Source organism: Eleutherodactylus coqui, chromosome 10 (genome assembly GCF_035609145.1).
Source record: "Eleutherodactylus coqui strain aEleCoq1 chromosome 10, aEleCoq1.hap1, whole genome shotgun sequence".
Classification (NCBI taxonomy): domain Eukaryota; kingdom Metazoa; phylum Chordata; class Amphibia; order Anura; family Eleutherodactylidae; genus Eleutherodactylus; species Eleutherodactylus coqui.
The window spans coordinates 94,783,495-94,849,755 of NC_089846.1; the positions used below are offsets into that span (position 1 = coordinate 94,783,495).

The 66,261-nt window shown below is 48.7% G+C and overlaps 2 protein-coding genes across 2 annotated transcripts; one reads left to right on the forward strand and one right to left on the reverse strand.

Moving 5' to 3' along the window:
- Nucleotides 1-273: 273 nt before the first annotated feature.
- Nucleotides 274-6,107, forward strand: ITM2A (integral membrane protein 2A). The gene is made up of 6 exons (XM_066581480.1): nucleotides 274-431; nucleotides 2,313-2,447; nucleotides 2,547-2,729; nucleotides 2,839-2,949; nucleotides 3,581-3,731; nucleotides 5,087-6,107. Exons 1-6 carry the CDS (start codon nucleotides 354-356, stop codon nucleotides 5,173-5,175), a joined length of 747 nt encoding a protein of 248 aa, XP_066437577.1. The 5' UTR covers nucleotides 274-353; the 3' UTR covers nucleotides 5,176-6,107.
- A 24,598-nt stretch (nucleotides 6,108-30,705) lies between these two features.
- On the reverse strand, nucleotides 30,706-42,058 carry GPR174 (G protein-coupled receptor 174). Its single transcript, XM_066581479.1, has 2 exons — nucleotides 41,926-42,058; nucleotides 30,706-35,220 (listed from the first exon to the last, which is right to left on the reverse strand). The coding sequence occupies exon 2, from the start codon at nucleotides 34,939-34,941 to the stop codon at nucleotides 33,934-33,936; it is 1,008 nt and encodes a 335-aa protein (XP_066437576.1). The 5' UTR covers nucleotides 34,942-35,220; nucleotides 41,926-42,058; the 3' UTR covers nucleotides 30,706-33,933.
- Between the last annotated feature and the right edge of the window lie 24,203 nt (nucleotides 42,059-66,261).

The window sequence follows — 66,261 nt, forward strand, 5'->3', positions numbered from 1 at the left end:
TATAGTGTACCGTTCGCTGCTGCCCCCCCCCCCCCTCTCCTCCGGACACTGAGGTGTCACTCCTCATCCCCCATGCAGTTCCTATCACAGGAGTCACGTAATGTCCCCTGTCCATCACCTTACAAGGGCAGCGGCTGAATACAGAGAGCAATAGCATGCACAGTACATACACCAACTTGTGTTGGGCTCAGTGGTGTATATATACAGTAGAAGGCAGTATATACACCTCCCTCCCCTTATTTACAGGAAGTGCCAGGCCCCGCCCCCGGCCGGTGATCAGCTGATGTGGGCGGGGCCGCGCTGGAGTTACTGCGTCACCCGGCAGACTGAGGTGAGGACGCCCGCGGGTCACTATGGTGAAGATCGCCTTCAGCTCTCCGTTCTCCGGGAAGGAGGCCGCCAAAGACGCCGACTGCCTGGTGCCCGACAAGGTGAGTGCCGGCTGAAGGAGGCTGCGGCCTACTCGCCAGAATACCCGACTGGCTGGGGGAGGGGCGGTGGAGGACTCCCGTATATAGCACTGGGGGATGGGTATATAGTAGGGGCACCCCTGTGCATAGCACTGGGGGGATTGTGTATATAGCGGGGGGCACCCCTGTGCATAGCACTGGGGGACTGTGTATATAGCGGGGGGCACCCCTGTGCATAGCACTGGGGGACTGTGTATATAGTGGGCTGTAGATAGCACGGGGGAGGGGGTCAGTATGTCTGTGTGAATATATGTATATAGGGTAACACCCCCTCCCCCCCGTAGATAGCAAGTGGGGGGGCAGTATGTGTGTGTATATATGTATATAGGGTAACCCCCCCCCCCCCCCCCTGTAGAGAGCACTGGGGGGCGGAGGGGAGAGTCAGTATGTGTGTGTGTATATATGTATAAAGGGTAACCCCCCCCCCCCTGTAGGTAGTGCGGGGGGGTCTGTGTGTGTGTGTGTGTATATATGTATATAGGGTAACCCCCCCCCCCCCCCTGTAGAGAGCACTGGGGGGTGGAGGGGAGAGTCAGTATGTGTGTGTATATATGTATAAAGGGTAACCCCCCCCCCCCCCCCCCATGTAGGTAGTGCGGGGGGGGTCTGTGTGTGTGTGTGTGTGTGTGTGTGTGTGTGTGTGTGTGTGTATATAGGGTGACCCCCCTGTAGATAGAGGGAGAGGGGGCGTACGTGTGTATACAGTGTGGTGACCCCTTTATTTAGCACTTAGGGCGGAGCTGTATGTAGGTGTGCACCCTTGTATATATCACAGTGGGGGGGACCTGTATGTGACACTAATGGGTGTGTGTGTAATATATATATTATATAATTTTTATTAGTGGGGTGACCCCCTGTATTTAGCACTGGGGGGCAGAGAGGGATGTGTGTATGTAGGCGGAGGGGAGAACCCCCATATATAGGGGGCAGGAAATCCCTCTGTGTAGCACTAATGGGTAGGCTTGTGCATATATAGGGGGGTGCTGTGTGTGTATATAGGGGAGTACCCTTGTGTATTTAGTGGGGGACCCCTGTATATAGTACTGGTTGGGCACTGTGTATATAGTGGGTGACCCTTGTAAATGGGGGGGGGGGAGAGGCTGTGAGTATATAGTTGGGTACCCCTATAGCACTAAGGTGGGGGGCTGTGTGTGTATATAGGGGGAGAGGAGATCCCCCTGTATATAGTATTGAATGAGGGGCGCTGTAAATAGCAATGGGGGAACTATACAGTGGGGTGACCCTTGTATATAGCACTGAGGGGGGGGGGGGGGGGGGGGCGGCGGCGTGTGGCTGTGTATACAGTGGGGTGACCCTGTATATATCCCTTTATTTAGCACTTGCGAAGGGGCTGTGTATATAGGTGGGCATCCTTGTATATATCACTGGGGGGTGCTGTGTGTGTGTATATAGGGGGAAGAACGCTATGTATGGCACTGGGGAGGCTGAGAGTATATAGTGAGTGGACCACTATATATGGCACTGGCGTGAAGCTATGAGTGTATAGTGCCAGGACACATCTCTATTATAACCCCTGTATAAAGCAGAAGCAGTGTGTATATAGTCGGGTGATGCCTTTCTATAGCATTGGGGTGGGAGGCAGTGTGTATATAGTGGTGTGACCCATGTATATAGTGGGGTGCCCTCTACTTTACTGTCCGTTATCAATGCTTCTGTGTATTATCAGTGCTGCTGTGGGTATAACACCAGGGGGCGCTCATTATCACTCATCATATGTCTGTAATGAATCTCTCTGCTTCCACTGGTCACATGGTGCCCGGGTTATATCATCTTGAAGGGTTGCTGTCTGTCCTCCTGACTCAAGGGTCTCGTATCTTGCAGGATCCAGAGGTTGCCACTCATGCACCAGACACTCCCTCCACGGGGCGCTGCCTGCTCACCCTGCTGGGCCTGGCGTTCATCTTGGCTGGGCTCATAGTTGGTGGTGCCTGCATCTACAAGTTCTTTGTGCCACGGGTAAGTAGTGAGGGGCATGGCCTATGTCTCTGGCAGGGCGGATGGGAGAGGGTCCGGGGAGCTTTGGGGACGTCTGTCATGGTCTTTCCTCTCTTCCAGCACAAGACATTTGAGGGGCAGCTCTCCTACATCGATCACACGGACCTGGAGGAGGAGCCGTACTATCTGCCCGTGTCTGAGGAAGCCGAAATCTACGAGGAGGACAATGTTGCCGTTATTAACATCCCCGTGCCAAGCTTCTCTGAGGGCGACTCCGCTGCAATCGTCCACGACTTCGACAGAGTAAATGATGGGGTGACATATATGAGGGCTCCCTCTGAGGGGATACAGGGAGGAGCTAATGGGGGATGATGGGACACCGAGGGTCCTGACGTCTTCTTGCTCTCCACAGCTCCTAACTGCTTACCTGGACCTGCAGCTGCAGAAATGTTACATCATCAACCTGAACACGTCCGTCGTGCTGCCACCGCGTAACCTGATGGACCTCTTCATGAAGCTGGCGGTATGTTTGCTGTGCTTTTCTTTCCTTAACCCCTTAGTGACAGACCCATAATGTTTTTACGTCCTGCCATTGCAGGACGTATATGAAGGGAGATAGCGCTGCTGTCTCCCTCTATACAGCGCGGGCATCAGCTGTTTATTAACCCTTGAAATGCCGCTGTCAATACGGTCCGTCCCTATTCCCCCTCCCTTCCCGCGGTGTGATCGGGGGAGCCGTGCAGGTGTCATGGCAGCCCGAGGGTCTTCTGAAAGGCTGCATGGCTGTCTTGGCAGACTGACTAAGCTGTCCCCGTGGGGTGGCTTGGTAGCCTGCCTGTCAGAATGCAGTATGATGTAATGCTATGGCATTATATCATACTGCAAGAGCGATCAAAACAACGCTAGTTCTAGCCCCCCCTCGGACTGAAAGAAAGTGTAAAAATAAAACCAAAGTTTTACTAATTATTAAAAACCAGTTCAAAAACTCCCCTTTTGCCATAACTGCAATAAAATCTAAATAATAAAGCAAAAATACATATTTAATATCACTGCATCCGTAAAAGTCCGATCTATCAAAGTAATGCATTATTTACCCTGCATGGTGAACGTCGTCCGCTCTCCCCCCATAACTGCTGCTTCTCTTGTAACCCCAGAGTGGATCTTACCTGCCACAGACGTACCTGGTGCGTGAGGAGTTGGTGGTGACAGAGAGGATCGATGACGTGTCTGAGCTGGGGGTCTTCATCTATCGGCACTGTGTGGGCCGGGAGACCTACAGACTGCAGAGGAGGGACCAAGTCATAGGTAAGACCGACCGGAAATAAAGGAGAACCTCAGACCTTCCCGATCTGCTGGACCATTCAGCGTCTGGCTTCCCCATCTTTGTCCCTTTCGCAGGGTTCATAGGCGTCATGGAAAACCTGGAATTTAATGAAAGTCAGGGAATACCTGGAAATCTCATGGAATTTTTTGATTTGTCATGGATTTTTGTTTCCAGTGGAATCTGGGTTTTGTTTTTTCTTTTTTAGTTTTTTCCTTCCCCATAACACTCAGATGATTCTTTCTTGTATTTAAGTTAATCCCGCGCCGAAACGTTTTTTTTGTTTTTTTTCAAACCCCCCCCCCCCCCCCCCCCCCCCCCCCCCCCCCCCCCCCCCCGTTCGGCGCGAGACAACCCCGATGCAGGGACTTAAAAAAAAAAACCGCACAGCGCTTACCTGAATTCCGCACTTCCGGTGACTTCTATACTTACCTGCTGAAGATGGCCGCCGGGATCTTCTCTCTCGGTGGACCGCAGGGCTTCTGTGCGGTCCATTGCCGATTCCAGCCTCCTGATTGGCTGGAATCGGCACGTGACGGGGCGGAGCTACACGGAGCCGGCATCCTGCACGAGCGGCCCCATTGAAGAAAGAAGAAGACCCGGACTGCGCAAGCGCGGCTAATTTGGCCATTAGACGGCCAAAATTAGTCGGCTCCATGGGAACGAGGACGCCAGCAACGGAGCAGGTAAGTGAAAAACTTCTTATAACTTCTGTATGGCTCATAATTAATGCACAATGTACATTACAAAGTGCATTAATATGGCCATACAGAAGTGTATAGACCCACTTGCTGCCGCGGGACAACCCCTTTAAGATAGGAGTGTGGTTGGGGAATCGACAAACAGAGGAGCTGGTTTGTCAAAGTATTCAAAGTTGTTTTCTATCTGAGAGTAAAGCCTGTTAAGCGACTCTCGATGGAATTCTGTTGTAGTGCTGGTATAGATCCTACAAAAAAAAAGGTTTGGTCCGGTGTTAGCCAGTAGAGCAAAGTATGATTGTTCCCAGCAAGAGAAACAAGTAATCTTGTAGATATGATACCTTTTAATGGCTAACCAATGTAACATCATATATTTTTGTTAGCCAAAGGAATAAAGAAATTGTTCTGGATAAACAAGAGCTCACACCCACCTCTCGCATGTTAAAGGGCCAGTCGCTTCCAAATGAAGCTCGTGTTGTGAATGAAAAGTTCAACTTTCAAATAGACGGTTTTGTTTCTTCTATTTTGCAAGACCTCTGCTAGCTGTCATGGAACATACTTTTTGTCTGTGACATATCTTCATTAAGAGGGTCAACCCGTGGATACGTTTTTGCCTGACGCTCTCCATGTTTGATTTCCAGGACTCCAGAAGCGCTCGGCGGAGAGCTGCAAGAAAATCCTCCACTTTGAGAACAACTATGTGGTGAAGACACGGATCTGTCAGGAGTGAGGCGCGTGGTGGTGGCAGACTCGGCGGTCTTTTTATTAATTTCTTTTTTAACCTGTGCAGTGATAATCATTCTTGACCTGTGCTCCCGCTTGTAGCTTCTGTATAAAGTTGACGTGACCGCAGCCTTGCGGGCGACGCCAAACCTCAGGAATACACCTAGAATTAATGGCCGTAATCTCCACTGTCCCCCACACCGCCTGCTGACGGAGGGTGCAGGAGAGCTGTGGGCACCGCCCCTGTGACTTCTAGCTAGGACGCCCTGGCGCATGTTTCCTCTGTGTGCAGCTACTGTAATCCTGTATATCTGCTGCTTTCCCGATGCTCAGATTTTCTTAGAATGCACTTTGTAATTAAGTGTCACCGACGCCCCCCGTATACGCACCCCTATACACGAATCTATAATGCGGGGTAGAGAAGCGTCGCCTGCACAGCAGCCACCATGGCGTTCACCTTTAGCATCGAGCCATTGGGTAAGGGGATTATTAGATTGAGCTGGTGGGGGGACGGTTGTAGGGTTGTGTGCAGTACGTGTGTCCTGCAGGGGGCGCAAGCAGCTGTTAGATCCTGATTCTCTTGGATGTGTCGGTAAATGTTCTCTGCCTATGTGGGGGTCATTTTCTAATTGTTAATGGGTGACCCCGCTCTCCCTACAACATATTGCAGCAGCAATAATGTATCGTGCCATTGTCATCTTAATTCCACCCGCTGATGAATAGCCAATGTGAGGTGGGGGCAATGCGGTGTATTAGTTTCGGGGGTCTCCTATCAGCAGCTGGGCAGTAAATGCCAGCAGTGTTATAATGTGACGACTGTGTGGGGGGGGGAGCGCACTTGTACTCCTGCTTGCTTGGCATATATGATGTGATGGGGTTGGAGGGGGTCAACGCTGCTGTGATATGAACGACCACCTTGAAATAAATTTTGTTTCTCTATCCCCCTGTGTCTTATTTAAAGGGACATATGGGACAAGAGGCAGGAGCCACACTTAACCCCACCGCCAGCATCACAGTGCACACCTGACCCGTCATAAACTGACTTGGATTTGGGAGCTCTCATGGTCAGGATCTTCATAATGAGACACCCTATTGGGATACGTTCACTTAGCAGATTTTTCCTATAAAACCGTGGCTATTCTGTGCAGACTTACCCCTGTTGGTGGGCAAGAGCTGCATGTAGAATTTCAGCCGCGGATCCACACAAACTCGCTGAAAATTCCCCATGCATATTTTGCGCAGTGATGGAGCTAAAACCTCAAATGGTTCTATGCAGAATATCGTGGTTTTACAGGAAGATTCTGCAGCAGAATCTGCTGTGCGAACATACCCTGAGGCTAGCGCTATGTGGTGGCTTTAGGAAAGTCATGTGACTGGTTTATATAGCCACCGTTTGGTAGTGGGAAATACCCGGGTCGCTGTTGCACATGACTTGCATTGCAGTCTGTGAGCAGCTCTTGACCAAAAATCTAACCGTTCTTGGTGTGTTTTGCACCCAGATACAATCAGATGTCACAATGTAACATGATCTTCTTGTCACGTGATCAAAATGTGGTCCTAGGACAAGGCATTCATAGGTTGAGGAGAAAACCTCTGTGATCAGTGTGTCCTCTAGGAGGCGGCATCTCACAAATTGTGGTAAAGAAAATCTAGAAAAAAATCAAATGTAAGAGTTGAAGAAAAAAGCAAACAGCATTGGGGTGCGTTCACCAAATTGCGCATAAAAATTGGCACCACAGGTCTGCAGCTGATATGCCTTGTAGTCACAGCGGTTACTTAAGTATTGGGACTTGCTACTGTTAACAAAGTGCTACTTGGAGCCACTACTGTGTGCACTGCCACATCACCAAAATCTGCATGCGGTAGTGTGTTTAGCAGCGGTTCCAGGTGCAGGCAGCAAGTGGTGCTATTAAGTGTCTACTTGCTGCTGGCTTGTTATGTTTTGTCCTAATGAAAGATTGGATCGGTGATTTATCGCTGATTGTTCTGCCCATCTAAAGAGCGATTTGCATGGTAGGCGTGCTGATCGCTGTAGCTGAAGGGCTAATATCAGTTGATCTGTAGCTGAATCCGCATCTAAATCCACACCAGTGGGGCAGATTTTGGTGCGAATCTACACCATTTTCACCTACCTGTGAAGCGCCCGCCAACGGGTTTTCTCAGTTGTAGTGTTTAAAATTTAAATACCCCTTTCCCATGCACCAACATCACCGGCATATATTAACCGCTCCGGTCTCCCCTCTGACGTCCCCTTTACTAGCTGCAGTCCTTTCTGGTTTATGGGACGACACAGCCGCAGCTGTCGAGGGTTGTCTGCAGCGTATTTGACATTCTGTAAACTAGGCAGGCCAGTTCGTTATGTTGGTGCATTAGGAACGGGTATTTACTTTAAATACAACCCAGAAAATACCTTTATGTATTACTGTGCGGGCAACAACCCCCTAAAATCCGTGTCATATGGTGCCCGCATAGTAATACTTTTTATGTTTAATGTTTTTATTTAGATTTTATGTATTGTTCACAAGTTAACAAAACAACATTTAAAGATACATGTATACCATTCGTTCTTTTTAGCGGGTCTTGCAGGGCCCAATGTGTAGTTGAGGGTTTTGGTGACGAGTGTCCTAGTATTTGAGTATCAAAGTCCATCTTCAATATGCCCTCCTCGCATGCTCTTGTGCGCCGCCTTCTTTAGTGAGTAAAGTCTGTTGCTGGTTTCTTATAGGTATTATCTTCTCACTATTATTTAACCGGGACATCGCTTGTCCTGATGTAGCCTCGAACCTCGGAATTATTAACTATCTTTGTATCCAACCGACAAACATATACCAACCTTAATACGGACTAAGCTACATAAACTAAAAGAGAGATAGTGAAAGGGTAAGGTAGAGCCTCAGCAGGGGATAGAACAGCCCGTGGGCAGGAGGTGTAGAGCTCCGGGGGGGGGGGGGGGGGGGGGGGGTGTTTCTATTGGTATCTATTGGTTACCTCTTATGTCGCGCGGTCGGCTCCCCGTGCCTCTCCCGTTGCCTCACCATCCCACCGCAAGCTGGACCTGGGGCGAGTCCCGGTACATGTTCCACGATTGCCAGGCTTGGTTACTTAGCCTTGGGCCCTCCGCTCCTTCGTCCCCAAATTCCTCCATATACATTAATTGGTTCAGTTCTTGGACAAATTCCAAGACTGAAGGAGCCATTGTGCTGCGCCAGTGGCGTGGAATCACCGCCTTGGCCTCTGTAAGGAAGTGTCTTAGTAGCCCCTTTTTGATGGAGGCGAAAGGACCCGGGATAATTGACAGTAATGCCAGCTGTGGGGTGGGCTCTGCTGTACAGTGCGACGCCCCTTCATACAGCTCGAATACTTTCTTCCAGAAGGGCTGAATGTCAGGACAATCCCACCAGATGTGCAGCATGGTACTCCTCCCAAGCCCACACCTCCAGCAATCCTCCGAGATCGAGGGGAAGATGCGATGAATTACGTCTGGGCATTTGTACCATCTGGAGAGGAGTTTGACATTTTTTTCTTGCGCGGCACAGGCAAGGGGCATCTTGTGGGCGAGTGTGAAGGCTCTCTCCCAATCAGAGTCCTGCAGTTCCACCGACAGCTCCCCCTCCCAGCCCCGAACGTATCGTGGCAGGCCCTGTGTGAGCCCCTCTAGCATGAATTTGTAAATTTGTGAAAGAACCCGGGTCAGGGGTTCAGATCTTAGGAATAGTTCCTCTATGGCTTCGGCGGAGTCCCTGAAAGTGCATGACCCCAAGTGGGTCCTCCAGAATGAGGACAGCTGTAGATATTCCATCCACAGTAACCACTGGTCTGGACTGGACGCCTGTAGTTCATTAAAAGATGGCAAACCCCTTGAGCCTATTATCTGACACCATCGAACATCCTCCTCTTCCCTCCAGCCTAGGAATTTTCGTCTATCCTGTCCCGGTGGGAATGCGGGGTTGTGGAATAGTGGGGTCAAGGCCCCTATGCGGCTGGTCAATTCCCCTTTGGCTATCAATCTGTCCCATACATCTAGGCAGTTCAACGTTATCGGAGTGTGCGGTAGGGTTGCAGGTCTGTCTCCCCTCTTGATCCACGGGAGATTTCGCATGTGGGGCCAGATTAGCGTTGCTTCCAATCCCACCCACTGTTTTGCAGCTGTGTGATATTGCCAGTCTACCAGCCTTGTGAGCACCGACGCTAAATAGTATAGTTTTAGATCAGGGAGCCCCACTCCCTCCCTGGATTTTAGGTGCGACATGGTTCGGTAATTTATGTGGCTATTCCTCCCTCCCCATACGAATCTGCGGAATATTTGGTGGATCTATTTAAAGTACTGCCCTGGCAGCTTAATAGGCAGGGTTTGAAAAAGATAAAGGAATTTTGGCGTCACATCCATCTTTAATATGTTGAGCTGCCCAAACCAGCTTAGCTGTTTAGTAGCGTACCCTTTCAGTTCTTTTGACACTTTATCTAACAGGGGAACATAGTTAAGGTGGTATAGTGAAGATACGTCTGCCGCTATATGAACCCCTAAGTATTGTATAGAGGTAGAGCGCCATTTGAAGTTGAATTGGTCCGCTAGGTGAGCTACTTCGCTGGAGGGAAGTGAGATATTCAGAGCCTCCAACTTATGTAGATTTACTTTGAAGTTACTCAGATGACCGAAATGAGTGAATTCCTGCAGGATTGCCGGAAATGTAATGCGGGGCTGGGACACATATAGTAGGAGATCATCCGCGTAAAGGGCTGTTTTACAGTGTTGGCTCCCAACCTGTAGGCCTCTCACATCTGGGTTATTCCGCAATGCCACTGCTAGGTGTTCCATGACGATGGCGTATAGGAGAGGGGACATTGGGCATCCCTACCTCGTCCCGTTCCCTATGGGTACCGGGTCGGACAGCAGGCCATTTACTCTGATCCGCGCCGAGGGGCTATCGTATAGCGCTAGAGTCCAGTTCAGGAATCGCGGGCCTAGGCCCAGGTGCGACAGCGCTGCGCCCAAGAATTCCCAGCTTACGCGGTCAAAAGCCTTCTCGGCATCCACCGAGAGGAGGCAAAATGGTTGTGGTAAATGTCGGGCCTGGCTTAGCAGGAGGAGGGTTTTGTTAGTATTATCCTTAGCCTCCCGTCCCTTTATGAATCCGACCTGGTCATTGTGGATGTGAGATGGGAGGATGGGAGCCAGTCTGTTTGCCAATATCTTCGCGAATAGCTTAACATCCATATTAATAAGTGATATGGGGCGATAACTGGAACAGAGTCCAGCATCTTTGCCAGGTTTGGGTAGTACTGTGATGTGGGCCATTAAAGATTTGGGGGGGGGGGGGAGGGAACTGCAGGCGAAATTTGATTGAACGTCTTTTGTATTATAGGAGTGAGGATCTCCCGAAATTGCTTGAAAAATCGGGGGGTAAACCCGTCTGGGCCCCGGGGCCTTTCCCGTTGGCGAGGTCTTAATAGCTTCGCTGATCTCTTCTGTCGAGATCTCAGAGTCCAGTGACTCCCTAATCTCTTCCAAAATAGGCTGTCTTCTGTATATATGCCTCTATCTTGGCTTTTCGACTGGCGGGGGTCATATCGGCCAATCTTCCCTGTATGTTATAGAGGTCTTGGTAGTAGGCCCTAAAGGCCTCTGCGATCTCCCGGGGGTCATGCTTCTTTTGGCCAGCTCTATCTGCTATATGCGGGACCTAAGCAGCATTCGTTTTATGTAAAAATCGCGCCAGCGCGCGCCCACATTTATTGCATGCTCGTATGAGTATCACTTCATATTGTCCCTGAACTGCAGGTATTTTTGGTCTAATAGGTGTCTCAGTTCTTCCTCAGTGTTTAATAGCTCGTTCTGCGTGGATTGCTTTCTCGATTGGCGAAACTCTTTTTCTAGGTTTGCTATTTTATCTATCGGAGACTATTTTAGCCGCTCTTTCCTTTTTCAGACGCGACCCATGTTTAATGATCACCCTCTTAACACGCACTTAAGCGTCTCCCACTGGATCGCTTCAGAGGTTGAGTCAGCAGAATGATCCGCGAGGAAGTTTACAATGGTGTTTTGAATATCTGCGCAGCACAGTGTATCCTTCAGGAGCTTATCATTTAATCTCCATGACCATGAGCTCTCTGCCATACCTGGTACTGCCAGAGAGAGAAGGACTGGTGCGTGATCTGACCACACTGCTGAGCCAATAGTTGCCTCTGGGTTCCAGGTCAGAGCGTGGTGGCTTGTAATTATCAGGTCAATGCGACTGTAAGACTGGTGTGCTGGTGAAAAGTACGAATAGTCCCTCTCCGTGGGATGTGTCACCCGCCAAACATCTACTAATTGGAGCCGCCTGAGAGCATTGTGAAATAAGCGAAGTTGTGTCGCTGAGATTGAGGCCCGTCTCGCTGAGCAATCCTGTTCCTGGTCTAGTGGGAAATTAAAGTCGCCTCCCAAAACTATAACCCCCTCTGCAAAATTTGCTAGCCTGCCCAGAATGCCCCTACCCACTTGTGCAGGACTCTGATTGGGGAGGTACCACGCCGCAAGGGTAAAAAGCTTACCCCCCATACGGACCTTCAAGAAGACATATCGCCCCTCCGGGTCCAGCTCTGTGTCCAAGACCTCATGTGGAACCGCTCTGTGTATCGCAATTGATACTCCTCTCGATTTGGTGGTGGGGTTTGTGCTGTGGTACCATGCTGCAAAACGCCGGTCTCTCATGGTTGGAACATGGCCTGTACGGAAATGCGTCTCCTGCAGGAACAAGACATGTGCTTTTAATTTATGCATTTGGTATAAAATGTGACTCCTTTTCTGTGCCACATTAAGACCCCTAACATTGAGGGAGCAAAAGTTTAATTTGGCCATTGTTGTGAGTAGCGGTAGCGATATCGCCAAAACTGCTCTCGGACCGCCTCATTGGGTTCCGTTAGGTGCAGAGACTAGGCTCTGTACCGTGTATATCAGTGTGGTTCGGACCCAAAAGTCTAGAGGCGGGGAAGGCTCTCGCAGATTACCGTCCTCCCGAGGCCCAACCAGAGGGGAGAAGAGAAAGAGGAAGAAGAAGAAAGAAAGAGAGAAAAAAAAAGGGGGGGGGGGAATAAGAGGAAAAATGAAGGCGAACAGATACGGTGAGAAAACAATTACCAATAACTCAAGCAATGAGGTAACTTTCTTCTCGATATTCTATTGTCAGCGGTCCTTTCAGTGGGACCTGCTCCCTTATTGATTGGGGCTTACCTGCCCCCCCCCCCCCCTTTCAAATTGGGGAAGACGCCTAAGCCCCCCAAGACAGGAGACAATGGGGGAGGGGAAAAAAAGGTTTATTAACTGCCCTTGAGACGACCTTATGTCTGTCTAGGGCCCCCCAGTCTAGGGCGTACTTTCCAACGGTGGACGACCACCCCGGAAGGCACCTCCAGCCCGTTACGTGGCAGCAAAAGGTCATTATGCAACTTTTATGGGAAACCGTTAGTTAAGTCATCAGTAGCATCATGTTAGCAGCATATAGAACCTGTTGGAGCAAAGGTATTATCACATATCTTTGAGTCCTGGTCAGTCGCGGGGAGGATCTGGTGGCGTTCGCGCTCCGTCTCTTCCTTCTCGGCGTCGTCTTCTCCTTCTGTTTCCCCTGTAGGGCTTCCGAGGGCGCTCGTATCCCGGCAGCAAGGGTAAGGTTGGCCACCCTAGGATGTCTGGGGTCGGGAGGTTGAGCAGCTCACAAAAGGCAGGTAACTCTTCTGGATGTCGCAGCTCTCTCATGATTCCCCTATGTCGTACTTGGAGGCGAAAGGGGAAACCCCAACTGTAGGCGATCTCTCGGCGCCGGAGTTCTTCCAGTAGGGGCCGGAGGGCCCGTCTTTTAGCTAATGTGAATCGGGATAAATCTGGCAGTATTTGGAGCTCGTACTGTATGTCTCTCCGCTCTCGGGCTCCTCTCATTATTGCTTCTTTCAGCTGGAATTTGTGGACTCTGTACACTATGTCGCGTGGTCTGTCTGGGTCTCTGGACCTTGGCCCGAGGGCCCTGTGACATCTGTCCATTTCCAGCGGGGTGTCCGGTGGGGCCCGTCTCAGGTCACTAAAGATGTTTCTAACAGTCGTCTCTAGTCTTGGGGGCTCGACGTCTTCAGGGAGGCCTCTGATTCGTATATTGTTCCTACGGTCCTTGTTCTTGATGTCGTCTAGAGCAGGGGTCCCCAACCACCGGGCCGCGGACCGGTGCCGGGCCGTTGGATGTTTAGCGCCGGTCCGTAGCACCGCCGGGAAATTTTGCTCTAAACACAAGGCCCGCGGGCCGAATCCGGCCCGCTGCCTTGTGTTTTGTGGCCCGCGGCGTGCGGACGCCGCTCACCACTGAAGCGATTACCAGCGGGGGCGCCGCAGCTCCCCGCTGGTAATCGCGCTAATCCCGGCGCACAAACTGACGTCTGTGCAGCCAGGATTCTCTTCCCCGAGTCCCCTGCTCATTAGTTCCGCAGGAGAGGACTCGGGGAGGAAGCGTTCCGGGCTGACGTCAGGGCAAGCAGAGAGTGACAGCAGGGAGGAGGTAAGTATATGGGTTGGGGGGGCTGCTTACTACTGGGGGGGCTGGTTATTACTGGGGGGCTGCCTATTACTGGGGGAGGACCTGCTTATTACTGGGGGGACCTGCTTATTACTAGGGGTGGGGGCTACTTATTACTGGGGGGGCTGCTTATTACTTGGGGGGGCTGCTTATTACAGGGGGAAGGGGCTGCCTATTACTGGGGGGGGCTGCCTATTACTGGGGGGGGCTACTTATTACAGGGGAAGGGGCTGCCTATTACTGGGGGGGTGGGGGCTACTTACTACTGGGGGGGCTGCCTATTACTGGGGAGGCTGCCTATTACTGGGGGAGGACCTGCTTATTACTGGGGGGGGGGGCTACTTATTACAGGGGGAAGGGGCTGCCTATTACTGGGGGGGCTGCCTATTACTGGGGGGGGGCTACTTATTACAGGGGAAGGGGCTGCCTATTACTGGGGCGGTGGGGGCTACTTACTACTGGGGAGGCTGCCTATTACTGGGGGGGCTGCCTATTACTGGGGGAGGACCTGCTTATTACTGGGGGGACCTGCTTATTACTAGGGGTGGGGGCTACTTATTACTGGGGGTGCTACTTATTACAGGGGAAGGGGCTGCCTATTACTGGGGGGGGGGGTTATTACTGGGGGGGGGTAATTATTACAGGGGAAGGTGCTGCCTATTACTGGGGGGTGGGGGCTACTTACTACTGGGGGGGCTGCCTATTACTGGGGAGGCTGCCTATTACTGGGGGGGCTGCCTATTACTGGGGGAGGACCTGCTTATTACTGGGGGGGGGGCTACTTATTACAGGGGGAAGGGGCTGCCTATTACTGGGGGAAGGGGCTGCCTATTACTGGGGGGCTGCCTATTACTGGGGGGGTTATTACTGGGGGGGGCTACTTATTACAGGGGAAGGGGCTGCCTATTACTGGGGGGGGTGGGGGCTACTTACTACTGGGGGGGCTGCCTATTACTGGGGAGGCTGCCTATTACTGGGGAGGCTGCCTATTACTGAGGGGGCTGCCTATTACTGGGGGGGCTGCCTATTACTGGGGGAGGACCTGCTTATTACTGGGGGGGGCTACTTATTACAGGGGGAAGGGGCTGCCTATTACTGGGGGGGGGGCTACTTATTACAGGGGAAGGGGCTGCCTATTACTGGGGGGGGTGGGGGCTACTTACTACTGGGGGGGCTGCCTATTACTGGGGAGGCTGCCTATTACTGGGGGGGTGGGGGCTACTTACTACTGGGGGGGCTGCCTATTACTGGGGAGGCTGCCTATTACTGGGGGGGCTGCCTATTACTGGGGGAGGACCTGCTTATTACTGGGGGGACCTGCTTATTACTAGGGGTGGGGGCTACTTATTACTGGGGGTGCTACTTATTACAGGGGAAGGGGCTGCCTATTACTGGGGGGGGGGGGGTTATTACTGGGGGGGGCTAATTATTACAGGGGAAGGGGCTGCCTATTACTGGGGGGTGGGGGCTACTTACTACTGGGGGGGCTGCTTATTACTGGGGAGGCTGCCTATTACTGGGGGAGGACCTGCTTATTACTGGGGGGACCTGCTTATTACTAGGGGTGGGGGCTACTTATTACTGGGGGTGCTACTTATTACAGGGGAAGGGGCTGCTTTTTACTGGGGGGCTGCCTATTACTGGGGGGACCTGCTTTTTGCTGGGGGGGGTTGCTTACTGTGGGGGCTGCTTATTACTGGGGGTGTGTGGGGGCTACTTATTACTGGGGGCGCTGCCTATTACTGGGGGTGGGGGGGCCCTGCCTATTACGGGGGGGGGGGGTGGACCTGCTTATTACCGGGGGGTGGACCTGCTTATTACGGGGGTGGATGGTGATTACTGGGGGGGGGCTACTTATTACAGGGGGAGGGGCTGCTAATTACTAAGAGGTGGGGGCTGTCTATTACTGAGGGGTGGGGGGGCAGATAAATTATATGCTGCCCTATGTGTGCGCTGGGGGTGGGTGGATAGACTATATACTGCCCTATGTGTGTACTGCCAGGACATTCTAAATGTCATAATTAATTAAATAAGAATGCACTAAACTCCAACCCCCTTCATAACCCCGCCCCATATAACCAAAGCCCCGCCCATGTCCCGCCCAACCCTGCCGGGCCTTGTAAAAATGGTCTTGCTGGAAGCCGGTCCCCGGTGCCAAAAAGGTTGGGGACCACTGGTCTAGAGAGTCCATTAGGAAGTGTAACTGATGAGATACAGTTGCTAAGCCATGTTCATGGCTTTCCACTCTATCTGTGAGGGATGCCATGTCTCCTTCAGTCGTCGACACTCTCTCTCCCAGATGGTGGACCTCTTGGCGGACAGAGCAGATCTCGGCTTTGCATGCTGACTCTAGCCACGAAACATATGTCTCTAGATCTTCTCTAATAGGGATAGATTGTATCTGGGCGCGCAGCTCCCAGAATTCGTTCATCATATAATCGTGGTTCCCCTGGTGAGGGGAAGGTGTATTGGGTGCATTTGGGCCCCCCGTTCTATTCTCCATCTTCTGTGGCGTCTCTGGGCTACTGCCTCTTGTCGTAGGCGATTTGTTTGCGCCGGACGCTTGTGGCTCTTGTGCTATGCGGTGGTCGCTGTCCTGTGCGGGCGGCCACGTTTGTGTAGGTTTCTGACCCTTATTCATGTTCGGGTTCAAAGCCCTTGTATTGGGGGGCTGAACCAGGTCTGTGGCTCCAGCACTTTCCGCCTGGCAGGCCAAAGTGGGCTGTCTGCCTGTGTCCTCAGTGGCCTGCGTTCCCCCCATGGGCCCTGAGGGTGTTTTGGGATGTCCAAGTTTCAGTGTAGTCTCTTTCCTTTTGTCCCTCATTTCTTCAATTGAGGTAAGGCGTACCTCTTTATTTGCCTCATCTGGGCTATAACTTTGGTGGTCTGCTGTATCTGCAGGGGGAGGCAGGTAACCAGGGCCGCCATCTTGTGGGCTATTATGTACTGGAGATGGCCTTTCATGCCTGTCGGGGGAGGCTTGCATCTCCCTTTGGCACTGATCTGAGTCCTCAGAGGGTCGGGTGAAAAGGTTCCCAGGCAGCTGCTGCACCTTCCCTTTCCCCTCTGTCCTACCTCCGCTTTCCTCCTGCTCCCCGCCGCTGCACCACGCTTCTCCCTCCGCTGTGCTGGCCGCTCCGCTCCTCATGGGGTTCTCAGTGTTGAGGTCGGGGGGGGGGGGGGGGCTGCTGCCGCCGATCTCCTGGCTCTGGTCTCCGCTCTCTTCCCTGTTAGCTGCTGTGGAGGCGCAGGGAGGTTCTCCCTTCTCTGCCGTCTGCAGCGTGGAAGCGCTGTTCCCGCGCGGTCCCTCCTCCTGACCGCCGCCGGTGCCATCTTGTTGCCTCCCGCTCCGCTGGCTTCCGAGGAGGAAAGCTTCCAGTCTTCGTCCCGTGGAGGTCCTGGAGAAGGTTGCCGGGCGTCTCTGGGGTCTTGTCTTTTTGCTGCTGCCCATTGTGGTCTCCGGTGAGTGGTATTGGCCGCTCTGCAGGCTGTCGGCACCTCCGGTCTCAGGAGCTCTCAAACTCTGCTGCTGTCCTCCGCCATGGCCAGGCCACGCCCCCCATAGTAATACTTTTTAAAGATTTTGCACCTCATGACAGTAGGAATAAGACAAAATAAAAAAGGGCCACTGTCATAAGGTGCAAAATCTTTAAAAATGGACTTGACTCATTTTGGGTAAAGCGCTCCTCCTATACATTATGGACGTTTCCTTTGTGACCGGCATCATGCACCATATAACTCTGTGGAACAATCACTTACCTGACCATAGAGGGGTACCTGATGCAGATTTTTTAATCTGCGGCTGCTGTTGGCAAACTTCTTGCAGATTTCGGCCTCTCCGTGTCTATAGGATTAAACTGCAGCATGTCCGCTGCTATAATTCACGTGTTGTCAATTTAAAACCCCTATTGCCTGTCCTTTTCTGCACGGGCTTGTGTGGATTTTCTTGCACAGCATGTGGATGAGTGGGGGTTTTTTGTTGTTTTTTTTTTTTTTTCCAAACCATCAACTTTTCTGCTGCTGCTAACGCCATGGATTTTCCATCGAGAATCTCCTGCAAATTTGCCCCATGTGAACATGTCCTACAGGTATAATCACCTGGTGGAATGTTGCTGCAGAATCCACGCTGCATCCATGTCCAATTCAGCTGCAAATTTCCATCCTCTTACTTTCAGTATAAATCTGCGCCATTGTCTATACCGCATGAATTGGTTTCCTACAACAAGGTTTCAAATCCATGGGTAGGAAAAATTAGTGGGCTCACTTCACGGGGTGCTTTCTGTGCAGTTGGTGTAGAATTCTCGTCAGGGATCCACATGCAGATTTACCCATTACCAAGGGCTAAAGCCACGGTCTGATTGGTGGCCCTGTTTCTGCATGCTGCAGCAGAAATCCGCTTCTCAGCTGTGGATTTCTGCCACATTTTAGAGGTGATGGATTCCATCGTGCACACAAAAGCTACTCGGTTTTCTTTTGTTTGCATCCCCTCCAGCGTGACTACAATCCTCTGTCCTGACACTAGCGGGATAACAAGGACTTGCTACTCTGCAGGGTTCAGGCCAGACTCTTCCCGTCTTGTTTTGCTCCATAGTACACAGTAAAGAAGTCAGCGGCACACCGTGTATCCCAACCAAGTGGGGGAAGTAATATAGCAGCTGGTGCCAGCAACCAAGAACGACCGTCGACTTCCCGGTCTCCAAGATCCAATCCAACATACAGACAGGAGCGGCACTCATGAACTCAATTCTACTTTTTTAAAGTTTAAAAAAGAGAATCCATCAGGTTTATTGTAACTCCATAAAAATGCAGCGTTTTGACACAAATGGTCTTTGTCAAGCATCGATAAAAAGCACTTGTGTTGAAAAGTCATATTTTACGAAGTTACAGTAAACCTGATGGATTCTCATTTTTAAACTTTAAAAAAGTGGAACTGAGTTCCTGAGTGCCGCTCCTGTCTGTGGATGTTGTTTTGCTCCATAGTCCACATTAGTCAAGTTTGACTCTTTGAATTTAACATTTACTGCAAATAGTAAAAAACCTGTAACAAAGTGCTACAAATGTATCACTGGTATTTGAACCAGAAGCGCTGTGCCACTAATGGTTACTGGAGAGATGTTATCATTAGCCTCTATGGCAGCTTCATTGTGGCTACAGTGCCCAGGAACCACCAGCAGATGGCGCCAGCTCTCCAGGAAGGTTCCTTGTATAGAGCATCTCCAGCACTCTGTGATTTGATTTGCATCTTTGGTGCGATGTTAATATTTGCATTAATCTTTTGTATGATTTCCGTTCTGCCGGGAATCCTATATAGCGAGATGTGCCGGTTATGAAGAGGCACTGCATGCGACCACAGAATGCCCAATACTAGATCTTACCTAAGAAGCACCAGGTATTAGTGTATCTTGATGTCACGGGAAGCTAGGGGTTTGACACCCCTATCACGCTCCTGAGTGGCTCAATGATACCGCTGCTGCCAGTGTACTGTTTCCCTCGCTCGTCCCTACCTGCTTACCCCAAAGCTCCTGGCTGCTTTTTGTCCCGGCCGCTGTGCTGCCATCGTTGTTCAGAGCCACTTCCATGCATTCGGCTGTCAGCGGGTCCGTGGCTGTGGCTTCACCCCTCCGTGCTCTGGCACTGTCTCCTCTGTGGCCTCCAATTATATGAGCAGGGCAGGAGGCTGCAAAGGGAAGAACTGCCAGCGGCTAAAGGGGATTTCAGTGGAGCCTACAGCCCACAGCCCAGATTATTGCCACGGCGCATATGATGCCCACCCATTCTTCTAGCCAGCCAATCCTGGTAGGGACTTTGCTTAGGGAGGTGTGTGTGTGTGTGTGGGGGGGGCGTGTATCTTGACTCCACCCATTCTGCTGGTGGCGTCAAGATACACTTATACCGAAGCACCACACCTACTTCAGGCGCGTAAGATCTCTGTTTGCGGTCAGTGAATGGGAACATTCTTGTTTACGTTGAGGAATTTAAAATCCCGCCTGCTCTAATGTGGAGTAGATCTCACAGTTGAGAATTTGTTATAATTGTTTGCTCTGTGATGTAACTATCCTGGACTCAAGCCTGACATATTAGCTGTACTGATACATTGTAACAAACTCAGCACACCAGAGAGTTTTGTGCTGCTGCCGTGTTTACCTCAGCCAGGGTTGTCTAGGCTGGATACAATCTAACAAACCCTCAGCTGAGGATTCAGTGTGGATGGTTTGTAGTTTCTGAATAAAAATGTCCCATTCACTGAAAAAGGAGTTTGGGTAAATCTGTATTTGCAACTGGAACAATTAAGATTAGGTTGGCGCATCCTGTTTTTCATTTTTTGCACAGTGTCTTGGAATGCTGGGAGGCCGAAGGTACCTCCGACCTCATTAAGATGGTCCCTTTGGATTGTGGCCGGCTCCTGGAAGTAGACGCCAGCCTTTTTTTTCCCCCTTCTTACGACTTCTTTATTTAAGGTTTTTATAAATTTTCCAGAAAAAGGAAACCAAGGAACAGGTCCCTCTGAGAGGGCAGTGCAATCAGTAACATTACAAACAGCTTAGAGAATGCCGATCATAGCATGCTCCATTCCCCGAGCAAAAGGATGGTGCACCTCCTCAAGGTGGGTTGACCTAGACCTTGGCCTAACCATTCAAACTTGGTTACCATATGCTTCTTAAGTCTATGGTAATGGAGCTCGCTTGCAGAGATTGTGTGCATACTCAAGTTATTCAGGGTACCATTGCTTGGCATAAAACATTTAAACAATTGAAATGGAAATAAAATCGCCAGCCTTTTCCTTTATCCCTGTGCTGTCGTCCATTACTCTGATTCCTGGGCGAAGCACAAGCAATAATGTAGGAGAAGAATGTACTGCCGCAGAACGGTCTGAACATTGAGAAAAAGTGAGTGGGACCATAAAGGGCTGATGTTGACTGCAGTTCTAAGCATCTTCTAGTCTGCCGCTGCTCTTGTGAACATTTCCAATATTCGCTAGTTCTTCACTTCAGATGCTAAAACTAGCAAGGAGAGGAAGTTACTGAAGGCGAAGATGTGAAGATGAGTCACAGCAGGCTTCACAGAGGCCGCGCGGAAAATAACAGCAGATTTCCTGCTGAGGAGGACAAAGCGAGGGGAAAGTACTGTGCGATATCTGACCGCAGTGGGCGGGGCCTACTACACACAATACAGCACTCGCCATGCAGCCAGAAACATCTGCCGCAACTACCATAATTATCCTTATTACATCATTTATCACAAGAGATTTCTACTTCTACACTAGAAAATAACTAAGATCCACAACCTGAATACTGTAATAACAGGTAGTCACAGAGAGTCACAGATACCCCATAGTGATGACATTACTGATATAAAATGTGATCAGACATTAGATCCACACACCTTATACTACAGAGACATCATCTACTACCGCTCAGAACTAGCCTGTAAATCCTGTCTGATAAGTAGTCACAGCCACGCCCCCTGGTGATGACATGAGATCCGCACACCTTATACTACAGTAACGATCATCTATTACTGCTGACAATTAACCTGTATTTCATGTTTGAGAGGTAGTCACAGCCCCGCCTCCTGGTGATGACATCACTGATATAATGACATGATCAGACATGAGATCCAAACACCTTATACTACAGTAGCATCATCTATTACTGCTAACAACCTGCCTATATATCCTGTCTGACAGGTAGTCACAGCCCCGCCCCCTGGTGATAACATCACTGACATAACAGCATGCAATCAGACATGAGATCCGCACACCTTATACTACAGTAATTCAGTGACTGAGGCGCAGGGCCCACATCTGAGGAGACGGCGGGGTAGCTGCTAGGGATGTCATGGAGGCACTACCAACTCCTCCCCTGAGGCGAGATTTCCCGCAGAATTTCCACCGTGGCACGCTTGCATAGGATTGCATTAGCTTATGCAATCCTATGCAGACAGCCACGATTTCACCGTGTGAAAACTCACATGGTAAGAAAACTGTGGCATGTCCTATTTTTGTGCGAGGCTCGCACAGAAATGTCACCGCTGATGCGTCGGCTCTGTATTGCACATGTGCAGAGCCAGTACATTGCAGAGCAGAGCGAGAAGATGCCGGGTGGGTAAGTAAGAGGTCACTGCAGGGTCACAGCGGAATCCCTCCCGGCTGTTTGCATTCATCCTTAACCCCTTCCCGCTCCAGTGCGTACATTTACATCCTAGAGCGTCGGTATATGTATGCAGAGAGGTCGCTGGGCGACCTCTCTGCATACAGCGCGGGCGTCAGCTGTTTACTACAGCTGACACCCGCGGGCAATAGCCGCGATCGGCCGCTATTAACCCTTTAAATGCCTTAAACGATGTTCGGGGGTCCCATACGGCACCCCCGTGGTAAGATTGGGGGAGCCATGCAGGTGTCATGGCAGCCGGGGGCCTTCTGAAAGGCCCCAGGGCTGCCTTGAGAGGCTGCCAATCAAGCCATCCCCGTGGGGTGGCTTGATAGGCTGCCTGCATTACGTCATACTGCAGGAGTGATCAAAGCATCGCATATTGTAGTCCCCCAGGGGAACTTAAAAGTAAAGTAAAAAAAAGATCAATAAAGTTTTTTTAATTGTAAAAAAAAAAAAAAAGTAATAAACGTTTAAATCGCCCCCTTTTGCCATATCTGTAATTAAAAAATCTAAATCCTAAAATAAAAATACATATTTGGTATCGCCGCGTCCGTAAAAGTCCAATCTATCAAAGTAGCATATTATTTAACCCGCGCAGTGAACAGCATTCAAAAAAATAAATAAATAAAGAACGCCAGAAACGCACTTTTTTGGTCCCCCTGTCTCCCAGAAAAAAAAACACAATAAAAAGCAATCAAAAAGTCATATATATTCCGGACTAGTACTAACGGAAAATACAGGACATCCCGCAAAAAATGAGTCCTCGCTGATCTACGTCGACAGAAAAATAAGAAAGTTATTGCGCGCACAAGATGACCGCAGAAAAAAATTTAAAAAAATTAAAGGTCTTTGAAAAAAAAAAAGAGTAGTATAGTAAAAAAAAAACTATACAAGTTTGGTATCATAGTAATCGTACTGACCGATAGAATAAAGGTATCATGTGGTTTTTGTTGCAGTTTGTGCACCATAGAAACAAGACGCACTGAAAAATGGCGGAATGTCGTTTTTGTTTTTTTTTTATTTTACTCCACAATTTTTTTAAAGTTTTTCAGTACATTATATAGTACTTTTAATAGCACCATTAAAAACTACAACTCATCCCGCAAAAAACAAGCCTTTATACAGTGACTTCGATGGATAAATAAAGGAGTTTTTTTTTTAAGGGGGGAGGACAAAACGAAAATGGGTGGAAAAGAAAGGGCCACATCATTAAGGGGTTAAAGACATGATAGACATTTATGGAGGGGCCACATATGTATACTTCGATCACTACAGTTACATCATCTTTTACTGCTGACAATTGGGTTGCCACTAGAGATGAGCGAGCACGCTCGGTAAGGTGAGTTACTCTAAGCAAGCCTCGCTCATCTTGAGTAACTGCCTTCTCCTCTAAGCGTGCTCGGGGGGGCGGCGGGGGTGAGTGGCGGTGGGAAAAAGAGAAAGAGATCTCTCTCACTCTCCCTCCAGCTCTCCCCCGCTGCCCCCCCGAGCACGCTCGGTGAAGGCAGTTACTCAAGATGAGCGAGGCTTGCTTAGAGTAACTCACCTTACCGAGCGTGCTCACTCATTTCTAGTTGCCACCTTTGTTACAAAAAATACCGGCCATGGTAAAAAAAAAGGGGGCGTGGCTTATCACACCTTTTTTATTCTCCTTTAGGCCACCTGCACACGGGCGGAAATTCCGCTGCGGGATTTCCCACAGAATTTCCAGCCGTGTCCGCCTGCATAGGATTGCATTAGATAACGCAATCCTAGGCAGATGGGCGTGATTTTTCCGTGTGAAAACACACGCGGAAAACAAATCGTGACATGTCCTATTTCTGTGCGGGTCTCATAGAGGCCCACACAGGAATGTCAGTAGTGACGGGCCGGGTCCTCTCTGCACATGCGCCAGCTGGCCGGCGCATAGCAGAGAATGAAGACGCCAGGTGCGGGTAAGCCGCAGGCCTCTGCAGGAGCACAGGATCCAACCCAGCAGTCTGCAGGCGGCTTTAGGCTGCCTGTTCACGGGCGATTGTTCATTGCGTTACCCGCAGGAGTTAATCCGGCCGTGGGTAATGCAGTGAACGCTTTCCATGGCGTTATTATGGAAGCCGCAGTATCTATGAGCGGAGAATCACAGCGATTCTCCGCTCGCAGGATCTAAATCGCGGCATGCCGCGATTCTCCTCGGTGAGCCTATCACATAGGCTCGCTGAAGAGACCTGTTAGCGCTCGCCCGCGGTGGAATATCGCTGGCAATATTCCGCAACGGTCGTGGACATGGGGCCTTATTATTCTACACGCTCTGCTCCCTCTCCTCCTCATTACCTTCTTCACACTCTGCTCCCTCTTCTTTCCTCCTCCTGCTCATTACCTTCCTCACACTCTGCTCCCTCTTCTCTCCTCTTCCTGCTCATTACCTTCCTCACACTCTGCTCCCTCTTCTCTCCTCCTCCTGCTCATTACCTTCCTCACACTCTGCTCCCTTTTCTCTCCTCCTCCTCCTCATTACCTTCCTCACACTCTTCTCCCTCTTCTCTCCTCCTCCTCCTCACCTTCTTTACATTCTGCTCCCTCTTCTCTCCTCCTCCTCCTCACCTTCCTTACATTCTGCTCCCTCTTCTCTCCTCCTCCTCCCCATTACCTTCCTCACACTCTGCTCCCTCTTCTCACCTCCTCCTCCTCATTGCCTTCCTCACACTCTTCTCCCTCTTCTCTCCTCCTCCTCCTCCTCACCTTCCTTACATTCTGCTCCCTCTCCTCTCCTCCTCCTCCCCATTACCTTCCTCACACTCTGCTCCCTCTTCTCTCCTCTTCCTGCTCATTACCTTCCTCACACTCTGCTCCCTCTTCTCTCCTCCGCCTGCTCATTACCTTCCTCACACTCTGCTCCCTTTTCTCTCCTCCTCCTCCTCATTACCTTCCTCACACTCTTCTCCCTCTTCTCTCCTCCTCCTCCTCACCTTCCTTACATTCTGCTCCCTCTTCTCTCCTCCTCCTCCCCATTACCTTCCTCACACTCTGCTTCCTCTTCTCACCTCCTTGTCCTCTTCCTCATTACCTTTCACCACAGCAGCAACTTCCTCTTCTTTTCATAGCGCTGCATTAATGATAAGCCCCACCCCTTCCAGTCCGGTCAGGTGACCATTCCTTTTAACAGCCCATACACTGTAGCCCATATACTATTAGCAGGAGATCAAAGCCGACTGTCAGCTCCGCAGTCTGGCCGTGTACCTGGCCTCCACCGACTGTTCCCTGCAGGGAACATACCTACTGTAATAGAGCCGGTAAAAAAAAAAAATACCGGCATCGGCCTGGCAGTAAAAATATCAGCCAGGCCGGTGAATTACCAGTCGGGTGGCAACCCTAGCTGACAACCAGCCTGTACATCCTGTCTGAGAGGTAGTCACAGCCCCGCCCCCTGTCACTGAAGTATAAGGAATAAAAGGAGTATAATCATTTGTTCTCGGCTCTAAGGCCTCATATCCACGGGCCCGCACGGAATCTGAGTGTGGAATCCTGCAGCCGATTCCATCGTACCCGCAGACATGAGGCTGAAAAATACATTTTACTTAGCTATCGGGATGCTGCGGGGCTCTCCTTCATCGTGGCTGAATCTTCTTTCTTCTGCACAGCAGATGTGCTCAGGACGCCAGCAGCGTGCCTTCTTTTAAACTCCTGCTTTCCCGCAGTTCCGCAGCATGGATGCAGTGTCAACTGTGTCTGTGTCGCAGGGTGGATGGTTTCCATTGACTTTAGTGAAAGCCATCCGTGTGGGAAAAACGGAGAAAATGGAGCATGCTGCGGGTGTTCTCCCGCTTGTGCGATCCGCACGCCAGGGAAAAATGACATCTGCAGGTATTTAATTACCTGCGGGTACACAATGATTCCCCATGAGCGCGGCTCGCATGCGCGGGAGATCCTTGCGGATTTTAATTCTATTTTCCCCATGGACATGAGGCCTAAGGCCTCGTGTTCACTTGCATGCACGGATACCACTGCTGAATCCCGCAGTAGTATCCGTGCGTGCCCGAGGACATGGAGGGGGAATAAAATTTCTCACCTTTCCAGGCCCAGCACTGGCCGGATGGATCTTCTTTCTTCAGCATGGTGGATGCTTCCGGGAGCGCCGTCCGACACTCCTGGCGCATGCTCAGCACTATCTTTTTTTTAAAAAAATCTCCTGCTCTCCCGCGTATTTGCAGCCCAGCACAAAAATAGTCGCGGCTGTGCCGCGGAATACGGACGGCTTCTATTGAACTCAATGGAAGCCCCGGGAGCAGTCTGTACAGGAGATAGCAGGAAAATGCTGTAATTTCTTCCCGTACGTGCGACCCGCACACCTGGAAGAAATCCCGTCCGCATTCTTATAGCTGCCCTATGGGCAGCAAGACGCACGGATCTCCCGTGTGTGGACCATTTTATATATAAAACCCGCAGGTGGACATTGGGCCCTACTTTTTAATTTATTTCATGCTTCGGTTTTCCTGTCCCCGCATTAGGGGGTCACCTCCACCTGCAGAATATGTTGTAGTTTGTACTGTTTTCTCCCAGCGATGCTCTTTGTATAGTGACTAGAGATGAGCGAGCACGCTCGTTTAAGGCTGGTGATCGATCGACCATTGGTCTTGTTGAGTAACTGATTACTCGACCGAGCACCATGAGGGGGGGGAGGAGAGATCTCAAGTAATCAGTTACTCGACAAGACCGATGCTCGATCGATCACCAGCCTTAAACGTGCGTGCTCGCTCATCTCTAATAGTGACCTTTGTTCGGTCTCAGTGTGCTGATAACATTTATTCACTGTATCCACAGTAATATCTGCCTTTTTATAGTACTATAATGTGCGGCTTAGAGATCTACTATCATACATGGAGCAGCACTTTTGAAGAGGCAGTATGACTTGTTGCTTGTGCCTCTGACCCCAGCAGCGCCCCCTAGGATGGAGGTCTGCTAATGCTCCGCACTGGATGAACAGTTGTTTGCAGCTTTAGCTCTTCAGCAAGTTATTTTCACTACAGAGAATAATTTTGTTTCGGCTTCCTCAGAGCTCAGGTTTTACTATGAAAAATAAGAAACCGTTGAACAGAGATGAAACCACAGGAGCCACATTATTGAGACACAGCAGATAACAGCGAGGAAACAACTCCACCAAACCAGGCAGCCACATAAACAGTTGTGCCTCATCAACAATCTGCCTGGTGCAGGTGACTGTAGTGAATGAACTGAACACAACCTCCTGGAACAAACCACATAGAATATTCCGTAACCCTGTACTGACATTCATGATCCTGAGTTAAATCTTGTATTCTCCTCAAGAGCTGCACTCATTATTCTGCTGGTGGAGTCACTGCGTACATACATTACTTATCCTATATTGGTCCTGAGTTACATCCTGTATTATCCTCCAGAGCTGCACTCACTATTCTGCTGGTGGTCACTGTGTACATACATTACTTATCCTATATTGGTCCTGAGTTACATCCTGTATTATACCCCAGAGCTGCACTTACTATTCTGCTGGTGGAGTCACTGTGTACGTACATTACTTATCCTGTACTGGTCCTGACTTACATCCTGTATTATACTCCAGAGCTGCACTCATTATTCTGCTGGTGGAGTCACTGTATACATACATTACTTATACTGTACTGTTCCTGAGTTACATCCCGTATTATACTCCAGAGCTGCACTCACTATTCTGCTGGTGGAGTCACTGTGTACATACATTACTTATCCTGTACTGCTCCTGAGTTACATCCTGGTCTATTAGAAGGATATGATAGATATAAGCTATCAGAGAACTCTCTCCTAGACCCCCTACAGTCTGGCTTCCGACCCCAACACTCGACAAAAACTGCCCTTACAAGGGTATCCAATGACCTACTGACAGCCAAAATCGAGAGGCGATTACTCCCTACTGATCCCACTCGACCTTTCTGCAGCATTTGACACTGTTGACCGCAAACTTCTCCTCAGTATGCTTCGCTCCATCGGCCTATAGGACACTGCTCTCCTGGTTCTCTTCCTACCTAACCGGACCGCTCTTTCAGCGTCTCCCTTGCCCGCTCTACCTCCCCTCCTCTTCCCCTTGCTGTTGGGGTCCCCCAGGGCTCGGTCCTCGGCCCCCTCCTTTTCTCTATCTACACAGCCCCTATTGGACAAACTATCAGGAGATTTGGCCTCCACTACCACCTGTATGCTGACGACACCCAGCTATACACCTCTTCCCGTGACATCTCTGCACCTTTACTCCAAAACATCACCAACTGTCTTTCCACTGTCTCTAACACTATGTCCTCTCTCTACCTAAAACTAAACCTCTCTAAAATTGACTTACTGCTATTTCCACCCTCCATTAACCGACCTCATCCTGACATCTCCATCTCAGTGTGTGGTGCCACCATAACTCCTAGACAATATTGGGGTCATATTTGACTCTGATCTCTCTTTTACCCCCTACATCCAATCTCTGGCCCGAACATGTCAGCTGCACCTCAAGAACATCACAAGAATCCGCTCTTTTCGCACTGTAGACACGCTAAAAACGCTTATTGCTGCCCTCATTCACTTTTGGTTTGATTATTGCAACTCGTTGCTGATCGGCCTCCCCTGCACCAGACTCTACCCTCTACAATCCATCCTGAATGCGGCAGCCAGGCTCATCTTCCTGTCCAGCCGCTACTCGGACGCCTCTGCCCTGTGCCAGTCACTGCACTGGCTGCCCGTTAAATACAGAATTCAATTTAAACTCACTACCTTCATCCACAAAGCCCCCCACAGCGCAGCGCCCCCTATATTGCCTCCGTCATCTCAATCCATCACCCAGCCCGGGCTCTCTGCTCTGCTAACGAAACCAGACTGAGCGCCCCTTTAATTCGAACTTCTCATTCCCGCCTCCAAGACTTCTCCAGAGCAGCACCGGTCCTCTGGAACGCACTACCAAAGGCTACCCGGGCAATCCAGGACTCGCAGAACTTCAGGCGTGCTCTAAAATCGCACCTCTTCAGGGAGGCATACCCTAAACAAACCTCTCTGTACTCCGCCTGATAACATGCTCCCTGACCTACTGACTGCAATCCCTGCTAGCCATCATAAACCGCTCCTGCAGTCATACTGTTTCTGCCGTCACACGGCTAAAGGTCTGACCATTGTCTATGTGTATATCACCCCTCACTCTCCACCTCGCCATACCGTGCACATCTCCAGCCCTTTACCTTCTGTATCAGCCCATTACTTGTATTATGTAAGCTCGTTGGAGCAGGACCCTCACTCCTATTGTTTCCATCAACTGATTACTATGTAACCGTGGTTCTGTAATTTTTGTATTCTTTTTTTGGTCTTTCTGTATTCCCCCTGTCTATGTAAGCGCTGTGGAATATGTTGGCGCTATACAAATATTATTATTATATTATTATATGCAGTAAAACATGCAGAATGTAAATTGCCATTTTTATTTAAAAAAGATATTAAAATAAATACAGAAGCAGCTTTCCCATCGGGAAAATACAAAATGTGACTCCTCCTTCTGTGCAGAGATGAGACAGAAATGAAGTGACAACTCTGTGATCAGTGATGTCAGGGAATTTTGAAGAGGAGCGTAAGATCCAGGCCCATCCCCCACACACCCTATTACATTCACCATATATATCCGGAAAATCCCCCACATGTCCCCCATACATGTTGCATGTATCCGCCATTTGTTCCCCATATATTTCCAATGTGTTTCCTGTACATCTCACTTAAGTCCCCCATACATTCCCTGTACATCCCTCATGTGTCCCTCACACAACCCCCACATGTCCGCAATACATCCCACATACATGTTCAACATGGCCCCCATAAATTGGCTGTGCTTCATATATATGTCCCACGTGTTCCTCACCCATCCCCATACATGTTTTGCGTCCCTTATACACCCCCTGTGTCCCTTATACATTCCCCATAACTACCCATACATCTCCTGTATGTATCCCATACATCCCCCTTAAGTATCTCATACACCCCCCATGTGTCCTTCATACATCCCTAATGTGTTTCTCTTACATCCACGAAGTGTCCCTCATATATTTCTCATATGTAATTCTCCATATGTCTCTCATACATCCACCATATGTCCCAATACACCCCTGATATTTCCACTATGTGACACTTATACATCCCCAAGTGTCCCCCATACATCCTCCATAAGTACCCTATACGTCCCTGATGTGTCATCTATACATGCCCCATAAATAACCCATAGATTCCTATGTGTCACCCATAAGTACCACATACATCCCCATCCATCCATAAATACCCCAAGCATCCTCATGTGTTCCCCATACATCCCCCATCACTATTTCATACATCTCCCATAAGTACCTCATACATCTACCATATGTCCCCATACACCCCTCATACCTGCAGCGGGACCCCTCTGGACTCAGTATAATGTAACTCTCCTGCAGGGGTACATCATTACACCCTCACTATTCCAGAACATGCAATGCACGGCTATACTGTATAGAACAAATTATCTCCTAATATACCCAAATTTCAGGAAATGTCTCCAGAAGCGCCGGAATAGCAGATCGCAGGGCTATAGATGGAGGCAGCGCATGACAGGGTTAACGGGGAAGGTAGGGGTTAAAAAAAGGTGAGACTGGTGAGTAGAGAAAGGGGGGGGGGAGCTAAGGGGGGGGAGCAGATAGAAAGTGCGGGAACAGCAGGAGGAGGGGTCAGTGCAGCAACGGACAGCAAGGAGCAAGGAGCAGAAGCACAGGCAGAGAGGAAGTCGCACCCACCCGCCCTTATTTCAGTAATTGGGGGGGTTCACAGGTTAGTTAGCCTGGGGGGTGGGGAGGTTAGCGGGTTAAAGGGGGGGATCCTTGGAGTCAGCTGTAATAGGGGTGGGGTGAAGGCGGGAGCTCTGAGCTACCTCCCCCACACCCATCGTTCATAGGGTGTATGGTAGTCTGTCGCCTCTCGACTCTGTCAGGCCGGAGTCCCTGCAGAGACGGTGGAGCTAGCATCGGAACGGCTAGCGGGTCTCTGAGTCGGGAGGTCGGCGACTAGGGGCAACCGGGTGTTCCTTCCCTCCCGAGTCGGCGGTCTTGCGGCGGGAGGCGGTAGCGGGATAGAATTTTGGTCTCCCGAGTCGGATAGGTGGAGTGCGGCGGGAGGCAATACAAAATTCGTCCCTGTGGGTGAGGCGACAGCGGTGGTTGAGGCTCCAGGGACTTCCCCTCCAACATTTTTTCTAACGGGGTTTTTTGGTTGGTTGGACGGGTTGTTTATTTTAGGATGTTATTATATAAATTGTTAAAGAATTTTATAATAAATGGCTGCTGTGGCCAAATTATCCAAAGTTAGAAGTTGTAACGTGTTTCTTTAAGGTGGGGAAAAGGGATGGTTGGGTCAGGTCACAGGGCCTAGATCCGTTATACTCGCGTCATGGTACATCTGCTTCTGGGAAAGCTGAGTGACAACCAATATGGCCACCGTCCCGGCTCTTGTGATCATAAATCCTCCTGACAGAAGATGTAATAAAGCATGAATTATTTGGGGGTCCTTTCAGAGATCAGCGCAGTAACATCATTTAATGCAAACACAGTCATAGAAGCCGAGGAAGGTGGCCGCCAAAAGATGCGACTTTTGAGGAGGGCCTAATGGCAGTTTTCATCATTTTTTGAAGGGTCGGAGCTGGCGCAGGTTTCAGTCACAGAGATGGATTCAGATTCAACTAATGTACTAACAGGCGTATGAAAAGCCAATCTAAGAAAATGTGCGCATGAAAACCTGCGCTGACGGGTACGTTCCTCCAGCACAATCCCACATGGCAGAGATCCATGACTAATCCGCACTTGCATTAAGCCCTTGTGAATGGCAAAACGCGTGCAGAAATTCTAACATTGATGCTGTGCGGATGTTTAGGTACGGAATCTGTGAAAAAATCTGCGCCTGTCAGCCGCACCAGTGACTATCGTTCGTATGCTTTACACAGTAGTGATAGTCCCTCAAGTGAATGCAGGCAGTGCGCCGCGGGATCGTTCCAGCCGCCCGCCTCCATTCACAGTAAACAGGTAGTCACTCAAACATCCAGGGTGAATGCAAACGGCCAGGTTGGATCCCGCTGGGCAGAGCAGAGCCGGCGCGTCAGCCGTGAAGTTTCTATGCGGGTCCTTGCGAGGCTCACACAGAAATAGGACATGCCGTGATTTTTTTTACCGCGCGAGTTTACACAATGTCAAATCGTGGCTGTCGGCATAGGATTGCATAAACCAATGCAATCCTATAGCAGAGTGCACAGGAGGAAATTCTGCATGAAATCTCGACGTGGAATTTTCGCCCGTGTGCATTCACCCTAAGTGGTTCCTGGTTACACGGGCCAAAAGTTGCTTGGTCTTTAGTTCTACTAAGGGCGGCTTCACACGGGCGTATGCGTTTTTGCGTGCTATTCACCAAAATGTATTTGCACAATGAACAAATCTTTTTTGCGTGCGTATCAGTGTAATTTACAGTACGGGGGACAGCGATGTGAACTGCAGAGGCCAGGAGCTGTAGGAGCAATGCAGGTGAGTGTTAGTTGTTTTTAGGGGGAGTGGGGTGGACTGTCCCGCAGAATCCGGGATGGTTTGGAGGCATGCGTTCACACAGGCGTATGTTTTGTCTGTAGTTTTTACTGACTCAATACGGACAGAACATGGACGCATTCAATTAAATTGGCGAATACAGAAGTGCGAATACAGAACACAAACCAATAGTCTATCCCAGCACTTCTTATTTAAGTCTGTACTCACGAGCCAAAATTGCCCATAAGGGCTCAAACAGATGGGTGCATGCGCTAATACGCTCGCCCCTACGGAGCGTATTAGCGCATGAACTGTTTTTTTTTTTTACTATTTAAACTCTGCGATATTGCGCGTGAGTTTGAAAAAACAGGGCGGAAGATTGGTTCTGCTCTATCTGTCTCGCACGTAGAAAAACAAAAAACTACTAAAACTATTAAGCCAAAGGAGGTGCCAATGTGTGCGGGTTTGCGCAGCGTATTGCGCATATCCACATGTATATAAGTGCTCATTTGTGCACCTCGTATAGATCTCTACGGGGCTCTTTGGTGCGTAAATACGCAAAAAATAGAGCTGGTCCGATTTTTTTGCACACGTAAAAACTGTGCTCGCAAAAAAAAAAAGAAATGAGAATGAACCCATTGAAATCAGTGTGATCTATTCTCTGTGTTCTGCGCGCAGAATTGTTCCGTGTGCACATACAGTCATATGAAGCCACCCTAACTCCCAGCATACCCTGCAAGGACAGAGGAAGGTGAATACTGATCCTCACAGAGGATTATCTGCACTGATACACTGTAACAACCCCTCAGCTGTGGGAAGTATCAGGTCAGGACACATTTTCGGTATCTGAATGTAATAAGCCAGAATGTTTCCCTTCACTGACGGCAAGCAGAGATTGTGAAAATGCTGCAGAATTGAAACCCAAAGCGACAGATTTATGAAACTGTCCTTGTCGTTTCTAGCAACCAATCACAGCGCAGCTTTCATTTTATATTCTGCTCTTGGAAAATGAAATCTGCCCCATTGTCTGTGTTTCTCCCAGCAACCAATCACAGCACAGCTTTCATTACTTATAGTACTCTGGGAAAATGAAAGCTGTGCTGTGATTGGTTGCTATGGGCTACACAGACAGTTTTACTTTCAGTTTCATAAATCTGAATGATGAAGCTTTATTTATAACGCACAATCCATCTCCCTGACGTCACAGTTATAGGCACGGGTTTGGGAAGAGCTGCGTTTTTTTTTTTCTCATTTCCCTCCTGTTCGGGCAGATAATATCCCCCCTTCCTGTCCTCTGTGTCATGCCTGAAGATTTCCTCTCTGTGCCATTAATTCCAAAATAATCCACGTCACTCCAGCACCCTCATTATATCAGGCCTATTGGAAGCAGTTACCAGACTATCAGATGCCAGATTGCAGGAAGATGCTGTTCGGGGTTATTGTTGCAGTAACCTCATGTTGATGGCCTGAGGAGGAGGCAGGGCAGACATTTCCGGCGCCCTCTGACAACCTTGTACATCCCATCACCTTCCATGTGTTGTCACCTCGACCTGCAGACGCTCTGGTCTGGAAAATCTTTACCGTAGAGAATCTGCAGCTCGATGCCGTCGTCCACCAAGTCCTGCCGCGACAGTCTCCTCCGGAACTCGTCGGTGGTGAAGTAGTAGATGATGGGGTCCAAGCAGCAGTTCATACTGGCCAGGCACAGTGCTACAGGGTGCAGGGTGAGGATGGCCCTCCGCTGCGAGCACGACGCAATCTTATTGGCCTTGGCCAAGAAATCCAACGGGAAGCTAAAGTGGTACGGAGCGAAGCAGACTAGGAAGACACCGGCACAGGTCAGGATCATCTTCAGCGCCTTTTTCTTCTCCCCAAGGTCGTGAGAGGCGGCGTGCGGCTGCCGTAATGAGGTCACCGTCCGCCAGGTGCAGAACAAAACAATGACCAGCGGACTGACAAAGCCAAAGATCTCGGCTACGGTAACCGTCACGATGGAGCCGGCGAAGCCAATGTCCAACAGGGGGAGGTCCGCAAAGCATTTCTGGTCGACGTTGTGGCCGCTGCTTGTCTCATTCCCAATCCTCAGCAGCGGAAATGGGAGGCAACCGATGCAGACAAGGATCCAGCCGGCGACGCTGACGTACACGTCAAACATCCGCTTCCTGTCGGTGAAGTTGAAGGGGTAGATGAGGTACATGAAGCGGCGGACGCTGATGCAGACCAGGAAGAAGATGCTGGCGTACATGTTGACGTATTTTAGGTAGAAGCAGAACATACACAGGAAGCGTCCGAACGGCCACGACTTGTGCAGGTAGTAAAATATCCGCAGCGGCAGTGACAGAACCTGCAGCAAGTCAGCAATGGCGAGGTTTATCATGAAGATGACGGCGCGTTTCGTCTCCTTCATGTACATGTAGAACACCCACAGTGCCAGGACGTTGCCAATCAATCCAGGGATGAGGATGACAGCGTAGGTGATGGCGTACAGGTAATCCAGGAAGCGCACGTCCACTTCACAGCTGTCTGTGACATTGGCGCCAGTCTGCATCTTCCACTGCGCGGGGATCCGGGTAAACAGGGGTTAATTCCAAGTCTTACACCTCGGAGAAGTCTCAGCTGGAGGTCTCAGATATCGTACTGTTCATGGCTGAGGCTTCAGGGTCCCATATTTGTCGCGTTCTGGCCGCCTCGTGTCGCTAATTTCTGAGGTTTATATTCATAATGTCCCCAGCTTTGCGGGATTACGATTTGCTTCAATTCCATTTATCTGGCCACAAGTGTAGCACTGCCATTTATATTCATCATCATGGTGACCGCAAACTTGGATCTGGAAAAGAGAAAACACAAGGTCACTGGAGGTCGTGGCGTCTAAACAGCACCCGATGCAAGAATAATAACTAACTAGGGAACGGAATGCGACACTTACCACCGACACTGACAGCAGCAAATGCGGCAGAGATCATTCTTACAACACCCCACATTCTACAAACAGTCGCAAAATATCCACCCTGAGTCGGTGCTGGAAGGCATAAAAGGGCTGAGATAGTACTAATCAGTCTGATACGATAAAGTTCTGCAACCTCTGCAATAGATTTTGTGTCAGTTCCTCACCTTTGTAAGATCTCTGTTTGCTGTTTGTAAATGGAAACACTGATTCTTTACATTGACATAATAAAATTCCATGTAAATGGATGATGAAGTGGTGTTACCCCAGGGTGTGTCTTGGGAACGTCCACACCTGTAGAAGATGTGAGGTGCCATCTTGTGTGGGTGAACACCGGCCAGCGCTCATGGCGAGGCGATGTAAATTATCAGAACGAGTCATTATAGTGGGCGCCAGATGGATGGGACGTTCCGAAGTTTTGCAGGCAATTCCTCGATCCACAGTGTCGCGTCTACAAGGAGTACAACGTAGAAGACATTACTGCCCACCGGTGCTTAGTGATTGCAATTGGCGGCATCTGGCTAGAATTGTCCGTGCGAACAGACAAGTGATTCCAGCCGACATCCCATTCGGATTCTGTGCAGAAGATCCCACTGGTCAGTGCAGCGTTCTCTACCTTCCATGGGATATGGGAGCAGAAGCCCCACCAGAGGCCTCTTATCATAATGACACAGCGCCTCACCTGGACTCTAGAGGACCAGCAACATATGGCGTGGATGATGAGTCACGGTACCAATAGTTTTGGGCTTATGGTAGGGTTGGTGTGTGGTGCAGACCCCATGAAGCCACAGACCCTAGTAGTCAACAAGGCACTGTGCAGGCATGGTGGTGGCTCCACTGACCGGTGCCCACTACATTTCACTGCTTTGTGACTATTTGACGCCCTTCATGGACTTCATGTCCCAACACAATGATGGGATATGCCAGCAGGATAATACACCATGCCATCGGGTCTAGGTTGTCCAGAATTGGAGGAACATTCTGTAGAGTTCCTACAAATGTTGCGTCCTGCACCTTTGTCCGACATGAGCCAAATACAGCATTTATGGGATATGGTGGAGAGATCCTGCACCTACAACCACCCCGGAGTAGTGGGGGCTATCCAAGTGGCTCAACCTCCCTCCAGACATCTTCAATCCACTTGTGGAATCAATACCATGTCAAGTTGCTGCACTTTGCCTGGCTAGAGGTCCTAGATCCGTGATGGCGAACCTATGACACACGTGTCAGCACTGACACGCGTAGCCATAGCCGCTGACACGCGGCCGCTCACCCAGTTAATGAATACCGGCAGGGGCCGTGACTTCCATTAGGTATTCACTAACCAGCACTACTAACAGCGCTGATCCCGGCGCACACTGTGATGTCAGTGTGCAGCCAGGATCCTCCTCCCCCCGTCCCCCGACGTCTCTTACCTGTTGGTTCCGCGGGAGCGTCCAGGGGAAGAGGCATCCTGCAACACATTGAAGTCACAGTGTGCGCCAGAGATCATCACTGTTGGCAGCGCGCCGGGCACAGGAGGAGCGGAGCATCCACGAGGTAAGTACGTGGGGGGCAGTCACCGCTGTGGGGCTGCTGAAAGGGGGGCAGGTAATGCTGGGGGGAGGGGGGCGCTGTAAGGGGGGGCAGATACTGCTGGGGGGGCACTGTAAGGGAGGCAGACACTGCTGGGGGGGGCACTGTAAGGGGGGCAGATACTGCTGGTGGGGGCCGCTGTAAGGGGGGCAGATACTGCTGGGGGTGGGTCCGCTGTAAGGGGGGCAGATACTGCTGGGGGGGCACCGTAAGGGGGCAGATACTGCTGGGGGGGCCGCTGTAAGGGGGGCAGATACTGCTGGGGGGGCAGATACTGCTGGGGGGGCACTGTGGGGGGCAGATACTGCTGGGGGGCCGCTGTGGGGGGCAGGTAATGCTTGGGGGCCGCTGTGGGGGGCCGGTACTACTGGGAGGCCGCTCTGGGTGGTGCTGTCGCTGCTGGGGGGGACGCTCTTGGTGGTGCTGTCGCTGCTGGGGGGCCGCTCTGGGTGGTGCTGTCGCAGCTGGGGGGGCGCTCTGGGTGGTGCTGTCGCTGCTGGGGGGGGCGGACGCTCTTGGTGGTGCTGTCGCTGCTGGGGGGCCACTCTGGGTGGTGCTGTCGCTGCTGGGGGGCCGCTCTGGGTGGTGCTGTCGCTGCTGGGGGGGCGCTGTCGTTGCTGGGGGGCCGCTCTGGGGGCGGTGTTGCCGCTGGGGGCTCATCATTACTGAGATAAGTGAGGGGGAGGCAGCGAGAGGCGAGGGCCTGTGCTATGGGTGTTTTGGGTTTATTAAATACAGTTATACATTACAATTATACATTTTTGTTATTTAAACTATAAATATCGCGAATTTATGGATTTTTTCTCAAAGTGACACACCACCCGAGTTATGCTCCGTTTTTTGGCGAATTTTGATACACCGAGCTCAAAAGGTTGCCCATCACTGTCCTAGATGATACTGGTAGTTCCTGTCCCATTACTTTTGGCATGTCAGTCTCTATACAGAGGCTAAAAAGTTGTTAGCGCTCATACAGGATAATTAGACAGGCGAGGATCACTGCTGGATCGCGGGCTTCTCACTCAGCGGGGAGCGTTTACTTGCAGCGAGAATCCCGCGATCCAGCAATGGTTTTTTACGCTGAATGGAAGTCACCGATAACCAGAAGTGAATGAATAGTAAAAGATTCTTTTGCATTTACACGGGGACGATAATTTCTAATTTTGATTCGTTTGAAAGAATTTTGAGTGATAATCGTCCCGTGTGAATGGCCCTTAAGATGCCGCCAATGTTCTATCATGGAAGCAGGAAAACTGAAAGTTCTTTCCATTACAAGACGGAAATGAATGCATCCACTTGACTTTAAGGTGCCCCATTCGGCTAGCATTCTCCCGGATGAAATGGCGCAGCATGCTTCATTATTTTAGTCTGATTTTTACGGCAAGGCTCCAAACCTCCCACCTATATGCGAAGGAGGGAACGAGCGGCGGGGTCAGGACAGGTTTTTAGAGGTAGATTTTATGAGTGTTATATGAATGGACCCCCTGGTAGAAAGGGTTAATGATCTAGAGCTCTGACAGCTGGATTCTGACTCCTCTTTGGCCGCAGGCGACTCTTCCTCTTTTACTTCTAAGCAATTTCTATATTTAATGTGAAGATTTAGGAAATTTTCAGATTTTTCTCATATGACGTCTCCAGCGGGAACCCCCAACCTCATTCGCGGGCACCCTCTTAAAGTGACCCCACACCTCTTATCTAGCAGAGGTGCCCGCTGATCATATGGCTGCTAAAAACGAAACAGTCCCTGCTGCTCTTATCTTGTGGCTGATGGTGTAATAGTGAGAAGGGTGACATCACCGCATTACATAAGAAGTACTTTAGATACTAAAAACTGTCAGCACCCACTCTGGCTGGCAGCGCCAGAGTACATCCATGTGGCAACTGCAGTCATGTCAAAAGTAATTGTCCCTCATGTACAGAGTTATCTCTGCCCATCTGTGGAGTCTCGGCATCTGCCCATAAGTCACACCAAATTCCTTCTCTCAGACTTTTTAGAGAGGGGCTGATCACATGACACAAGGGGCGCCAGAAGGAGCCCCCCACTGTCCAGGAGGACCATCGAGGCAAGAGTAAAGATTACCCATGAACACCTGGAACACTATAGGGCTTCTGGAATAATATGCTCTGGCCAGACGAGGCAGAGGAAGAGTTATGTGTCCGTGAGAACAGAAGAAGCTGAAAGCTGCAGTGTAAAGCATGGTGGTGGAGGAGATGTCCTAGCTTGGAGCTGCTTTGCTGAATGCTGTAATATTTTTTTTCTTTCAGAGGCTGAATATCCTGACCTCATCCTGCTCCCACAGCTGAGGGCTTGTTACAATGTATCATTGCAGGTAAGCGTATATTCACACAATCAACTTTTCTGTCCGATGCTCAGATCGAAAAAAAAATTAGACGGAAATAAATTATTTTACTCGTGTGTTGTTGTTTTTTAATTGGGCGAACAGTGTGAGTAAAAAAATTGCAGCATGTCCGCTTTTATTGCGATTTTCAGACGAAAATCATTTGTTCAAGTCTATCGGTGCAATTAAAAAAAATGGGTTGCAGTCACTTGATGTGACTGTGATCCATTTTTATCGCATGTAACCATGGTAACTAATCAAAAAAAATGGGCAGAACCTTTAATTACACCACTTTTTACGTGCGTAAAAATTGGATGCAAAACTGAGAAAATCACATGAAAAAATTACAAAAACACAAAAAAATGCCATGAAAATCACACGAAAATTCTTTTCCTTTTTCAGAACTACGGCTACCTACACACGGGTGAGCGCTTTATTGGGCCGACGAACTTGGGCTAATATCGCACCCCAACGTGTAATTTACCTGCGGATGTGAGGTGTTTTTCAGAGAAAAACACATCGAATGTGTGAAATTCCAATCCTCTCGCCCGAGTTTCACGCAAAATAGACGATCTGAAGTGTTTCTCATTGATTTTAATGGGAAACCACGCACGCACGTAACACAGCATGCAATGCATTAAAGCAAATGCTGAAATCAATAGGCGATGCGTTCCGAGGAAGGTGAAAAGTTAGAGCAAAGATGATTTTTTTCCTGCACGAATCGCTCATGTATGATGACCTCATTCAAAAGAATGCGGTTCATATTCATGCATTCATGAATCAGCGCACAAATCTCCCGCGAGCTTCTCAGCCGCATGAAAGTGTCCTAAAAGAAAACCACCTGTGTGAATATATTCTGGAGCTACACGGGTGAGTATGATGCAGGACAGCGAAAAACTGATGTTTCACCGGCAATTTCACAGCGATTTTCCTGCGTGTAGGATGCATTTTTGCGATAAAACATAATTTGCGTGAGGTTTAAGTGTGTGAAAATAATCGCATGTGGATCCGCTAGTAAAATGCTTGAAGAGTCGATGACATTTACACTCCCATACAAAAATAACGGGCGACTCTTCAACAAGAATTGCCACAAATAGGGCATTCAGCGATTTTTTTGAATTTGGACTATCAGTCCGAGAGAAAAATCGCTTATATGAATTAACCCATTCAGTTGGGTTCTTTTTTTGTACAAATTCTCTTTATCTCGTAATCGGACAGAACTCGAGTGTGAATACAGCCTGAGGGCAGTTTCAGACAAACTCGTTTCATGATCACGGCCGCATAACAGGACAAGACGGAACCACTGATTTCAATGGATTTCAGGTTTTGCGTTTTCACTAGCTCCTTTCGTATCTTCCCATGTTTTTTTTTCAGACTCCTGCACTATGGCGTGGAGTTTGATCGCCCGTCAGAGGGGAAGAAATTTCTCTCATTCAGGCGCAATGACGTTCCATACTGGCAAGCGTAGTTGCGCCCATGGCCTCCTGAAACTGCTCTTAGTGCACATACATGGCGTATTCGCACTCTGTATTACACACATATTATTTACACGCATGATACGAAGAGCTTAAATGCCATTAATTTGCATTGCGGTATTCATACCTGTGTTTTTCATGTGAATATTTTACATGGATGAGGATTTTCTGAGCTAATACATTGTAACAGACCTTCAAGTGAGAGAAATATGAGATCAGGGCAAGCTTTAAGCTTCTGAATGTAAATAAGAATGTTCCCATTCACCGACAGCAAGCAGAGTTCTGGAATATGGTTAAGAACTGAAACAAAGTCTATTAGAAAGTCGCAGAACATTATACAAATGACAACGCTCCATCTCCTGGCCCGGCCCTTCAACTGTTACATGCTTCTGTCTCCATTAGGATAGAGCATGTGTCTGCTTATGGGGCCCTTGGAGTGAGGGGGCCCGGCCCTGGTGCTACTGGATGAAGAGGGCCCGGCCCTGGTGCTCCTGGATGAAGAGGGATGTGCAGAATTATTCTCTTGAGGGGCTGGAAAATGCTACAAGAGTCAAGGGAATAAATGATGGACCCCTTAATCTTGGGTGGCAATACCTGGCTCTGTAATGAAGGGCCCATTCATACCTGGCCTTTAGAGATGGGGGGCCCAGCCCTGCTGCTACTGAATGAAGGGAACATCTGCAGTGCCATCCTTTCAAGGAGCTGGAAAATGTCCGAGAGACATGGGATAAGACAGCGGACCCCTTTGTCTTGGACGGCAATATCCAGCCCTGTAATGAGAGGCCCAATTTTCTTTGCTATGGGGCCCCAAAATGCTCACCTGTGATTAAGCTGCTGATTTCTTGATCCAGAAGACAGACTCTTACCATGAGGGGTCCAGGGGGAGGGTCTTCTACTTCCTCCTATCTCTCAGCCCTATAAAGATGCCCTTTAGGGATGGTGTGGATTTACTGTTTCTGTAGTGCGGGCTGTAGAGACGCCAGGGTGGTGAACAGTAGACCGCCAATGACTGCCAGCATCACCCTACACTAACCAGAATTTACATTCACAAACATGCATACAGCTTCATCAGCCCCCAGGGAAAAAACACAGAAATCACCAAACTCCACCCAATCCAGTACCGCCATGTCCAAGCCCAGATCCCCATGACATGACCCTTAAGCAATAAGGCCCCAATAATCAGTACCAGTAAATATTCCTACATTGTATCATCCATGGATCTTGGGCAGATGGCACATCGGTTCTTGTCACAGGCAGTTTGTGGCTCGGATGATCGGAAGAGGCTCCGCACCGCTGGCTCTACGGGTAGACTGTGCTGCTGCTGTCAGGGCTCCCACATCTGGACTTCCCCTCTTTCAGTTGCATTTCCACTACTTTAAAAGATGTTCACATAGTGGCTGACAAGGCTGGGGGTGGGGAGAGGACGCTGTGCAGCCGGGAGGGGGAGACAGCACCCTGCCACCCGCAGAAATCCCCTCACTGCACCTGCTGCCAGAACATAAAGAGTCATAACCCACAGTACTCAGGAAAAGGGCAGAGAAACTGCGAGACTACAGGGGTACAAGGGGCATACTAAAATTTTCACTTAGTATAAGTTACCAGGCAGAGAGCATTCTGGGAGGTCAATTAGATGATGAGTAGAATAGTCCAAGTAACTATAAAGACATCATATAAAAAACTACAAGCCTACCCCCAACTAAATGTTATATGTGGAGAAAGCAAGTAGTTATGAACATAGAGGACAGTATTATAGTAGTTATATTCTTGTATATAGGGGGCAGTATTATAGTATTTATATTCTTGTACATAGGGGCAGTATTATAGTAGTTACATTCTTGTACATAAGGGGTAGTATTATAGTAGCCATATTCTTCTACATAGGGGGCAGTATTATAGTAGTTATATTCTTGTACATATAGGGCAGTATTATAGTAGTTATATTTTTGTACATAGTGGGCAATATTATAGTAGTTATATATTCTTGTACATTGGGGCAGTATTATAGTTGTTATATTCTTGTACATAGGAGTAGTCTTATAGTAGTTATATCCTTGTATATAGAGGGCAGTATTATAGTAGTTATATTCTTGTACATAGGAGGCATTAGTATAGTAGTTATATTCTTGTACATAGTTGCAGTATTATAGTTGTTATATTCTTGTACATATGAGCAGTATTATAGTAGTTATATTCTTGTACATAGGGGGCAGTATTATAGTAATTATATTCTTCAACATAGGAGCAGTTTTATAGCAGTTATATTCTTGTACATAGGGGTCAGTATTATGGTAGTTATATTCTTGTAGATAGGAGCAGTATTATAGTAGTTATATTCTTGTACATAGTTGCAGTATTATAGGTGTTATATTCTTGTACATAGGGAGCAGTATTATAGTAGTTATACTCTTCTACATAGGGGGCAATATTATAGTAATTATATTCTGCAACACAGGAGCAGTTTTATAGCAGTTATATTCTTGTACATAGGGGGCAGTATTATAGTAGTTACCGTATATACCGGCGTATAAGACGACTTTTGAAACCCGAAAAATCTGCTCTGCAGTCGGGGGTCGTCTTATACGCCGGTAATTCAAAAAAAAAAAAAGTGTAAAAAAAAAAAATTCATTACTCACCTGCCCCGGCGTTCTGTCGCGCTCCGGCAGGATGTCGCTCGCTCCGGCAGGCTGTCGCTCGCTCCTCGTCCCGGCGCAGCATAGCTTTCTGAATGCGGGGCTTGAAATCCCCGCTTCCAGAAAGCTAATACACACGCCGGCAGCCATGACATCATTGAATGGCTGTGATTGGCTAAAGCGCACGTGGCTTCAGCCAATCACACTATTCAATGACATCATTGAATAGTGTGATTGGCTGAAGCCACGTGCGCCTTCAGCCAATCACAGCCATTCAATGCTGTCATGGCTGCCGGCGTGTGTATTAGCTTTCTGGAAGCGGGGATTTCAAGCCCCGCATTCAGAAAGCTATGCTGCGCCGGGACGAGGAGCGAGCGACAGCCTGCCGGAGCGAGCGACATCCTGCCGGAGCGCGACAGAACGCCGGGGCAGGTGAGTAATGAAATTTTTTTTTTTTCTCCACTGAATACCGGCGTATAAGGTGACAGTTGGGGGGTCGTCTTATACGCCCCGTCGCCTTATACGCCGGTATATACGGTATATTCTTGTACATAGGGGACAGTATTATAGTAGTTATATTCTAGTATATAGGGAGCAGTATTATAGTAGTTATATTCTTGTACATAGGGGGCAGTATTATAGTAGTTATATTTTTGTACATAGTGGGCAATATTATAGTAGTTATATATTCTTGTACATTGGGGCAGTATTATAGTTGTTATATTCTTGTACATAGGAGTAGTCTTATAGTAGTTATATCCTTGTATATAGAGGGCAGTATTATAGTAGTTATATTCTTGTACATAGGAGGCATTAGTATAGTAGTTATATTCTTGTACATAGTTGCAGTATTATAGTTGTTATATTCTTGTACATATGAGCAGTATTATAGTAGTTATATTCTTGTACATAGGGGGCAGTATTATAGTAATTATATTCTTCAACATAGGAGCAGTTTTATAGCAGTTATATTCTTGTACATAGGGGTCAGTATTATGGTAGTTATATTCTTGTAGATAGGAGCAGTATTATAGTAGTTATATTCTTGTACATAGTTGCAGTATTATAGGTGTTATATTCTTGTACATAGGGAGCAGTATTATAGTAGTTATACTCTTCTACATAGGGGGCAATATTATAGTAATTATATTCTGCAACACAGGAGCAGTTTTATAGCAGTTATATTCTTGTACATAGGGGGCAGTATTATAGTAGTTATATTCTTGTACATAGGGGACAGTATTATAGTAGTTATATTCTAGTATATAGGGAGCAGTATTATAGTAGTTATATTCTTGTACATAGGGGGCAGTATTATAGTACTTATATTCTGGTACATAGCAGGCAGTATTATAGTAGTTATATTCTTCTACATATGAGCAGTTTTATAGCAGTTATATTCTTGTACATAGGGGGTAGTATTATAGTAGTTATATTTTTGTACATAGGAGCAGTATTATAGTGGTTATATTCTTGTACATAGGGGGCAGTATTATAGTAGTTATATTCTTGTACATAGGGGGCAGTATTATAGTAGTTATATTCTTCAACATAGGAGCAGTATTATAGTAGTTATATTCTACTATATAGGGAGCAGTTTTATAGCAGTTATATTCTTGTACATAGGGGGCAGTATTATAGTAGTTATATTCTTGTACATAGGGGACAGTATTATAGTAGTTATTTTCTTGTACATATGAGCAGTTTTATAGCAGTTATATTCTTGCACATAGGGGGCAGTATTATAGTAGTTATATTCTTGTACATAGGAGCAGTATTATAGTAGTTATATTCTTGTACATAGGGGGCAGTATTATAGTAGTTATATTCTTGTACATAGGGGGCAGTATTATAGTAGTTATATTCTTGTACATAGGGGGCTCTTCAACATAGAAGCAGTATTATAGTAGTTATATTCTTGCACATAGGGGGCAGTATTATAGTAGTTTTATTCTTGTACATAGGGGACAGTATTATAGTAGTTATATTCTACTATATAGGGAGCAGTATTATAGTAGTTATATTCTTGTACATAGGGGGCAGTATTATAGTAGTTATATTCTTGTACATAGGGGGCTCTTCAACATAGAAGCAGTATTATATTAGTTATATTCTTGTACATAGGGGGCAGTATTATAGTAGTTATATTCTTGTACATAGGAGCAGTATTATAGTAGTTGTATTCTTGTACATAGTGGGCAGTATTTTAGTAGGTATATTCTTGTACATAGGGGGCAGTATTATAGTAGTTATATTCTTGTACATAGGGAGCAGTATTATAGTAGTTATATTCTTGTACATAGGGAGCAGTATTATAGTAGTTATATTCTTGTACATAGTGGGCAGTATTATAGTAGTTATATTCTTGTAATATGGGGCAGTATTATAGTAGTTATATTCTTGTATTATGGGGCAGTATTATAGTAGTTATATTCTTGTACATAGGGGGCAGCATTATAGTAGTTATATTCTTGTACATAGGAGGCAGTATTATAGTAGTTATATTCTTGTGCAACTTCAACTACAGGGGTATGAGGGGCATACTGAATTTTCACTTAGTATAAGTTACCAGCTGTAGCAAGGGAATTCTATACTCCCCGGCGAGAGTCCCCTTGTCACTGAATACTGTGACAGTGTTCAGTGACAAGGGGACTCCCCGCAGGGAATATTCCCGCGTATGCAGCACCAGTAGCTGCTGCATTTCCCACCCTAGGCTTATCCTCGAGTCACTAAGGTTTCCCAGTTTTTTGTGGTAAACTTAGGTGCCTCGGCTGATAGTCAGGTCGGCTTATGCTCGAGAACATATACGGTAAGTTTGGGATCGTAGTAATTGTACTGACCCATGGAATAAAGCTATCAGGTTATTTTTGTTGCCGTTTGAGGGCCGTAGAAATGATGCACTGAAAGATGGCGGAATGCTGTTTTTTTTTTCTTTTTTACTACACTTAGAATTTGTAAAAAGTTTTTCAGTACAATATATGTTACATTTAATAGTACAATTGAAAAATACAACTTGTCCTGCAAGAAAGAAGCCCTCATACCGTTAGATCGAGGGATAAATAAAGGATTTACTTTTTTTATAAAGGGGAAGAACGAAACAAACGGGGGGGGGGGGGGGGGGGACCGCGGGGCTAAGGACATTTGGTTCCCCTCTTGAATGTAGTAATAAATAACTGCATCTCTCCGGGCCCTCATCATCCTTTCAGAGAAAGAAGCTTCGTTTGGGACCAGTTGTATATTTCAATGGCTCCGCTCCGCGCTACGTATATTGTGTTGCAGAACCTTTATTACATTTTTTTGTTGGAAGATGGAAAAAACATTCAGGAAATCCCCCATTGTTTTGGGGTTTTGTCTTCACAGCGTTCACCACTTGCTAAAAATAGCATGAGATTTTTCTTATCTGATAATAAGAGATTTTAATTTTTTTTTTACTACTTTTGCATAGTAAAAAGCAGTTCTAAAGAAAAACAATTGAATCTGCATCGCCGCATTCTAAGACCCATAGCATTTCTATTTTTCCGGTAGCAGAGTTATGCGCAGTCTTTTTTGCGGGAAGAGTTGTAGTTTTTATTGGTGCTGTCCTGAAGTACATGTGACCTTTGGATTGCTTTTTATTACATGTTTTGGGAGGCAAATTTAAAAAAAATAGCAATTCTGGTGCTAGTTTTTAAAATTATTTTTACGGTGTTCACCATATTGGATAAATAACAAAATATGAAATAAGATCAGATCTGACTACCTAGACAAAGGGCTTATTCTCATGGTTAGGAAGATGCACGATATTTAAAATAAATATCCTCCCAAGACTCCTGTACTTCTTTCATGCCCATCCAATCGCCATACCTTCTCAATTCTCCAGATACCTAAATTCCATAATGGACAATTTTATCTAGATGGATAAACTGACCCTTATAGCCCGTTACAATCTGATGAGACCTAAAATAGAGGGAGGATTAGGTTTACCTGATGTAGAGGCATATAACCAAGCATCTCATCTATTAAATCTATTAAATGTGGTCAATTGGCACAGACATGGGGACAGTAAGCAATAGATATCCATAGAATAAGAGGCTTTGTCCATGCCCTTAACAGCTTTACCTTGGATACAAAGTGATCTTGTCCTGGAGGGCAAGGAACAACCAACAATTGGAGTTACCATAGAGTCGACCCATAAGGCATTTGGGAGAACAGACATCTTCCCCAGCCCTTCTCTATTATTCCCAGTTTTGAGAAACCCGGCCTTCCCACCAGTACTGCAGAAAGGGGTCTTTAATAAGTGTATAGCCAACATAGAATTCAGAGCAAGCCACTTTATACGGGACTTGTCCTGGCCAACAGTGGAAGAACTGAGTGTGACAACTGATCCGGCTCCCTTATATTCGTGGCACATTTTCCAGCTTCGGCATTTCTTCACATCCCTACCTCTTTCCCCAGGTTTAACCCGGCCAAAAACTCCTTTTGAACAATTGTGCATGGAAGAAGGCCCAGCTGGACACACTCTTTCTCGCATATACTACCAATTAAATTCCCAACCGGGTGCACCAGACCTCTCATACTTAAGTAAATGGGAAAGAGATCTATTGTTATCACTCACAATGGAACAGAGACGCAAGATTTTCATATACACACATAGATCTTCTATCTCCAGCAAAATCCAGGAAACTGGGTTCAGGATTCTTACATGCTGGTATAGGGTGCCCTCTCGCCTGCACGCCATGTTCCCTTTTACTTTTGTGTTGGAGATGTGGTGAAGAGACGGGTACAATACTGCCTATATTCTGGGAATGCCCAGTATTGTCCGGCTTTTGGTCTGAGGTTTGGCGAATCACTTCTAAATTCACGGACTACTCTTTAGCCAAGTTGCCTGTGCTGTTCCTGTTGCACCTTAGTGATTTGCATATGGCAAGATACAAATGTTCGGTGGTGACACATCTGGTGAACGCAGCAATAGCATGTATCCCCAGGTTATGGCGGCAGATGGTTTCCCCCTCGATCTCGATGTGGTTTAAGTTAATAGAGGAGATGATGGAGATGGAGGATCTGACTGCATCAATAAAAGGTACACATAACAAGTTCATAAAAACTTGGTATTACTGGATGGGCTCAAGACATGGAGGGTTTAGTTTCAAGTTGACTTGGATAGCCTCAGCGGCACCAATAGTAATTGTGCCCCCTTCCAGTGTCCATAGTAGTAATAGTGGCCCCCAGAGGTAAAAGTATCCCCAGTAGTAATAGTGGCCAATGGTCCCAGTAGTGATAGTAGCCCCAAGTTGTACAATGATTCCCAGTAGTAATAGTGGCTCCTAGTAGTATAGCGATTTCCAATGGTTCCAGTAGTAATAGTGGCCCACAGTAGCACAGAGATTCCCAGTAGTAATAGTGGCCCCAAGTAGTATAGTGGTTCCCAGTAGTAATAGTGGCTAATAGTACAGTGATTCCCAGTAGTAATAGTGGCCCCAAGTAGTACAGTGGTTCCCAGTGGTCCCAGTAGTAATAGTGGCCCCCAGTAGTATAGTGGTTACTAGTGGTCCCAGTAGTAATAGTGGCCCCCAGAGGTAAGAGTATCCTCAGTAGTAATAGTGGCTCCTAGTAGTATAGTGGAGTAGTACAGTGGTTTGCAGTGGCCCCAGTAGTAATAGTGGCCCTCAGTAGTACAGTGATTTTCAGTGGTCCCAGTAGTAACAGGGGCCCCCAGTAGTATAGTGGCTCCCAATGCTCCCAGTAGTATTACTGGTTTTCAGTAGTGAAAGGGTTCCTATGAAGTCCCCAATAGTAATAGTGGCCCCAGTAGTATAGTGGTCCTCCCTCTATAGATTTGGTCAACTTGCCCCTGATTATAGGCTCTGACCTCTCCCCCTGGCACCTGAGTTACTGCATGAGCTGCCGAGAGGAGGAATCAGAGGTCAGAGTTTGTGATAATCAGTGGTGTAACTGATCACTATGGAAGTGGTCATAGGGGTCTGGCAAGCCTGGACCGTCCTGACATCAGGCAAATGATGCACACCCTTTTAGTGAGATTTTTTTCTAGATAAAAAGTGTGTTTTAAAGATGAAAAGTATGATAAAAAACCCAGAAATTTCTCAGTTGTTTTTCGGTTTTGTTTTTACGGCATTCACCATGCAATACAAATAGCACAATAACTATTCTAGAACACTTACAGTGATACTTAATATATGGAGCGTTTTTCTATGTTACTATTTCTGAACACTTAAAACACCTCTTAAGAAAAATAAAAGCTAGTTGCAGATTTTGCCGCAGTTCACGATGCAGATTATTTTTATTTTTCCGCCAGTGGAGCCCTTTTTTGCACGGAGAGTTCTCATTAGTACCATTTTCAGGTAAAGGTAACTTTTTAATAGCTTTTTAATTGCGTTTTTTGGGGACGTTGGATGAACGATAAACAGCAATTTTGACGTTTTAATATTTTTCTTATGTCATTCACCATGTGGCATAAAAGACGTTATTGGTTCAGGGCCCTTTAATATAGATGTGAATAAATGGGCGGAGAATGACACCGAACCTGCAACATCTTATCAATAACAGGAAATCATTAATCACTGAAAAACAGAAGCTTTAGAAGTGTGATCACCATGAAGATAGAAGATAGAACGTCCCATCGTCCCATATATGAGTCACATCTGATGGCAGGAATCAGGCCCAATGACTCCTCCCCCACGTGACAGATCGGATTGAGGGTGGGGAGGGGTAGTTTATTTTACTTTTTAGCTTTTGGCTATTTTTATTTCTTACAAGAACAAACCATTTCTGACTGTGATATCATCAGAGGGAATAACACCCGGCCAGTGTTGCCGCCTGCTGGTGACTTGTTGCATTTACAGGTGTTATTGCCTCATATTCCAACAGTCTCTCTTTAAGGCTGGATTCACACGAGAGTATATCGGCCACGTTTTCACACCAGGCTTATATACGCTGCCCCTCTGATGCATTGGTTTACAATGCATTAGTTCACATGGGTGTATTTTCGCTGCATAAAAGCGCCTGACTGGGCGCTTTTACGCTGGTGGCGGCTGCATAGACTCTCTATGGGAGCCTATGACAGCTGCCGGAGAAGGGAGATTGGAGGGAGTTTAGCAGTGTGAGTGCTGATCTCCCTCTTCCTTCTATCCGCCTCTTGTGGCTGTTTGCAATGCCCGGCCAATGGCATTGCAGCCTCGGCGTATAAGCGCCCAGCCCTTGCCGTCTGAACGGGCGCAAACGTTAGCTTTGTGTGCCCGTTTACACATTTTTACGTCTCCGGCGGGCGAACGTAAAAACGCCGACGCCGTGTGAATAAGCCCTAATACTGTATAAGCCATAACATTAAAACCACATAGTATTGGATAGGTCCCCCTCATGGTGCCAAAACAGGTGTGACCCATCAGGCCAGACTTCACAAGACCTCTGAAGTGCCCTGTGATATCTGTACACGTCGTTAGTAGCAGATCGCTTAAAGCGGTTCTCCCATATAAAGAACTTATTCCCTATCCAAAGGATACATGATAAGTACTAGATTGGTGGGGGTCCGACACTTGTGATCCCACCGATACCAAGGACAGGGGCCCCAATTATCCACGAATGAATAAACCAGCTGTGACGCCACCATTTATTTCAATGGGATGGCCGGAGAGCCACTCTTTTCATGGGACGACACTGTAAGTTGCTCGGTGCGGCTTCCGTGGAGCCGACTGGTTTCTCTCCATGACATCTGGGAGAAGTCGTCACCTTCATCCCTCTGTCCTGTCCCTGGGCAGTTCCTGCAGTGTGGCCGGGCACAATACCCTGCTGGGAGCGCTGCCATTAGGGAATCCCACTATTATGAAAGGAGGCTTATCTGTACAGTGGGGGGGGGGGGGGGGGGTGATATGAGGGCGGGGGGGGGGGGGGGGGGGTTATCAAAACTGGTGAGCAAAAGAAGAGAAAGCCGAAAAGGACCAAATTAATTATAGGCTTTCATCGGGACTTCTAAAGAAGAGAGCGGGAATCTGGTTGCTATGGGTGACACGCATCATCTCTGCTTTTGCAATTCAATTTCTGTTGTCAAATCTTTTATTGCATTCATTGAATAGAAACCCATTCCTGACCTATTTGTGCTCATCCAGCTGCAGGGGCGATGCAGGAGGGATAAACCCTTTAACCCCTTTAGGACTGCCCCTTTTTTCCATTTTTGTTTTTTTCTCCCCACTCTTGAAAAATCATAACTTTTATTTATCTATCAACGTAGATGTCTGATAGCTTGTTTTTTGCGGGACAAGTTGTATTTTTCACTGGCACTATGTAATGTACTAAAAGCTGTCAAAACATTCTGAGTGAAATGAAAAAAAGCACAATTCCGCCATCTTCAGGGGAAGGGGGGCTTGATTCTACAGTTTACACACTACAGCAAAAATGACGTGATAACATTATTCTGTTTATCGCTACGATTTCTGATACCAAATTTATATATATTTTTGCTGTACTGTAAATAATAAAATAATCTTCTCACAGCCATAACCTTTTTTTTATCATTTTGTCGACATAATTGTATGAAGGCTCACTTTTTGTAGGATGTCCTGTAGTTTCTACAAATTTGGAGAACATGAGACTTTTTAAAATCACTTTTAATATTTTTTTTTTCTCGCAGCTAAAAAAAAATACAATTCTGGTGTTGTGTATTTTTTTCTGACTACGTTCACTGCAGGGTAAGTAATGTGTTACTTTGATAGATCAGTTTTTATAAGATTTTTTATTTGGATTTTTTTATTATAAATATTGGAAAAGGTGGTTTTATTTTTACTTTTGTTACTTTCTAATATGATCAATAAAACTGTTTAAACTAATTTTTACATTTTTTAGTTTCCACTGGGGACATGAACTTGCAATGGTTCGATCGTTCCTGCAGTATGATGTAACACCATAGTATTACAATCTGACAGGCAATCTATCTAGCTACATAACAGGCATGGCTTGAAAGGCAATCTGCAATGGTAGCCCTGGCGGCTTTCAAAAGGCCTCCGGCTGCCATGGCAACCACACGGCACCCTACGATCTCCTTGCGCCGGGTTCACAATTGCTAAACTCGATTTGAGGTATTTAAAGGGTTAACAGCCATGATCAGCACGATTGCTGACTGTAGCTGTTGGCGGCAGGTGTTGCCCGCGGTGCATGGAGTGGGTTCGACCCCTGATCCTCCTCCATAAAACCCCGAATGCACATTCTGTGTTGTGAGGTGATGAGTAAGGATGTGGCGCTCACTAGAAGGATACTGAAAAGTGTAGTAGGTGAGTGGTCTTGATTGCCAGGTGAAGACGAGTATTCCTAGGTGCTGTAAACAATCTCATAAGAGAGAGCGGCTAGAGGGAAACTCCGATCATGGCATGAAGGAGGAAGATATAAATGAGATAAAAAGATCTGGATTTGGCAGCCTGATTACTTTCATTTGTCACAGGATTACAAGGTACTTTTATTACTATATATGTCTAGTTTTATTCATACAATGTACACTTGAAAAAGGCCGTGCGGCCGAAACGCGTTGTGTATTATATTTTATCTCGTTTTATTAAAATCGTGGAACCTGTTCATCATTGCTGATCGGTACCATATTTGATACGCCTATTTGGATTAGGAGGCGCCTACCCTAAAGGCGCCTCCCTGAAGTAAGTGATATAACTTTAGTCCCTTCAGTATATTCTATTTCCACCTATTCTACGGTGCGAGCGCTGAGGTTTTTTTCTTTTTATCTCATTCTGTGTTGTGAAGGAGCTAAAGGGGTCGTACCAGAATTAGAAGTTATTCCTCTCCACAGTTCATCAGGAGATAACATGCCGAGACCCCCACTGATCCTGAGAACAGGGGTCTTATGTCCCCCATCCTTCTCACTGCGAGGTTACTGCACTCTTTGCAGTGAGGAGACAGAATGAAGTGCTGGTCACACAAGCCCTCCATTCAGTTTCAGTGGGACTGCGGAGGTACCCAAGCGAATGCCACTTAATTATTTTTTGTCAGCCCCATGAAAATGAATGGAATGCTGACCGAGCGAAGTCAGACAGCGCTCTGTATATTCTGATGTCACTGAGGGGGAAGAAGTGACCCCTGTAGGCATAGGGGGTCGCGTTCTGGAGATTGTCAAGGGTCTCAGTGGTGAGACCCCACTGATCAGCAAGGGTTTGGGGCCCTATTATTCTTAATACATTTATTAATGACCTGGTAGAAGGATTGTGCAGTAAAATATTATTTGCAATGACACAAAACTATGAAAAGATATTAACACAAGAGAGGACCAAGGAGATTGCAAGAGGATCTGGATAAGCTGGGGGCAGAAAAGTGGTAAATGAGGTGTATCACTGATAAATGTAAGGTTCTGCACATGGGCAGAGGACATACATGTCACCATTACACACTAAATGGGAAACATTGACATGGATAAGGACTTGGGGATTCTAGTTAACTGTAAGCTTAAAGGGGTTCTGACATGAAAAAAAAAAATTGTACTCACCTTGCCTGGCCTGGCCCGATCGCCAGGCATGTCCCCTCCAGCCGGCATCTTCTTCTGTGCCTTTAAAGCAGAGCAGGAGCGGTCAAAAAGACCGCTTCCTGCTCTGGTCCGTCCGTCAGGCACTTCCGAGGTGAACGGACGGACCGCACAGTGCTTGCTGTGGGCGGCCCGTCCGTCCTGCTGAACTCCGGAGTGCTGAGCATGCGCAGTGGAGACGCGGCCCGTCCTGACTCCTGTCAGAGGGCACCTCTCCACTGCGCATGCGCGCGATCCCGGAGCGGCGCGGCTGCTGGAGGAAGAAGACTGCCTGCCGGGAGGCATACTAGCACTTTCTGCTTAGGTTAAGCAGCGCTGCTGATTAGAGCCACCTGATTGGCTCTTCGGCACCACGTGACTGCACAGCGTGCACCAATCAGGTGGCTCTAGTCAGGCTGCTTAACCTAAGCAGAAAGTGCTAATATGCTGCCGGGAGATGTAACAAGGTGGCGCTCTAATAACTATGGATAGATATATCAGGCGACACACCATCTAGTTATACCCAGTACTGTAACAAGGGGGTGCTCTAATAACTATGGATAGATATATCAGGCGACACACCATCTAGTTATACCCAGTACTGTAACAAGGGGGTGCTCTAATAACTATGGATAGATATATCAGGCGACACACCATCTAGTTATACCCAGTACTGTAACAAGGGGGTGCTCTAATAACTATGGATAGATATATGAGGTGACACATCATCTAGTTATACCCAGTACTGTAACAAGGGGGTGCTCTAATAACTATGGACAGATAGAGGAAAGTTTTCTATACCGATATAGAAGGGTGTTCTTTACTGTAAGAGCAGTGAGACTATGGAACTCTCTGCCTGAGAAAGTGTTGATGGCGAACTCGATAAAAGAATATAAGAGGGACTGGATGTCTTTCTTCAGCAATGCATTATCAAGTTATTATCATTAATTACTGCAGAAGGGTTGTTTATCCGGGGATTATTCTAATTGCCAGACTGGAGTAAGGAAGGAAGTTTTTCCCCTTAAATTGCCTTCCTCTGGATCAACATTGGAGGGGAATGGGAGGGGGTAATAGGCTGAAGTAGGTGGACATATGACTTTTCCCAGCACTACATACTTTGATACTATCCAGTCTTATTTTGGCATAACCCCTTTAATATAGGTCCAAGTGATTTAGCCTAAAATTAAAATGGAGATTTTCTTTCAATTTCTTCTAAACTTTAATCTTGATTTCCTTTTTTGTAAACAAGCCAAAACCACCAGAACTCTTTATCGTCAGGGAATCACATACTCAACAATTCCTTGCATATACTGATTAAGAGAAGTGAATGGCGCAACTTTGATACTTATCAAGAAATTGCTGTGTATGCGATTCAGTTATGCAAAATTATGGGGTATGAACTTTAGTTATCTACAGCCGTGGCCAAAAGCTTGGATGTGGCAGATGGGCCCACATACTTTCATCAAAATGTATGCGCTAAGAACCTTGCATGTTGTTGTGGTTAGTATATACAAGTTGTGCATGTTTATTCAGATATTTAATATGTATGAGCGCTGATGTCCTTGTACTGTATTGGCACAGCCACAGCTTAGATGCACTTGGACAGTTAATTTGTCGGATGTGCAATCCTCAAAGTGGGTGGAGAAATACATACACAAATTGTGATCAACTGCAAGCACAGATTAAGAGGAATGGGTTGGCATTAGAGATGAGCGAACGTACTCGTCCGAGCTTGATATTCGTGCGAATATCAGGGTGTTCGGGATGCTCGTTACTCGTAACGAGTACCACGCGGTGTTCCGGTTACTTTCAGTTTCCTCTCTGAGACGTTAGCGCGCTTTTCTGGCCAATTGAAAGACAGGGAAGGCATTACAACTTCCCCCTGTGACGTTCAAGCCCTATACCACCCCCCTGCTGTGAGTGGCTGGGGCGATCAGATGTCACCCGAGTATAAAAATCGGCCCCTCCCGCGGCTCGGCTCAGATGCCTTGTGAGTTAGCTGAGGGACAGTGCTGCTGGTGCCGGAGCTGCTGTAGGGAGAGCGTTAGGAGTTAGTGTAGGCTTCAAGAACCCCAACGGTCCTTCTCAGGGCCACATCTAATAGTGTGCAGTACTGTGTTAGCACTGTAATTTTTTTTTTTTTTTCAAAATTGGGTCTGCAGAGCATTGCGCCCTGCAATAGGGACAGAAGTGGTGGTTAGGCAGGGAGAGTGTTAGCAGTGAGTGTAGGCTTCAAGAACCCCAACGGTCCTTTCTAGGGCCACATCTATCCGTGTGCAGTACTGTCCAGGCTGCTGTTAGCAGTGTTGCATTTTTTTTTTTTTTCTCAAAACCGGCTGTGCAGACCATTGCACCCGGCATTAATACTACAGGGATAGAATTGTGTAGGCAGGGCCAGAAGACATACATTATTCATTGAATACACGCAGTGTGGCTTGTCCTTTGAAAAACAAGGGAAAAAATTCTATTTTGCCTGCCTCTGACAGTCCTCAGGGCTCTGGGTACGTGTGTGCTGCGTGCAGAACGTTAAAAATAATCAGACGCAGCCAGCTACGTTTTACTGCAGGCTTGCGCCAATTTTTTTCCTGCATGGGAAATCCCTGATCTACTGTAGCGAATAACTTTGCATCACTGCAGTTCTCTGACACATTTGCAGGGCCACAACACAGTTATTAAACTTAGTAGTATTCATTGAATACACGCAGTGTGGCTTGTCCTTTTGAAAAACAAGGGAAAAAATTCTATTTTGGCTGCAGGCTTGCGCCAATTTTTTTCCTGGCTTGGAAATCACTGGTAATACAGCATGCTGAGGGGTAGGGGTAGGCCTAGAGGACGTGGACGCGGCCGAGGACGCGTAGGCCCAAGTGAGGGTGTGGGCACAGGCCGAGCTCCTGATCCAGGTGTGTCGCAGCCGACTGCTGTGCGATTAGGAGAGAGGCACGTTTCTGGCGTCCCCACATTCATCGCCCAATTAATGGGTCCACGCGGGAGACCTTTATTAGAAAATGAGCAGTGTGAGCAGGTCCTGTCGTGGATGGCAGAAACTGCTTCGAGCAAGCTATCATCCACCCAGAGTTCTGCGCCGTCCAGTGCTGCAAATCCGAATCCTCTGTCTGCTGCTCCTCCTTCCTCCCAGCCTCCTCACTCCACTACAATGACACATGCTCAGGAGCTGGAACACTCCCAGGAACTGTTCTCGGGCCCCTGCTCAGATTGGGCAGCAGTGGTTCCTCTCCCACCAGAGGAGTTTATCGTCACTGATGCACAACCATTGGAAAGTTCCCGGGGTCCGGGGGATGAGGCTGGGGACTTCCGGCAACTGTCTCAAGACCTTTCAGTGGGTGAGGAGGACGATGACGATGAGACACAGTTGTCTTGCAGTGAGGTAGTAGTAAGGGCAGTAAGTGCGAGGGAGGAGCGCACAGAGGATTCGGAGGAAGAGCAGCAGGACGATGAGGTGACTGACCCCACCTGGTGTGCAACGCCTACTCAGGACAGGTCTTCAGAGGGGGAGGCAAGGGCAGCAGCAGGGCAGGTTGCAAGAGGCAGTGCGGTGTCCAGGGGTAGAGGCAGGGCCAGACCGAATAATCCACCAACTGGTTCCCAAAGCGCACCCTCGCGCCATGCCACCCTGCAGAGGCCGAGGTGCTCTAAGGTCTGGCAGTTTTTCACAGATACGCCTGACGACCGACGAACAGTGGTGTGCAACCTTTGTCGCGCCAAGATCAGCCGGGGAGCCACCACCAACAGCCTCACCACCACCAGCATGTGCAGACATATGATGGCCAAGCACCGCCTCCGGTTTGCACCGCTGCCTCTCCCCCTGTGCCCCAAGCTGCCACTGAGATCCAACCCCCCTCTCAGGACACAGGCACTACCGTCTCCTGGCCTGCACCCACACCCTCACCTCCGCTGTCCTCGGCCCCATCCACCAATGTCTCGCACCGCACAGTCCAGCCGTCGCTAGCACAAGTGTTGGAGCGCAAGCGCAAGTACGCCGCCACGCACCCGCACGCTCAATCGTTAACCGTCAACATAGCCAAATTTATCAGCCTTGAGATGCTGCCGTATAGGGTTGTGGAAACGGAGGCTTTCAAAGCTATGATGGCGGCAGCGGCCCCGCGCTACTCAGTTCCCAGTCGCCACTACTTTTCCCGATGTGCCGTCCCAGCCCTGCACGACCACGTCTCCCGCAACATTGTACGCGCCCTCACCAATGCGGTTAGTGGCAAGGTCCACTTAACTACGGACACGTGGACAAGCACAGGCGGGCAGGGCCACTACATCTCCCTGACGGCACATTGGGTGAATTTAGTGAAGGCTGGGACAGAGTCAGAGCCTGGGACCGCTCACGTCCTACCCACCCCCAGAATTGCGGGCCCCAGCTCGGTGGTGGTATGTTCGGCGGTGTATGCTTCCTCCACTAAAGCACCCTCCTCCTCCTCAACCTCTGTCTCGCAATCTAGATGTGTCAGCAGCAGCAGGACGTCGCCAGCAGTCGGTGTCGTGCGGCGTGGCAGCACAGCGGTGGGCAAGCGTCAGCAGGCCGTGCTGAAACTACTCAGCTTAGGAGATAGGAGGCACACGGCCCACGAACTGCTGCAGGGTCTGAGAGAGCAGACCGACCGTTGGCTTGCGCCGCTGAGCCTCCAACCGGGCATGGTCGTGTGTGACATCGGCCGTAACCTGGTGGCGGCTCTGCAGCTCGGCAGCCTCACGCACGTGCCATGCCTGGCCCACGTCTTTAATTTGGTGGTTCAGCGCTTTCTGAAAAGCTACCCACGCTTGTCAGACCTGCTCGTAAAGGTGCGCCGTCTCTGCGCACATTTCCGCAAGTCCAACACGGACGCTGCCACCCTGCGGACACTGCAACATCGGTTTAATCTGCCAGTGCACCGACTGCTGTGCGACGTGCCCACACGGTGGAACTCTACGCTCCACATGTTGGCTAGGCTCTATGAGCAGCGTAGAGCTATAGTGGAATACCAACTCCAACATGGGCGGCGCAGTGGGAGTCAGCCTCCTCAATTATTTTCAGAAGAGTGGGCCTGGTTGGCAGACATCTGCCAGGTCCTTCGAAACTTTGAGCAGTCTACCCAGGTGGTGAGCGGCGATGCTGCAATCATTAGCGTCACCATTCCTCTGCTATGCATCTTGAGAAGTTCCCTGCAAACCATAAAGGCAGCCGCTTTGCGCTCGGAAACAGAGCCGGGGGAAGACAGTATGTCGCTGGATAGTCAGAGCACCCTCCTGTCTATATCTCAGCGCGTTCAGGAGGAGGAGGAGGAGGAGCATGAGGAGGATGAGGAGGAGGAGGATCCTGAAAGTGATCTTCCGAGTGAAGACAGCCATGTGTTGCGTACAGGTACCCTGGCACACATGGCTGACTTCATGTTAGGATGCCTTTCTCGTGACCCTCGCGTTACACGCATTCTGGCCACTACGGATTACTGGGTGTACACACTGCTCGACCCACGCTATAAGGAGAACCTTCCCACTCTCATTCCCGAAGAGGAAAGGGGTTCGAGAGTGTTGCTATACCACAGGACCCTGGCGGACAAGCTGATGGTAAAATTCCCATCCGACAGCGCTAGTGGCAGAAGGCGCAGTTCCGAGGGCCAGGTAGCAGGGGAGGTGCGGAGATCGAGCAGCATGTACAGCCCAGGCAGTGCAACAGTCTTTAAGGGCCTGGACAGCTTTATGGCTCCCCAGCAAGACTGTGTCACCGCTCCCCAGTCAAGGCTGAGTCGGCGGGAGCACTGTAAAAGGATGGTGAGGGAGTACGTAGCCGATCGCACGAACGTCCTCCGTGACGCCTCTGCCCCCTACAACTACTGGGCGTCGAAGCTGGACACGTGGCCTGAACTCGCGCTGTATGCCCTGGAGGTGCTTGCTTGTCCTGCGGCTAGCGTCTTGTCGGAGAGGGTGTTTAGTGCGGCTGGGGGAATCATCACAGATAAGCGTACCCGCCTGTCAACCGACAGTGCCGACAGGCTAACACTCATCAAGATGAACAAAGCCTGGATTTCCCCAGACTTCTCTTCTCCACCAGCGGACAGCAGCGATACGTAAGCAATACGTAGGCTGCACCCGCGGATGGAAGCTACGTTCTCTCTCACCATCCAAAACGGGGACATTTCTGCTTCATCAATATGTGTCTAATATTCCTCCTCCTCCTCCTCCTCCTCCTCCTCCTCCTCCTCCTCCTGAAACCTCACGTAATCACGCTGAATGGGCAATTTTTCTTAGGGCCACAAGGCTCACTCATCTAATTTGTCTAAACAATTTTTATATGTTTCAATGCTCTTAAAAGCGTTGAAACTTTAACTTGAACCAATTTTTAGTTAAACTGGGCTGCCTCCAGGCCTAGTTACCACTTAAGCCATATTAACCAAAGCGATTAATGGGTTTCACCTGCCATCTTGGTTGGGCATGGCCAATTTTTACTGAGGTACATTAGTACTGTTGGTACACCAATGTTTTGGGGCCCTCACCTACAGTGTAATCATAGCAATTTGTATGTTCTTCACCTGCACTCATGGTACAGAAGTGTGTGCGGGGTTGGCCTACACTTTAGCTACATAAATGTAACTTGGGCCTTGGCTATACTGCAGCTACTGAAATGGAACTAAGACTGCGCTCCCACTATACTGCTGCTTCGGAATTGTTCCTGGGGCCTGTGTAGGCTGCTACAATGACTTAAATGGAACTAAGACTATGCTCCTCCTATACTGCTGCTTCGGAATTGTTCCTGGGGCCTGTGTAGGCTGCTACAATGACTTAAATGGAACTAAGACTGTGCTCCCCCTATAATGCTGCTAGTGATATGTTAGTGGGGCCTGTCGCTAATGCTACGGCTGAAATGTTACTAATTCTGGGCTCTGCCTATACCGCTGCTAATGGTATGTCTCTGGGGTGTGGAAACAGAGGCTTCCCAAAGACATGATGGCGGCGAGGCCATTTCCCACCAACGCTGTTACTGTTAAGGTGCATATAACCACGGACACGTGGAGAGGACACGTAGTGCCTCCAAAACATCCCCCGCCACGGCCCACTTAACCCTGGCCACATTCCGAAAACAAACAAAATAAAACCGCGCTACTAGGTCCGCAGTCACCACCACATTACCACCAACGCGGTTACTGTTAAGGTACATATTACCAGTCTGACTGGGGCATGCAGTGTTGGCCGGAGCCCACCTGCATTAAGCATGACATTACTACCTCAGCTGTGTTGGGCAATGCAATGGGATATTTTTGTGTATCGCCGGTGGGTTCCAGGGAGCCACCCATGCTGTGGGTCCACAGGGAATTATAAATGCATCTGTTTCCACTTGTAAAGAACCACAGTCAGACTGGGGCATGCAGTGTGGGCCGAAGCCCACCTGCATTAAGCACGACATTACTACCTCAGCTGTGTTGGGCAATGCAATAGGATATTTTTGTGTATCGCCGGTGGGTTCCAGGGAGCCACCCATGCTGTAGGTGCACACGGAGTTTAACCTACATGTGTCCACTTGTAAAGAACCCCAGTCTGACTGGGGCATGCAGTGTGGGCCGAAGCCCACCTGCATTAAGCACGACATTACTACCTCAGCTGTGTTGGGCAATGCAATGGGATATTTCTATGTACCGCCGGTGGCTTCCTGGCACCCACCCATGCTGTGGGTCCACAGGGACTTCACAATAGGGAGTTGTACCTGCCTGTGTCTATGAATTAAAAAGCCAGGTCTGACTGGGGCATGCAGACACCTTGACAGAATGAATAGTGTGTGGCACATAGGTTCCCTATTGCTATGCCCACGTGTGTAGCTCCTGATGGCGGTGGCACAGGATTCTATTTCTCATTGCTTCTGTACAGCATTGTGGGCTATCGCCCCACCCCTTTTAAAGAGGGTCGCTGCCTAGCCGTGCCAACCCTCTGCAGTGTGTGCCTGCTTTTCCTCTGGCAGACGCACTTATAAATAGACATGAGGGTGGCGTGGCATGAGGGCAGCTGAAGGCTGCGCAGGGACAGTTTGGTGTGCGCTGTGGACACTGGGTCGTGCGGGGGGGTTGGGCAGCATGTAACCCAGGAGAAGTGGCAGCAGAGTGTCATGCAGGCAGTGATTGTGCTTTGTTGTAGGTAGTGTGGTGCTTAGCTAAGGTATGCCATGCTAATGAGGGCTTTTCAGAAGTAAAAATTGTTGGGAGGGGGGGGCCCACTCTTGCCGGTATTGTGGCTTAATAGTGGGACCTGTGAACTTGAGATGCAGCCCAACATGTAGCCCCTCGCCTGCCCTATCCGTTGCTGTGTCGTTCCCATCACTTTCTTGAATTGCCCAGATTTTCACACATGAAAACCTTAGCGAGCATCGGCGAAATACAAAAATGCTCGGGTCGCCCATTGACTTCAATGGGGTTCGTTACTCGAAACGAACCCTCGAGCATCGCGATAATTTCGTCCCGAGTAACGAGCACCCGAGCATTTTGGTGCTCGATCATCTCTAGTTGGCATCAGTCAGGATTTGGCCCAGATGATGATATCCAGCCTGTCAGTGACTTGTAGAAGACATGAAACATTAGGCTCAACATTGTAAATATGGAGTCGTTACCTAAACTTCATGTATTTGTTAACAGTTTAAGGCCTCCTTCCCACGAGCGTGACGGGCTCCACCGCGTAATATTACGCAGTGAAGCCCGTCACGGCGCCCCCCAGAGCCCCTATACTTACCTGCGGGAGATAGCGTGAAAACGCTTCCCCGCCCACCGCCGCCGCGTCACCGCCCACCGCCGCCGCGTCACCGGCCGTGTCACGTGCGCGGCCGGCCGCGTCATATGGCGTCATATGACGCGCGGCGGTGGGCGGGAAAGCGTTTTTTCACGCTATCTCCCGCTGGTTACAGCGGGAGATAGCGTGAACGGACGGCTTCCATTGACTGCAATGGAAGCCGTCAGCGCGTACAGCCCGTCCTCACCCGCAGAAAATAGAGCATGCTGCGGGTGAGTACGGGAGAAATCGCGGTGCGTAATTCCGTGGTGGAATTACGCATCGTGAGCATTGTGCTATTAGGTTCAATAGAACCTAATAGCAGGGTGCAACGCAGCGGATTTTTGCCGCGAATTTACGCGGCGTAAATCCGTTCGTGGGAAGGAGGCCTTAATGCTTATAACTGCACTTCAGTAACCACAGAAACATCTAAGGCCGTTTTCACATGGCCAATAAAATTGTGCGAGATTTGTGCGCTGTAAGACGTACATCTATGAATCCCATTCTTTTGAATGGGGTCATATAGTAGCGATCTTTTTTCTAGCATCGCCCATCGTTTTCAATGGGACCGGCAGCAGCATCCCACCATGTGCTAGGGGCATGTGATGAAATGTCTCCCATTGAAAATAATGGGAGAAACTCCGCCACGGCTGACGGATGCGTCGACTGTTCCCTGCATCCCTGAAGTGATGCAAGGCTGTTTTCACATGAAACGGCCTCATCTCCTGAGGGATTTCACATGGATGGCGGGGGAAATATCGGACCGTGAGTCATTGTACACATGTAGGATGAGGCTCCTCCCTTTCCATCAGTCATCACAGCCCCCAAATAAGAGGATTTTTTACTCACCGTAAAATCTCTTTCTCGTCTCGTCATTGGGGGACACAGCAAAGACCGTGGGATATAGCTTCTGCCACTAGGAGGCGACACTAAGCACAAAAAAGTTAGCTCCGCCCTCTGGCTATATCCCTCCTGCCGACAGCAGGCTAATTAGTTTGTCATGCCAGCAGTTGGAGTAGCCATGCAGGAACAGAGAGACAACAATAGTTAGTCATATGACACGTTAACAAAAAATGTCACTGTAATGAAAAACACGCAGCACCATGTGCGACTTACAGAATCCGGAGTCCGACCAGGACCACCAACTGTGTCATATCAAGAAAGAGGGGTGGGTGCTGTGTCCCCCAATGACGAGACGAGAAAGAGATTTTACGGTGAGTAAAAAATCCTCTTTTCTCGCTCGTGTCATTGGGGTACAGAGCAAAGACCGTGGGACGTCCCACAGCCGTCCCCGAGGGTGGGTACAAATAAATCAAAAACGCATGCGGTCAGTTTACAGCCGTCTGTAAAACCTTTCGACCCAGCGAAGCGTCGGCTGACGCGAACGTATATATTTGATAAAATTTAGAAAAGACCGCACCGGTCGTAACACCACCTTATCCTGGTGAAAAAACCGTAAAGCGTGGTTTTGCCAACAGCGCCGCAATCTCCGAAACCCTACGAAGGGAGGTAACCGCCACCAGGAAAGCGACCTTCCAGGACAGCAAGCGCCACAGTACTTCCGCTAATGGCTCAAACGGATGGGCCTGCAGCCGTCCAGAACCAGGTTAAGGTCCCAAGGTGGCACCGGAGACTGGAAAGGGGGTGCCGTATGAGCGACTCCCTGTAAAAAGGTGCGCACCGCCGACCTTGAAGCTAAAGGTCGCTGAAACAAAACTGACAAAGCTGAAACCTGTCCCTTAAGGGAGCTGAGGCTCAGGCCCAAGTCCAACCAGTCTTGGAGAAACGACAGGAGATAGGCCAACGAAAAAAGCATCGGGTGCGTCCCTTTCTGTTTGCACCAGCGAAAAAAATGTCCTCTACACCCGGTGACATACTTTCAATGACGACGGCTTCCTAGCCCTAATCATTGTCTGGATAACCGGGTCTGAGAAGCCCTTTGCTCTTAGTACCGCGGTCTCAACTGCCACGCCGTCAAACGCAGTGCAGCCCAACTTTGGTGGTAGAGGGGACCCCGAGAGAGTAGATCCTTTCGGAGGGGTAATCGCCAGGGCGCCTCTGCTACCATGTCCATGAGCTCCGCGTTCCGCGTCCTTCGCGGCCAATCTGGGCTATGAGAATCCTTCCTGATCCTCCTGAGCATCCGAGGAAAGAAAGGAATTGGTGCACTCCCAGCCCGTCATACTGGCGACTGTAGCCAGCACCTGCCACTGCAGGGGCAGGAACGACCTGCCCTGCTGGATGCGTGGCGAGTCCAACCACCACTGGAGTGACAGCTGAACTCCTGGTGGAAACCTTATCTTCCCCTCGAGGGATCGCGCTAACCTGTCCCACCTTGAGAGTATTGCCCACTGCAAGGGGCGGGAGTGGAACAGGGCAGAAGGAATTGCCTCGAAAGACGATACCATCAGTCCCAGAACCTTCATCGCATGGCGGATCGCCACTGGTCGCCGCGATAGAAGGGACCGCACCTGCCTCTGAAGCAGCTGACGTTTTGCTTCCGGGAGGGTCACTCGACCCCATGCCGCGAACCTGACAAATGGGGATATGTAAATATGCATCCTGGATGTCTATCGAGGACAGGAACTCCCCTGCCTCCAAGGATGCGATGACCGCTCGTACCGACTCCATGCGGAAATGACGGACCGCTACAAACTTGTTCAGCTTCTTTAGGTCCAGAACCGGACGGACGGAGCAGTCCTTTTTTGGGGTTCTGGACCGAAAGAAGCGGTCATGCGGTTGTGAGTGGAACTCCATCGCATAGCCCCTGGACACGACCTCCTGTACCCAGGTGTCTGTGACCCGAGACGACCAGACCTGGCTGAATTGGAGAAGCCATCCCCCCACCTTGTCCGAAACAGGTGGGGGCAGTCCCTCATGCGGGGGGCTTGACTTCGGTACCTTTTGTGGGCAGGGGCCCCCGCAAAGAGGAGCTTTGTTTAAAGGAACCTTCCTTTGTTCCCGCTCCTGTGGACCCTCTCTCTCCACCCTATGAGGACTCATCCGGCGATAGGAACGAAAACGTCTGTGCTGCGGAGATGACAGCTTTGGACGGTTCTGTGGCAAAAGTGAGCTCTTTCCACCCGTAGCCTCTGAGATGAGCACGTCTAGTTTGGCGCCGAAAAGACGAGATCCTACAAAGGGCATACTGATTAACGACCCCTTGGAGGAAGCATCCGCATCCCACGATTTTAACCATAGGGTCCGGCGAGTCGCCACCGCTGCCGCGGAGGCTCGGGCCGCCAGCCTGGCTGTATCCATAGAGGTCTCACAGAGAAACATGCCTTCTTGTTCAATCTGGTGTGTAATGCCCACCAGATCCTCGGTTGCCGCCCCTTTGAGGATTTCTTCCTGTAACCGCTTTGCCCAGTCAGTAACAGCCTTACTGACCCAGGACGAGGCAAACACAGGCCTAAAAGCTGACCCTGCCGCCTCAAAAACGGTCTTTGCCAAGGCCTCGACTCCTCGATCCCTGGGATCCCTGAGGGAGGAGGACTCTGCCGTGGGTAGCTCGGTATGCTTAGCCAGGCGCGAAATGGGTGGATCCACTAGCGGTGGGACTGACCACTTCTCCACTAAGTCCTGCGGGAAGGGGTATTTCCCGTCCAAGTAACCCATCTTGGAAAGACGCTTATTCGGTGCCTTCCACTCCTTAGATAGGACCTTGTCAAAGT

Bases quoted from the DNA above. Each gene is read 5' to 3' on its own strand.
- GPR174 (XM_066581479.1), bottom strand. From the start codon at position 34,941: ATGCAGACTGGCGCCAATGTCACAGACAGCTGTGAAGTGGACGTGCGC.
- ITM2A (XM_066581480.1), top strand. From the start codon at position 354: ATGGTGAAGATCGCCTTCAGCTCTCCGTTCTCCGGGAAGGAGGCCGCC. The intron at 2,730-2,838 runs GTAAATGATGGG...TGCTCTCCACAG, and splicing joins TCGTCCACGACTTCGACAGA to CTCCTAACTGCTTACCTGGA. The intron at 3,732-5,086 runs GTAAGACCGACC...TTTGATTTCCAG, and splicing joins GAGGAGGGACCAAGTCATAG to GACTCCAGAAGCGCTCGGCG.